Source organism: Canis lupus, chromosome 8 (assembly GCF_048164855.1).
Source record: "Canis lupus baileyi chromosome 8, mCanLup2.hap1, whole genome shotgun sequence".
Lineage (NCBI taxonomy): Eukaryota > Metazoa > Chordata > Mammalia > Carnivora > Canidae > Canis > Canis lupus.
In genome coordinates this window covers 32,758,860-32,830,948 of record NC_132845.1, presented here as the reverse complement: position 1 = coordinate 32,830,948, position 72,089 = coordinate 32,758,860, and the positions used below count along the sequence as shown (strand labels likewise).

Genomic DNA, 72,089 nt, shown 5'->3' with positions numbered 1-72,089 from the left:
AACATACTCATTCATGCTTCCTCTACTTTCTCGCATACTTCCTTTACTTTCTTGATATATCAAATATAGTTTAAGTTATTTAAAAATATCCTTGACTTTTAATTCTATTATTACTCACATTCCTGCTGATTAATTTATCTTCTCATTATGCATGATGTTTTCCTGCTTACTTGCATGCCTTATCATTTCTGGTTAGCTGTCACACATTTTGAATTTTAACTCTTGGATACTGGATATTTTGTATTTTCAATTTAATTCTGAAATATGGGTATGCTACTTTGGAACAGATTGATCCTTTCAAGGTTTGCTTTTCAGCTTTGTTATCTTGGATTGGAGTAGTCTGTAGTCTTGTCCTACTAATGAAGCAACACATTCCTGAGTGCTCCTCAGGCCAGGTACCATGAGGTTTGCCAGTGTCTGTTGGGACATGTGTTGCATCTAGTCTTGTATTACTCCTAGGGATTCTTTCTCCAGTTATTTTCCTGTGACTCTTTTCTCACCATTGTGTGATAAGTATTCAGCTGAGGGCTCATGGAATGTTGTTCTCTAGTTTTCCCAAGTTCTTTCTGTGTGGCATCCCTCTGTCTAATACTCTTCCCTGCATAATTTGGTTATCTTTCCCTTCTTGAATTCTCAATAATGTCTCCTCAGTGTAGGGAGACCACCAGAATCTGTTTATGGTTCCTTTCCCTGGGCAATAGTCTAGAAATGCAATAGCCAGTCCTCTGGGACAATAGTCTCATCTCATTTGCTTTTCTTCTTTCAGTGCTCACTGTCTTGTGATATCTATTACTGAAAGTCTGAAAAACATTAAATCACATATTTTGTATGGTGTGTTACTTCTTCAAAGTGGGAGTTGAATCTGGTTCTTGTTACTTCACTACAACAGATAGTCAAAGTCCTCCGGAGATAGAGTTTGTTTAGTTCTAGTATGCCACTATGTTCTTTTTCTATAATTTCTATGTTTCTGTCGAGATTCTTTATTTGTTCACCCACTCTTTATTTGTTTACCCAGTCATATTTTGCTATAAATTCTTTAATGTAATTATAATCATTCTTTTAAAGTCCTTTTCTGCTAATTTCTATGACTAGGACACCTGTTTGTATGCTTTTTATTGACCTTTTTCATGACTATGGGCTACATCTTTCTGTAATTTTTAATTGTATTCCATTATAAGTGGCTTGTAGATACTTTGGATTTTGTTAACTCATTATGTTGGGTTTTGTTCTGGCTGGGAGTTAAAGTTCCAGAACCCTTTATTTATTTATTAACTGTTTTGTTGGATTTTGTTACAGATTCAGGATACAAACTTTTGGTGATTATACATGGTACAAATATCTTTTCCACTCTGTGACTTTATATTCTCCTAATATTATCTTTTGATTAAAGAAGTTCAGAATTTTGATGTAATAAATTTTAAATGTGTTTTTTTATGTTACTCTCTATACATATTGTATCAATTTGTACTACCTCCAAAAGTGGGCACTTTTATTTCCTTACATACCTGCTAATCATCAATTTTGATATTTTTACTTCTTATCTCTTAGATAAGAAATTCCACATTATTGTTTTTAATACCTTTATTGAATAGATATTAATTCAGGACCTGTCATATAGTTAAAAAAATACTGTCTGTGTTTCTGGATAGACTATACATAATACCCATAAGGTTAAGGATGGATCTCAAGGATGCTCATTCAAGTTCTAGGAAGGGATTGGGTTGGAGTGAGAGAGCTAGAAATAAATCAACTAATAAACACATTGTAAAGTGGAAAAACTATGCAAGAAATTAAAACAGGGTTAGGTGACAGTCATTGAATGGTTGGTAATGTTATTTTGGGTAGACTGGAAATGTTTATTAGAGAAAGTAATATATAGGGTAAGATTTAAAAAACAAGAAGTTGGGGCACCTACATGGCTCAGTAGGTTGAGTGTTTGACTCTTGATTTCGGCTCAGGGTGAGGAGTCTGCTTAAGATTCTCTTTCTCCTGAGGCGCCTGGTGGCTCAGTGGTTGAGCAGTTGCCTTTGGCTCAGGTCATGATCCTGGGGTCCTGGGATCAAGTCCCACATCGGGCTCCCCACAGGGAGCCTGCTTTTAACCTCTGCCTATGTCTCTGCCTCTGTCTCTCTATGTCTCTCATGAATAAATAAATAAAATCTTTTAAAAAAAGATTCTTTCTCTCTCTCTCTCTTCCCCTCCCCCTGTTCATGCTTGCTTGCTCACTTTCTCATATCAATAAATAAATCTTAAAAAAAAGACAAACAAGAAGCAGCTAGTCCTATGAAAAAAGAAAGAAAGAAAAGCTACCAGGGAAAGGAAACTGCTAGTACAAAAGATCTTACTCAGGTATGAATTTTATTTGTGAAACATGAGGAAAAAATGCTGTGGCTATGGAGACAAACACATGGGGTAAAATAGAAGCAATTAAGACTCAAGTTTGCTGGCATGTTAAAGTCAGAGTAAAGATTAAATGATTTAAGAAAGGTGCCCATGACAAAGGGATGAATTATGAATTACCAAGAATTGTGACAGGAATCACAGCATTGGAGAAAGTGACCATAACTCAGGAGCTACAATCTTCAGAGAGTTACAGCGAGGGTCTGTGGGTGACTGCACTATGGAGGAGTAGCTAGTGGTGTAGTTTAATTGCATACAATTCAAAGCTGGACATGTTTAAGGGAGAAGGGAGGAAAATGCTCATGAAGCATTAGTATGCATTGGGGGCATATGTGACACTCTGTAGGCTCAGGCACGAGAAATATGAGGGAAGCACAGTTGACACTTAGCACAAAGAAGAAAACATTCCGAGAAGAGTTTGAGTACTTAGGGGATTTTGATTATTATGATTTGATAATTTTGAGTTGCAGAAAATAGAGTATCGGGACAAGTAGAGAAGGGTAAGGAAATAGTGTCATAATCATCTGAAAATGGAGAAATAGATTCGTGGATTTAAAGAAGCTAGGTTCTTCCTGGCACTGCTGAGTCCCTGACCTACATACTTCTGGTCTCAAACATTATTTGTTTAAACCTCTTGTTACTTGTAACCAAATTGATCCTGATACAGTAGATATGGGTTGGTTTTTAGCAGGAGTCTGATTTAATCTAGTGTAAATTTTACAAAGAACATTCTGTGCTCTGTGGAAAATGTGATATATGGAAGCAAAGATAGAGGCAAAATTACAAGTGGGCAATAATTCATAAAAAGATGCTCAAACTGACTTTTAATATTTATTGACCATTTGTTTGTTTTTATGTCATTTGCTTGATGTGTTACTTTCCTAGGAAAAGTGAGTGGCTTAAACCAACAGAAATTTATTTGCTCACTGTTCTGGAGGCAAGAAGTCTGAAATCAAGTGTTGGCAGGGCCATGCTCCCTCTGAAGCCTCTAGAGTAGAATCCTTTTGCCCGGTCCAGTTTCAGGTATCTCCAGGCTTTCCTTGATTTGTGGCAGTATTAACTCCAATCTCTACATCATAATTTAATGGCCTTCTAACCTGTGTGTCTTTGAGCCCCAATTTTGCTTTTCTTATAAGAATATTAGATATTGGTTTAGGCCCCAGCTCAACCCATAATGCTTGGTCATGTTCTCTGTCTAGTATTTTTACTAGACTATTTGCCTCTTTCTTACTATTGTTTTGTAAATTCCTTAAAAATTTATATGTGCTGCAGACATCTTGTAAGGTAGTCTTTACACTTCATTTAAGAAAAAAATAGCTATTGTAAACCTTTAATTTTTTGATAGTGGCCTTTCTTTTTTAAATTTATAGCATTTTCTTACTTATAAAAATATCTATCATTCCAAGATTATCTTTAATGTACCTATATTAACCAATTATCTTTTTAATACTTAGAGAATTGAATTTTTGGTTACTTTGGAATTTACTTTTATTGGGATCTTAATTATGTTATCTTTCATCACATCCTTAAACCTCTTTTATTAACAAAGAGATCAACTTGTGTTTATGGCTCACATAACCAATCCCTGCTTCAGGTCAGAATGATACATAATACAGGCCCTTCCCTCACCTGGACTGGTTCCCTAATGTTCTTTCTTCCTATTTATCAGGATAGACTAAGTTATTTATGATATATTCCCAAGAGCTTCTTGCTAAGCTGACTTGGAAATTTCTAGGCTTATTCCTTCTGGTCTGGAGTATAGTTTTCTCCTGGGAAATTCTACTCTTGCAAATTCAACTTTCCCACGTATGTAGGTAGACAATCACTAAAAGGGGATACTCTTGAGGGATTTTAGGGGAGGAAACAGCCTTGAATGGAGGGGTAGGGCATGGATTATGGAGTAGAAGAAATTCCAAGTCTCAGTACCCAGGAGAAAAGTGCTAGTGAATAGAGTTCTTGAGCCCATATAAATCACAAGTTGTTACTGTTTACACATAGATTTTTTCTTTATTTTTCCTTTTCGTCTTCTTCTTTTTTCTTTAAAGAAATAAGGACTTTCAGTCTTATGGTTGGCAGTCAAGCTTCCTTTAGTGACCATAAATCTCTCCCAAATGCTAAGAACCTGCGCAAATTTGGCAAGCCAGCTGAGTAAAAAGGTCATCTTCTTGCCTAACGGCAGATTCTGTAGTTTTTACCACACAATTCCCTTTATGGTCATAATTGTCCCTTGCAAAAATATAGTGTTACAGCAGAACTCATAAAACTGCTGCCTCTGGAATAAACAAGAAAGGGCACATTCTCATTTCCAAACAACTTATGCACCAATAGAGTTTAGCTTCCATTTAAGACGGAAAGCAGTGATTCCACTAACAATGCAGTGTCTTTGATAGATGGCCCGTTTGACCTTTTAGTGCACAGATGAATCTGTTTGCACCTATTTGGGTACGTATGTCTTTTAGTTTGTAGATAACATATGACTTGCACATCTGTTTACAGTTCCTACAAGGCAGCGATGCTCTCGTTGGTTAGTGCAGGATCTGGCACACTTTAAGTGCAAGGAGGAGCTTAATAATACACTGTTTTCAGCATTTTCAGTCCTGAAAAGAAGCAAAACGGAGAAGAAGGAAGCAGCACATGGTGAAGAAATGGAGGTAGCCTCAACCTGAAAGAGAATTTAAGACAACCTCCATGCTTTGAAGTTAGAAAGAACATGAGGGGGTGGAAAAAGAAAGGATGAACATTAGAATCACATACGCAAAACTATTTCTAAATCACGTGACGTGAGGTTTCAGTGGGTTATTTTGCAGATAAAATGGCCAAAGCCCTCTTTTTTTTTTTTTTTTTTGGTGGAAGGAATGGTAACTTTTACATTCTGGGACATGCAAAAAGAAATAAAATTTTAAGGGGCAGGTTAACTTGGCAAATAGCTTTCCTTCTTTACCTGATTCTGTAGAGAAAAGAATATCCCACAAATACGTGAGGACAGGGAGGGGAGGCCATTAGATCACATGTAAAACATAAGACACTGTCTCACTTTTGGGTTTTAAACCATGTGGCCCAGTTGTACTTTGGTTTTGATGGACTATGGTGCTTAGATGTTGAGCGCTCTAGAGCTGGATAGCCTGGGCCAAATCCATATCCTCAAGTCTCTGGTCATGGGGGCAAGTTATTAAACTTGGTTAAGTTGTTTGTTTCTCTATAACATGGGGCTAATGATAGTGATGTAAAGGGGTTGACATACGTTATGCCCTTAGATCAGTGCCTGGTACTGCAAACATACAAAAATGTCAGTTATTGGAAGTAGTTGTAGAAACAGTAATACAAGTTGCATTAGTTTGCTTGGGCTGCCATAACAATGAACTGCACATGGGGTGGCTTAAACTGCAGAAATTTATTCTCTGAAAGCTCTGGAAGCTGCAAATCTAAAATCAAGTGCCAGCAGGGTCACACACCTTCTTTGCCTCTTCTAGTTTCTGGTGGTTCTTGGTGTTTCTTGGCTCAAAGCAGTATTGCAATCTCTGCCTCTGTCTTTACCTGGCCTTCTTCTGTGTCTCAGTCTCCCTTTCCTTTATCCTATTTCAGATCTACTCAACATTCAAGATAATCTCTTCTTGAAATCTTTAACATTACATCTGCAAAGTCTCTATTTCCAAATAAGGTTACATTCACTGGTACAGGAGATTAGGACTTGGACCTACCTTTTGTGGAAGGACACAGTTTAACACACTGCACACACCACGCCCCTCGGTTCAGGTGTGGCTTGTCACACACATTATCCCCACTAGCACTCCCAATAGGTGTTTTTACACCTGAATTATTTAGGTAGTCCATCTTTTCAATCTCAGTAATAGGTTTAGAATAGGTCAGTCCTAATTTGGTCAGTGAAATCTTCCCTGGAGTTTTAGGATTCTTTTTTTCTTTTTAAAAGATTTTATTTATCTGTTCATGAGAGGCACCAGAGAGAGGCAGAGACACAGGCAGAGGGAGAAGTAGGCTCCCTGTGGGGAGCTTAATGCAGGACTCAATCCCAGGACCCCAGGATCTTGACCTGAGCCAAAGGCAGATGCTCAACCACTGAGCCACCCAGGCATCCCTGGGATTTTTCTGATATAATGATATACTATTGATCTTACATAAACAGGAGTTGGTTGAGGTCGTTATGCACAACCACACTTGAGGAAGCCATTGAATTTCCAAACTGATGAAAGCAGTTTACAGAAAGAGGCACAATTTTGACAGTGGGAAAGTGGAAGAGAGGCAGGTAAGGAAGGATGGAGGGATGAGAAAAAGAAAGAATACTTTCTTTTCTTGTTTTAAACAGAATTTAGCTGTTCCTCTCTCCTAGTACTTAACACTTTATACAATTGTATAATAGACATTGCCTGCATGCTTCTCTCCTTTATTAAGTGAAGGATTGAAGACTCCTTGAAGGTCAAGTTTGTATGCAATTGATTTTTGTAACCTCTCAGTTTTCATCCCATTCCACTGGGAACTCAGTAGACATTTATTGAATGAATGGGAATGGGTGGGATTAAGGAAACTAATCTTTTAAAATCTCTTACTATGTTCTACACATTGTGCTAGATACTTTCCATGAATTATGTCATTTTACCCTGTAACATCTTTGTAAGGCAAGCATTATTATCTCTCTTTAGGGATAATTGAGCCACAACTCAGAAAGTTTATGTGGATTTCTAAGCACTATAAAGTCTTAGGTGGTGGAATTGGGATTTGGATTCAAAGTTACCTACTTTTAAAACTTGTCCTTTAAGTCTATCTGGTCCCTAAATCTGATGTTTTGACAGAATTTCTAACAAGGAGAAACATTTTGGTATGGATTTGTGAGGACAAATGATAGAGGTGGGATGCTTGGATTGAATGGATATAATTTCTATATCTAGAAAAACATTGGGAAGATAATAAAAATATATAAATGATCTCATGTAAATTCCAAATTCAAAACTCTACATGAGCTTCTCCTTATTCTTGGATAAAATATAAACTTCTGACTGTGTCTTTAAAGCCCTTTGTGACTTGTCATTTGCCTTCAGTCTAGCCTTACAGGCATCTTTTAAAAAATTTGTTTGAATTTTGTTAGTTAATGTACAGTGCAATAGCAGTTTCTGGAGTAGAATTCAGTGATTCATCACTTACATTCAATACCCAGTGCTCATCACAAAAAATGACCTCCTTTTTAAAAAATATATGTATTTTTCAAAATTTTTTTCTTTAAATTCAATTTGCCAGCATATACCATAACACCCATTGCTCATCCCATCAAGTGCCTTCCTTAGGGCCCATCACCCAGTTACCATTTCCCCATCTCCTCACCCACCTCCCCTTTTGCAACCCTTTGTTTGTTTCCCAAAGTTAGACAAATACCTTACTAATAGCCTTATGTATATCTTATCTCCAGACAGTCGAGAGCTTCCTTTCTATTCCCTAACCACACTCAACTCACTCTTGCCCATTCACTAGCATTCTCTTTCTCTGATGCACCCTCCTGATCTCATGACTGTTTTTTTTTCCTGTCTTTTTGATCTCAGAGAGGTCACACATCATAAGCAGCTTATTCATTTTCATCATGTAAAACTATTTTAATTTTAAATTTTAACACTTCGCACTATTTGACATTTTCTTATTGTTTGTTTACTTGAATGTGTTTATCTTCTATTTTCCACTCTACTTCAGCAGAATGTAAAATATCTTAAAGCTATACCAATGTCTATCTTGTTGTTGCTTGCAGCTCCCCTCCCCAGATCTTTGGCAATCATAAGCCTTCAGTAGGTATTTTTTGAACGAATGAATGAATGAAATTATAGTAGTGAAGTGGCTGTGGATTGGCAGTGCCCACAATAATTGAACTTAAGATCAGATGTAACAGAATAAATATTTGAAAGTAGTTGGCTAGAGTACAAGGTGCATTAAGGATAGCAGGACGTAAAAGCAGGGCATTTTGATATGGCCATTTTGATGCTGTAGTTTTTTGACGCATCTGTATCAAAATGGTTCTGGTAAAATAGATGGGACAGTGATGAAAATACCACATGGCAAGTATTCATAGGCTTTTCTCCTCTTATGCCTGCAAAGGAAGAGCATATATTTTTTTCTGTTCACTTTCTTGGATCTTAGGTGGAACAGATCCTGGGAACTACCTCCCATTAAAGGGCTATCGCTAATATTTGTCTCTGATAGAGAAGAATTGGAGGGAAGAAAAGATGTGATTGATTTACATAAGAGAGGTACTGTAGTAAGTCATGCAAAGAAAACATTTATCAGGAAGGCAAAGAGTCAAGGAAAGAGGGCTGATGTTCAGAGAGAAACAAAAAGATTGAAGGAGGAGCAGATGTCCTGTGAAGAGGATTTTTGAGGAGTGCGATGGGTAAATAGGGCTGATTAGGACATTTGGAGCTCTTTGTGTAATATGCTTTTCCTACTTTATCACCTCTTCAAGGTACTCCAGTAGAGAATTGTGTGATTTTTTTTTCGGCTACTGGAGTTGGATTTGTGTTTCTTCTAGATGTGACAAGGCCCAGATAAGCCTCTGAAGTAAAAGTTTTAAAACACAGATTTATCTGGCCTACATGCGTGTATTTATTTTTATTAGTAAGTCATGCTACAACATAGACCTCTGATGCTGACTTCTTTCTTACCCCCATTCCAGCCACTCATTGAGCATCACTTCTTTATAGCAAGAAAACCACCAATACCAGGTATGCATTGTAAGAGTTTAGAGCCTAATGCTTTCCATCATAGTAAAAATATTGAACAAAATAAAATACAATGTATATATGCCATTAATGATGAAGGAAATTAATAGAAATAACTGAGAATTCTCAATTCCAATTGAGAATTCTTCGTGCAATTTGATGCTCAGATAAGTAATCATACTGTGACCCAACTCTGCCATGTTTCCCCATAATGCTGCTTTTTTTTAGATAAATATTTGCAGTGAAATAGCATTGGCCAAATTAGAGGGTTTATCAGAAGCAAGTTCTCATATACATAAACAGGAAAAGTTCCATTATTGAGTTACTTCATCTAAGTCATGCATCATTTGGAAATAATGCTTCTAAGTGAGAAATCAAGACCAAGAGTCAGGCCATACAAGGTATATTTTAATATGTAGATAATCAGGAAACATTTAACATATATTGAATAATGGTCTTCCCTGAGAAAAACAAGAGTGGTGACATGACTCCTGATTCTGTGTGATTTGTCTGGTGGACGTTTCTCACAAACCAATTCATTCTTCAGCCCTTTTCTTGCCTCACACATCCCTGGCCCTCATGCTATTTCATCCTCTACCTTGGGTTGTTTATAAAGTGGTAGAGTTTATAGATGGAGTGAAGCTGAAGGATGAGATAAAAATATGTGTTTTTGAGAATTGAAATAGTCAGAAGTTTGGTTTTTTTACTTGTTTATTTCAAAATTCCTACATCAAAAACACTCAGTAAAACTGATCTTGGTGGAAAGTCTTTGGTATTAATAATTAGCTGTATCAAAGGAGCCTCTCTAAATGCCATGTTTCTAGAGGAGGAGCTGGGCAAAATTCATATAGGATCAAGATAAGATTTAAAAGGCACATTTGTGTTAGATTCTGGGGGTTGAGTGAAAAACGTGTGCATCTGGCCTCAGTTCAATAAGAAATAGGAAAGCAGAAAAATTTCCTTTTAATCCTAGAGTGATAGAAATAAAGTGGCATTGTTGTTATTGCTATTGTTAACTTTAGAAGACTAAAGTTCACAGATAGTTGCTTGGGTATTAAAAATCTTACTTGGAAAAACAAAAATAAATTAAAAAAATTTTCATAGTCAAATAAATTTGGGAAATGCGGAGTCAAACACAGCTAAGCATTTGTCCAAGCTGCAGGGCCTCCAGGGCCTTCAGAATGTTGATATGCCTCACAAATGTCCTGAAGGGGGGATAGTAGACAATGTTTCCTCAACTTGGGGAACTGGTGGTCTGAAAGCACACTGGGCTGCAGAATGCAACTGATTTCAAGGACAAACAGAACTAGAAAGCAGAGGAAATAATAAAAGGATTATCCAAATAACCCAGAGAGAAAATAGTACTCTCCTGCCTTAGAGGTAACAGAACACGATTGGAAAGGAAGTTCTCAATGCTGTGGTGTATAGGAAGTAACAAAAAAATTGGCACAAAATAGACATTCTTGAGATCTTTGCCATCCTTTATACAGGTACATGTACCTACATCTTTAATTTTGTATTAATCTATATTTCTATCAATTGAACATTTCTATCTTTAGTTAAATGTGACACATGCCAAGCTCCTTACACTTTGCTCTCCACCTACTCACTTCCTGTATAATTTATTCATCAAGTGCCTCCATCTCTCAAGCTCTAATACATCAGATTCTTCTTTGATGACTCCTTCTTGCCACCTGAAAACTCACAAAAAAACCTGTCATTTTTACTTCCTAATTATTGCTAAACCTTGTCCACCTCTTCATCTCCTCTGGCTTCCCAACAAATTCTCTTTCCAAAATTATTTTCTTAAAAACAAGTTTAATGGAGTCACCTTCACTCTGTGCTCGAAATACTGTACTTCCCTGTTGCCCAAAGGATAGAGTCATCCTTCTAAGTGAAGGCTTCTGTGACCTGGCCCAGACTCCCCGTCTGCCACGTCTTCCTCAACTGAGCCAAGACTGTTCCCTGATGCAACACAGCAGGCATTAGGCCTCTGTGTCCTGTGCACATGTTGTCTCCTCTACCTGAACTGTCTTTCCTTCTCTATTTGGCAAAAGTTTGCTTGTGAAATTGTTTGCTCCCTCTTTGAGATCAGTTATTAGGATATTAAAGATATCTATTCCGTTGCTGTCCCTCACATACCCCAGTATTGCTAGCATATAGATAAAGAAAAACAATATAGGCCTGGTTTTGTTTCCTCTACCAAAGTCTCTTCATGAGTGAGTAAGCATTTTCTTCTAATCTTCTGGTGAATATGTTGGTCTGGAAGCTTCCCAAGACTTTCTAAATGTTGAAATAAATTATTCCCATTGGTTCTCCTTTGTCCTCCGTTATTCAAAATATAAATACCACTTAGTTAAATTTAATTCCATTTGTGGCCCATTTTGCCTCTCTAAAAACAACTAAAAACTGCTTATTTCGTTACTAATATTTATCACATAATTTACTAATTTTCAATTCGATAGCAGCAAACCAATACCAAGGTCACTTTCCAAGTCCTTTTTAAAAACGAGATGGCAAAGTGCCAAGAGTTTGGTGCAGTGTCCAATTCTAATGAAACATTAAACATTTTAGCCAGCAATTCCAGTGTCCTCTGACTGCTTTAAAAACATTTGGTTGGATGCCATCTGTTCTTGGTGATTTATTTATGTTTTGTTTGTCAATTTTTTTTCTAAAGTATCCTCTCTACTTACTTATTTATTGATCAATTTCTCTGGCCTACATAGTATGAAAGTCACTAGGAAATATTAAACAGCTAACTTGTGCCCAGCATGGTGCTGGGAAATGTGGGAAATACGAAACATTTGAGATTATGCATCTGTCCTCCAGAAGCTTGTGTTTAGCTGGGGTAAAAAGCAAAAACAAAAATATGTAGACCATGTGACTTAAGTGACCTGGGTGCTATTAGTTGCAGGTACAAAATACATTAAACTCCAGATTTCAGTGTCTCCTGAGCACCTTCCAGCAGCCCTCTCCGCTTCCCTGCCAAACCCTTCCATTTCTCTGTGGAATTTCTAAGAGGTGTTTCTCATGTTGTCAAGGAAAGTCTACTTGTATTCTTTTGGGCTAGCATTCTCTTGGACACTTATTGCTTAAAAATGCTTTGAGAGAGGTATTTCAGCATGGCCACTGCTGTCAGTGGAAATGTTTGCTGTCTGCCAGGCACAGCTGGCACTGTTGCTGCTTCTCATCTGCTCTACAGGCTGGCTTGATGCTGCCATTTTGTGTGATGGAAAGACGGAAAGAATTTTGGCCTTTCTAAGTCTGTTCCCTGAGCCCTGAAGTACAGCCGACCACATACCTAGTCTCTCACTATCTTTTGTCAAAACAATCTCTCATCTTCTGTCTTGCACCTCTTTTTTTCAGACCTTGAGGTGGCTGGACAATAGACTTCATCTATTTCCTCAACTTGAATTCCTTCTGCCTCTGGTCACTATGCACCACTCCTTTCCTTCCTCACAACGAAAATTAAAACTTCTCATTCACATATACTCATGCAAAACAATGCTGGGAGGTATCACTGATCCTACATGTCCAATCTTCATTTGGTACTGAATAAATTCACAATGCATCTCAATTAATCCTCACAGCAACCCTACAAGGTGGGTACTGCTATTCATGTTTTACAGCAAAGTGTACTTAAGTTTAGAGAAACTAGCTTAAGGGTACACGACTAGTAAGATTCCATTATTAGAAAATGTTGGCAGCCTATTCCATGAGTGGGAAACTGTAGCAGTTTGATTGCTTTAATTTGCATTCCTTTTTGTTACATAAAAAAAGTAATGTCTTGATTATAGAGAAACCAGCAAAGTGAATTTTATTTTGATAGAACTTTAAGATAGAACGTGATAGAACTTTAAGTTAAATTCGCGGTGGCTGATTGGTCCCTCCCTCAGAATCTCTCTCTCTCTTTTTTTTTTTTTTTTAACTGTAATGTAACTCTTTAAGCCAAATTTGAAATCAATAAACAATAAGGCCACTGCTCAAATCAGGCATTATCTGCTTCAGAACTTGTCATGTCTCAGTTTCTGATTGGCAAGTGAATTACAGCCAAGTACTTATTAGATGGTTAGGCTCCCTTCCAGTACAGTCTTCAATTATCTTTGTTATTGTACAGCAAAGAACATTTGCTTGATGAAGTGGGGCTGATTTGCTTATTGTATGTCTCTGCATTCTCGTTAATCTCTCCAATCCTGCAATTTGTATCGGTTTTCTAGTTATTAGTGTGAATTGATGAGACCATGCTTTATTATTAGTGCTGTCTCCTAGCAGTACGTAACCCTTTGGAATATGCAGAAAACATGACAAATCCCCCAGCCCTGAAGTCTTTGCAGGCTAAGTATGAATGGCCCCACTACAACAAACCGACAGGGAAGAGTGCTAATGTTTTAACTGGTGAAGCTAAAGAGTGAATAGGAATCTATTAACATTCTTAGTCATTTAAACAGTCATCTGTTTCTTCTTCTCATTCCTGTGGCTTAAATGTGTAGTTTAAAAATGTATTTTCAGGGGATCCCTGGGTGGTTCAGTGGTTTAGCGCCTGTCCTACATCAGGCTCCCTGCAGGGAGCCTGCTTCTCATTCGGCCTGTGTCTCTGCCTCTCTCTCTGTGTCTCTCATGAATAAATAAATAAAATCTTTAAAAATAAATAAATGTGTATTTTCATTTGTGCGTGATTGTCACTTCTTCCTGTATTTCATGATGATGCTAGACCAAACCCCAATTTTACTGTAGGACTTTAGCTGAAGAACTCCTTGAGCCTCCTAACAAAGATTTCCCTCTCAGGTGACCCACATGAACTCTCTAGTTTATAATTAAATATTGATTATTATATCTTATTATATCTCTTCAGAAAATCCCAAGTAGTCAAATGGTCATGTTTCTCTACTTAGGGAATCACCTGTCTTTTTGCTTCCATTGGACTTGTCTAAGAATCATCACAGAGCACCCGACTGAGGGCAGAGACAGGTAGGCATCATGATATCCCTTGAACACTACTTCAAGGAGAAAAATAACACCACTCAATACATTTCAACGATTTCCTAATCAATTACTTCTCAGTAGTGAATTATTTTCATAGGACAGTAGAACTCTTGCTTCAAGACTTGAAAAACATAAAGTTTGGCATGGGATATGGGGATTCACACACAGCATATAATGTTGTAGCATGTGAGCAATATCTAAAGAGTAGATTACTGGAAATAATGTTTTGGGCAGAATTGAAAGGTTTTGCTAAAAAGTGGATTTTTATAAAGATCATAAAGGAGAAAATGAATCATTCTTTGGAGGAAGATGAAAATACCTGTGTTTTTACACGTGGAAAATGCCTTCATGTTTAAACTCTCCAAAAACTGCAGCTCTATTCTTTTGAGGTCAACATCCTGAAATAAGGGAAATATATGCTCTTTGTGTACCTTATATCTCTTGTACTTTGTTAACCAAGCATTTATGATCTTGTGTCTTTTCGGTGTGGACTATTACATCCTTTCGGATGCCCAGGGGAAATGACCATTTCTCCATTTCTGCTCAAATCTTTCCATATTCAGTATTGTGTAAAGATGCCCTGAGAGGTAAAGTGTATGAATAATGATGTTTTATGACTGCAATTATTCCTCAGTTGATTATTCATTACTCATAGTGTGAACTCTGAGCGAAATTTACATTCTCTTCCTATAGTTAAATGTTACTATCAATTTAGTGTTATAAATTTCTGCCGGATGTAAAGTAATCACGCCTCATTTCCAATATTGAATTGTCTTTGAGTGATCATATGTCTTTACCAAGCCTTTTCTATTAATTACTAATATTTTCAATCTTGTATAGTACCATAAATCTTATCCATTAGATGAAAAATCATGGTTAATTCTGAATCATTAAATGAAAACTAATGACTCAATCTAACTCAATTCATGATAGTATCCTTCTAAATTTCATGTTTGCTCTAATCTCCATGAAACTGGATGCATTTATATGCTTGCTTCACATTTGTGTTTTAGCCTTTATCCTAGTTTATTCCTTCCCAAATAGTTCTATATTTGTACCTTGAATTCTTCCAAAAAATCTTAAAGTAGCTTTCTGCTGGGTTCACTATCACTTGGATGTCTTTCTCAAATTACTTTCAAATCTCTGCTCTTAGGAAAATCTCAATAGCTTGATTTTTGTTTTTGTTTTTCAAAATATTTTGGATAGATTTTTCATTTATTTCCAATACCAAAACATATTCTCATGTTTGGCTAAAAACATTAAGCAATGATTAGACAAGGCATTTATTGCAAACATAGAGGATAATTTTAGTCACATATATGCTTTTCTTCATTTTTTTCCATTATGGGTAAATAATGCTCTGATGAATATTCTTTTTTTTTTTTTAAAGATTTTATTTATTTATTCATGAAAGACACACAGAGAGAAAGGCAGAGACGTAGGCAGAGGGAGAAGCAGGCTCCAGGCAGGGAGCATGATGTGGGACTTGATCCTGAGACCGTGGATCATGCCCTGAGCCAGGGGTAGGTGCTCAACTGCTGAGCCACCCAGGCATCCCTGAATATTCTTATACATAATTTTCGTGCATATTTCTGTTTATTTCCTTGAGATAATTGTTTAGAAGTTTTATCTCCAGGAAAATGTTCTTTTTTAAGCAAATTTTAATCTTTGCCTAAATTTGGTATTTATTTATATATGAAAATAAGTGCTTGTATATATTATTGAGCACTGATGTTTCTTCAATTATGAATTGCCCGTTTAGTTCCCTTTGTCCATATGTCTTGAACTTTTCATCTTATTACTAATTTGTAAGACATATTAATAAATTTGTGGGATCAATCCCTTGTCACATATTCTTGAATACACATTTTATTTGCTCAACCTTATTAATTCTTTTTTTTTTTCCCCGATGCAAACACACGAGGGTTTATTTACAAGCTCGAGCTTGGGTCCAAGTATACCCAATACAGCGGAGCAGGGACTTGGACCCCGAGGTGGGTTTCAGCTTAGTTTTTATAGGCTGGTCTAGGGGATCTTCAGAAGGGCTGGAGGAATTTCTCAAGTTCTGTTTACATTTTGATATGGGGCTTTCAAGGGCGTTGAGCTCTGTTCTTATTCTAATAGGGAAATAATAAGAACAGAGCTGCCCCTGGCTTGGGCTTGCCCTTGGTTTGGGCTCTGTTCTCATTCTAATAGGGGCTTTCTAGGACGTTAAGCTGCAAGCTGTTTTCTTCATGTAACTGAAGTAAGGTAAAGTTCAGCTCTTATTCACAGGGGCCTGGGATGGCTGCACTTGTGATAACGCTGAACTCAAAGTGGAATGGCCTTAATTTTCTCAGCCTCCACATTTCCCCCTCTCAGAGGAACCTAAGGAAGGACCCAATCATGGGTCCAGGTTGCTCTCAGAGTGAGCCAGGGGGAATGATTAAACCAGGATTCTAACCAACCTTGTTGCTATTCTCGCTCTCATTTACATCCCAGGGAAGAAGCAACATCTTACGTTTGAGGCAGCACATAACCAACCCCACCCGACCCTTTTGTTGTAAGAAGACTAAGTCTAATCCCCTTCTATTTTGAAAGACAACCTCAGACTAGGGAGTCTTGGAGGTGGGAAATAAGTGAGAACGGCGCAGTCTTAGCTTTAGGGGATTGTCCTTGTCCGGTTGGCTTTTCCATTCTGGAACAAAGTCCTTGAGAACGGCGTGTGGGTCAGCTGGCCGGACGTGGGTGTAGTGGACCCAGGGAGTAATCCCGTCGACCTTGAGAGCGGTGGGAGTGGTCAGGATCACGATGGAAGGTCCCTTCCAGCGAGGTTGAAGTGTCCCGTGTTGGTATACACCCAGTCACCTGGCCGATATCGATGGGGGTCCGGGGGTGGCCCAGTCTCATAGAGGGCCCTCAGCTTAGGCCACACCTGCTCATGGGTTCATTGTAACATTTGGAGGAGAAAAGAAGTTGGTGATCATCAAATTCAGCAAGCACTTCAGGTTTTAAATTGGGGATAACAGGTGGAGGAAGACTGAACATGATCTCCTAGGGAGTCAGTCCCATCTTATATGGGGAGTTCCTCACCCTATATAGGGCGAAGGGGAGGAGAGTCACCCAGTCCCCGCCAGTCTCCAGGGCTAATTTACCTAAGGTCTCCTTTAATGTTCTGTTCATCCTGTCTACCTATCCTGAGCTCTGGGGCCTATATGCACAATGTAATTTCCAATCTGCCCCAAATACTGGTGCCACTCCCCGTGTTACCTTAGAGACGAATCCTGGGCCGTTGTCTGACCCAATCTTAACAGGAAAACCACACCTCGGTAAGTTGTCTTCCAGCAGTTTCTTGGTCACGGTCTGTGCCGTTTCGTGTTTGGTGGGAAATGCCTCTGTCCATCCTGAAAAAGTATCTACAAACACTAATAAATACCTGGATCTGTATTTTCCAGGTTTTACCTCAGTGAAGTCCACTTCCCAGTAGGCTCCTGGGCGGTCCCCCCGGAGCCGGGTGCCCGGGTTAGATCCATGGGCGGTGGCATTAGTTAACTGGCCTGGGTGGCAGCTCGCGGCAATCTGCTCGATCTTTGCTCGAGAGTCTTTAATAGTGATCTCTGCATGTCGTATGAGGTCTCCCGTCTTCCTTGTCCCCATGTGACGACTCCGATGCATTTGGGATAGGCCTCGCCGTCCCAGTTCCTCTGGCAGGATGATGCTGGAGTCTGGGGCCCTCCACCAGCCACGCAAGCGCTGGGTCACAGGCAAGCGTTTGGTCCAGTGTAAATCAGCATCAGTATAGGTGGGGGTGTCCGGCAGGGTCGGTGCCCCCGGATCAGGTCGCCTGGTTGCTAAGACCTGGGTCACCAAAAGGGCCGCCTCCTTTGCTTTTAAATGGGCTCGCAGGTTTCCCCCGCTACTGGCGTGTCTGCCTTTTGGTGCCCCGGACAGTGGGTGACGGCCGGGCCTTGGGCAGCGGAGGGCCCTCAGGAGTTCGAGAATCTCCGTTTGGTTTTGAACAGTCCTTCCCTCCGCTGTCAGGAGCCCTCCCGCCCTCCCTGTAAAGGGCTCCGCGGACGTGAGCGGTGGCCAGGGCGGACCTGCTGTCGGCGTAGATGCTGATTCTTGACCTTCCCCCATGGTCCGCGCCTTGGCCAGTGCGGTCAGTTCTGCCGGGAGCCGAGGTCCGGCTGCCCGTGGCCCCGCCCAGACGGTCTCCGTCTCCGTGGTTACGGGCCCCGCATCTGACTCCTTCTCGGACAAAACTGCTGCCGGCCGTGTCCCAGGTGACGTCCCATTCGGCAGTGGCTGGCCCTGGAGATCAGCTCTGACTCCGTGCCCTTGTGCCACAATTTCTTGACAGTCGTGCAGAGGGGGGTCCCAGTCTGGGTTAGGGAGTAGCGTTGCCGGATTCAGGGTGTCGGTGGCTTAAATGAAATTCTGGTGGGGTTTAGCAGCAGGCTCTGGTAATGGTCAGACGGGCATTGCTGATCCAGCGGTCTGGGGGCTGTTTGAGTGCCCCTTCAATAGCATGTGGGGGGGTAACATGCAGTTCTTGTCCCATGGCCAGTTTGTCTGCATCCTTGACCATAGTGGCCACCGCAGCAATAATTTTTAAGCACGGGGGCCATCCAGCAGCCACCGGGTCCAACTTTTTGGAGAGATAGGCTATGGGTCTCTTCCAGGGCCCTAAGTACTGGACACGGACCCCTTTTGTCACCCCGTCTTTCTCATCCACATACAGGTAGAAGGGCTTGGCTAGATCGGGCAACCCAAGAGCCTGGGCAGACAGTAAGGCCTGTTTAAGGTCATTAAAGGCTCTGTTCATGGCCTCTGTCCATTCAAAATTTTGCTGGTGCCTGGTGGCCCCTTGCAGCCATGAAGTTTTGTTTGCCAATTTCCCTTGGGGGTGTAATAAAACCGAATGTTGTGCCCCAGTGTCCACTAGGAATTCAACAGGTTGTCCCTCCACTTTAAGAGTTACCCTGGGCTCAGGGAGGGGTGCCGAACCCTGACTCCCCTAATTGTCCAAGTCCTCCATTTCCAAGATCTTGGCAGGGGCCTTAGATCATTTTTTAGGGCAGCTTTTTGCCCAATGGCCCTCCTCTTTGCAATAGGCGCGTTGGTTTTTGTTCATCTTAGGGCGCTCCCAAGGGGGACCAGGGCCATCCTCCTTACCTGTCCCTGAAGCCAGCTTCTTTGAGGTGCCTCCGTCTTTCCTGTGGGTCATCCATGGTTGTGGCCAGCAGGATCTTGGCCAGGTTTCGGGTCTGCCGGTCACTTGGTTTGGTTTGTTGTTCTTCTGGACTTTCTCTATTATTATAGACTCGTTCTGCCACTATCACTAAGTCCTGCAAGCTCTTCTCTCCCAGTCTCTCTACTCTTTGCAATTTCTTTTTAATGTCCGGAGCGGCCTGGTTAACAAAAGCCATGATAATTGCGGCCTTTGTTTCCGGGGTTTCTGGGTTCATAGGGGTGCACTGCCTAAAAGCCTCTGTGACTCTCTCTAAGAAGGCTGCTGGACTCTCATCCTTACCCTGCCTCACATCATAGACCTTGGCCAGATTGGTCGGCTTGCACGCGGCAGCCTGGAGACCTGCCAGCAGAGTCTGGCGGTGGACCCGGAGTCTCTCCTTACCTTCAGCTGAGTTGTAGTCCCAGGTGGGGTGGGATAAGGGGAAGGCAGCATTTATGAGGTCTGGGTTTTGAGTCGGCTGTCTGTCCTCTCCGAGGACAGACTTCTGGGCCTCCACCTGAATTCGTTCTCTCTCCTGGGTGGTGAAGAGAACCTGCAAGAGCTGTTGGCAGTCATCAAGTAGGCTGGTGGGTAAAGAGAACAGTATCTAAAAGCCCAATTAGATCTCTCGGATTATCAGAGAACTTTGCATTTTGGGTTTTCCAATTATATAAATCACTGGTGGAGAACGGCCAATATAACATTAGCTGTTCGCCAGTCTCGTCAGGGGGCCCCATGGCGCGGAGAGGAAGGGCGGTGGAGTCGGGTGGCCCCACATTCAGAGGTGGGGCCATCCGGTGGGTCCGACAGCGTGTCCCTGCTGCTGGCCCGCGCACAGGGACTCCCTCCTCAGGGAGGGGTGGCGCCCCTTCTGCAGCCCCCGGTGTCTCCAATGGAGGGGTGGAAGGGGGAGGGGGTGCCCAGTAGGACGCGGGAGAATCAGGTCCTCCGGGGAGGAATCCTGGAAGACCGGATGAAGGGGCGCTTGGGGCGTAGAGTCGGTCGCCTTCTCAACTTTCCGCAGGGCTAGAATCTTAGTGGATCCTGCTTTGGGGGGTCAAAATGGTTTTAGCCAAGGAGGGGGATTCTCAATCATGTCCTGCCAGATCAGGATGTAGGTAGGGCACCTGGTCAGAGTGGCCATCTGGTTTGTCCCTGAAGATCATGGCCTTAACCTGTAAGATAATAGGTAGGTGGAAAGTTCCTTCTTGGGGCCATCCCACGTCAAAGGTTGGCCATTCTGATATGCAATAAATTTGGAATCTCTCTCTCCATATGTCTATGCTCAGAATACGAGCCCTTTCCCTAACATCTGAGAAGTGGGAGAGCATAAGAGACAGTGGGAGTGGTTTCTGTCTCCCCCGTTATGTCCCCAATCCACATCAAGACACAGACAGTAAAGACAATTAACAAGGACAGAACAACACAGACAAATGCAAAAAAAGTTAACAAGGACATAGTAACACAGACAAATGTTCCAGTACGGCCGCAGAGACAAAACAGAAAGCAACCCGAAGGGCTGACAGTCAGACCTCCTTACAGATGAGGACTCCTGTCCTCCTACAGATGAGGACCTCCGTCCTCCTTACAGATGAGGACCCCAGGCAGGGGCAAGGGATGTCTCCTCAAGACCCCCGGTTGACAGCCCGCCAGCACGTCCACCTAAGCCAATGCCAACCTAATACAGATTGGAATTCCTACAGGTACAGTACAGTTTAGAGCTCTCAGAAAATATGCACGCAAAAGGTGGAAAAAGCTGAGTGTACTCACCATGCGTGAAACCCTCCGGATGGGGTCCTGGAGGTTTCTTGGATCCCAGACGAGCCCCCAAATGTTGTGCCCAAGATTGCGAATCCGAGAAACCACCAAGGAGCCGACACCGATGCAAACACACGAGGGTTTATTTACAAGCTCGAGCTTGGGTCCAAGTATACCCGACACAGCGGAGCAGGGACTTGGACCGAATTCTTTTTTTATTTTTTTTTTAAATTTTTATTTATGATAGTAACAGAGAGAGAGAGAGAAAGAGAGAGGCAGAGACATAGGCAGAGGGAGAAGCAGGCTCCATGCACCCGGAGCCCGACGTGGGATTCGATCCTGGGTCTCCAGGATTGCGCCCTGGGCCAAAGGCAGGCACTAAACCACTGTGCCACCCAGGGATCCCAATTCTTTTTTTTAAATAATTCCTTCCTTTTCTTCTAAACTAAGAACTTATTTAGTACTGTCAGATTAATATTTGCCTATAGTTTCTTTTAGCTTTTTCTTTACTTTCCCCAATTTACCACTTTAATACATTTGTAATTTGCTCTGTTTCCCACAAAACTGACCTATTGAACCCAGCTCTTGCTTTCTCCATTGGCCACAGGTTTAGTATGCAATTAGAATTGCCTTTTAAAAAGTTTGATTAATTTTATACTCTTGCTTATAAAGTTCATTCTCCTTTTCTGTCACTAGCAGCTTTAGTCCTCTGACTGCAATTGGCCTGTAGTGCAAATCAGAGGTAATAAGCAGAGTGGTGGCCCACAAAAGATGCCTGTGCCCTCAGTTCTGAAACGTGTGAATGTGTTACATACTATATGGCAAAAATAACTTGGAAGATGGAATTAATATCATGGACTGTAAGATGGGGAAACTATCTTGGATTACCTGCATGGACTCAACATAATCACATGGGCCCTTAAAAATGAAAGAGGAAGGCAGAAGAATCAGTCAGAGAAATGTAATGTTAGAATAGGCAGGAGACGTTCGAGGCATGAGAGAGACTTGACCCTACGTTGTTCAATTTGCCAGTGAAGGAAGTCTTGAGACAAATAATGGTTGGCCTTTAGAAGTTGGAAACTGTCCTCAGCTGACAGTCATCAAGGAAATGGGGACCTCAGTCTGACAACCACAAGAAACTGAATTCTACTAAGAATTTGAATGAGCAAAGAGACAGAAGGGCACATGACACAGCCTTGCTAAACTTTGACTTTAGCCCAGTGAAATCATGCTAGACTTCTGACCTACAATACTGTATAATAATAAATTTGTGTTGTTTAAGCTGCTAAGTTTGTGGTAATTTGTTATAGGAATAATGGGACCAATAAACAAGGCCTTATGGACTTCAGTATTGGGGATATCTAGTTCAAATTCTGTCTCAGTCCCTTAATCGCTGAATAATTATAGAGCTTTATTCACTACTTATATCATAGGGCTGTTGGGAATTGGAAAGTAGTTACAATAACAGTAATGACAACAATAATACTAATTATATGTTAACAACATGATAAGATAGATACATACATTTGTTTTTAAAATAATGATTGTAAAAAAAAATAAAAAAATAAAAAAAATAAAATAAAATAATGATTGTAAGTAACACTTCCTGAATGTTTATGATATACCAGATCCTTAAGATGTATTACTTCTTTTAATGTTTATAATAAATTTCTGTTTTATGGTATTGTTCCAACCCCCCCATACCTATTTTTTCTTACACCTGAAGGATAGAGTTAATTTAAAAGAGAGAGGGAGCGAGAGAGATGAACGAAGAGGCTAAGTTGCCTAACCTCATACATATAGTCAAAGAATGTTGGAGCCAATGCACTGAACCTAGTCAGTGTCATCCAGAGACTACATGCTTAATTACCTTGCTATAGCTGCTCTATTATTGTTGTTGCTATTTTAATATTAACCATTATGCCACAGCTGCTCTATTATCATTGTTTTTGTTACAACCATATTATTGTTATCAACCCAGTATCAATAAAAAGCCGACAGATGATACAAAGGTAATAATGGGAAAACTTACATATGGAGTTTTGACTTTGAACAAAGATTGCCTTTGAGCCTACCATATGGTTTGATCAAGGGGCCAGTTCAGCTAACCAGAGCCTGCCTCTACACCTAGACTAGGAGTTGGCAATATATCCTGGAGTCAGGTGACCTACCTTTAAGTTCCAGCAGTTTTTAAATCAATCTGTGGACACTGAAGTATTTACTTAACTTCCATGCTCCAGGTGCATAACTGTTCTCCCTAGTAATATATATACCTCTTAAAATCATGAATTAAATCAGATTGATGGTCATCAGAACTATGAAGTTACAAGATAGATCATTCAAATATGAGGCTTTATATCAGCAGACTTTTTTTTTTTTTTTTTTTTTTTTTAGAATTTATTTTGGAAAAAAAAAAAGAATTTATTTTGGGAAAAGTGAATTGTTGGATTTTTCACCTATATCCAGGGGGTTTATATGTTTTGCTTACCAGTGTAGTTGCTTTCATAACACGTTTCCTCTGGTTTCCACAGTGTTTAGCCACGGGACTTACAGCTGACAAAGCAGAAGTGGATGAGAAGTGAGACAGTGAGAAGCAATGACCAGCTGTTTAATATTATGATACCACAAAAATGAATAAATCTGTCTTCCTGTGGGAGACAGAAGTACCTCACTCTACAGAGCACTGTGTGCAGAGAGATGTTCTGAGCCTGTCCCCGCTAAGGAAATGCTGCACCCTGTTGGCCTTGACCATCCCACAGATGGTGCTTGTGTTTCATTTAACCAAAGGGCAGCAATCACGCTTTTCCTCCAGTCTGAACAAAAAGGGTAATTGGGAGGTCTGGGGGGGAGGGGGTGGACAGAGAGAGATTATTCCAGTCAAATCTGAAAGTCCGTATAAACCTGGGCCAGTGGATCCAGCTTTAATCACCTCTGTGCCCCTCCTCACCTTGCTCAGTACTCTTCTGGCTTTTCAATTAGTGTTTCATTTCATTGGCAAACTATTTACTCAGCTTATAGTGTATATCTATAGCACTCATTTATTTTCAGTCATCAGTCATGGTAACTCAGCAAAGGCTCTATGTCAAAGGTTTCAACATCCTCCTAATCAGCGTCCTGGTTTAATTTTGCCAGCCCACTTCCCGCCCAGAAATCGGTGGGGTGTCTCTTAAAGGCAGGTGTGACTGTGATCCTCCTTGCCTGCCCCCAAGCCAATATTAAACTCAAAATCAGAGACTCTTAGTTTCAGTTGCCTTATCACAAGGAAAAATTCCACATTCCTTAACATATCTTCCCAAGTACTTAAGTCCACTGCTCCTCTCCCTTGTTCCTTTCTCCAGTTCCATGTTCTGCTGCAAACTCCTGCTGCTTGAACCCTCTGCATTGTCTACACGAGCAGGAGCCTCAAGTCTTTGCAGTCTGGTAAAAACTTGCCATCATATCACATAATAGCGTTTTTTTTATATGCTAAAGACGTATTAGCTTTTCCTTCGTAAGCAGAATGCTAATCCTTGTACACACATACGTGTGTGTGTATTTTATCATCTGTTTTTAAAGACTCATGGTAATTTTATATACATTATATGGTTTATTCTGGTATATATGGCATAATACCACCTTGAAGTAAATAGTACAATTTTTACTATCTGTGTTTCATAGATGACACAACCGGGCTCCATGTGCTTCCTATTTAGCCTGAGTCAACAGACAGTGGGTGACAGACAGACTACATATATCTGGTTCACTACATAGAGTCTAGTTTCTTTTCAATTCTGGGTTATTTTTGAGATGCCTCTGCTTCAAAATGAAGAATAATTCAGACTAAAATCAACCCCATGAGAACAGAGCCAGTGTAGGTTTCCTTCATCACTGTTTTGCTCATCACTGGGCTTGGCAGAGGGCAGGTGCCTCATAATTATTTGTTAAATGAATGAATGAACATATACTGAGCTTTTTGAGCTTTTTTATATTTGCTAATGGCACACAGAGAAGAGATGTGATCTTCTCAGGTACTTAACATGCAAGAGGGACTTAGGACATCGAAGTGTAAAGAGATAGACTCGGAAATGAATCTTGGCTCTATTTATTAGTTGTGTGCTTGTGGACCATTATTTAAATTCTAAATCTCAATTCTATCATGTGGAATTTCAATCATCTGGTTAAAACATGATGACAACATTACTCGCTTCACAGGGTTTTTGTGGGAGGTAAATGAGATACGTATAAAAAGCATGTACCACAGGCTCTAGCATTTAGTAGACGCTAGATAAATATTAGTAGTTCTCTTTCTGCTGTGAGGGAGAAGTGTTAATTCGTAGCCATTTAGGTCAGCAGGAGATCCAATCATTTAACATTTTTTTTTCTAAATAGTCATTACATATTTATAATTCCAGGCTGCTTGATTTATATGTGTTCCTGTTAGCTGCTCCTAAGCAGTTTCCAGCTTTTGCATACCCCTAGAGTTTATCTCATTCTGCTATATAGGTTGGAAATAAATTTTGAAAAATCATACCAATATAACTCAACAATCTTTCAGGCTGGTGGATTTAGTTGTGAGTCTTAGCTAGGGAAAATAACAACCATAGTAAAATGTTTTGTAAATCCGTACCTGATTGGAGAGAGGATATTAGAAGTTAAGCTCTTGATTTTAATATATCTGGGCATTAAGCTACCTTTTGTATTTTGCTTGGTATGCTAATCCATACAGAAAGCAGTACAGAAATTTTGATTTTATGAAGTCCTCTCTAAATGATTCTTTTAACCATGTGAGTACTGAAATGTGCAGTTTTGCAATACATTCCAAGCACTCAAGGATTCAGAAAACATTATTTGTTTCACTTTTAAATAAAAATTATTCTAGCCCTGAGTTATGTTTAGAGGGTTAAGAAAAGATAATGATATATTTTTTGATTCCTTTATGTTGCCACATTAATTTAGTTCCATTTATTCCTTTCCTTCAAATGCCTTTTTTAAAATAAGTAGACAAAATAAGTTTTTAACCATTTCTACAGCTGATTATGCTGCTTGTGAAGTTCTGGCAACTCCTTTGCCTAGTGAAAACTCTGTGTGGATTTCTGAAGCAACACAGTTTACATCAATAGTTTCTGTAGAGTCTTTGCAGTGGCTCTGATTTGTTAGCTGAGTCGTTTTAACTGATGTAAGTCTCCATTTCCCCGTTGGTCAAAAGCAGCAATTAATATCAACCAGTCTGTTGTGTGGGTGAAATAATATATGTAGATCTCTGTGTATATACGGGGCAGAGGCTCTATAAATATTAATCCATTTGTCATCATTCTCTGTTAAGAATTCTTTAACCATCTATATGCTGCTGATGGTTTTATATCTAGTAATAAAACTACTTTGCATTTATGCACCACTTTTCAATTTTGCCAAGCACTCTCCTGTACTAGCTTTTCATCCTCATAACAAACCTGACACGTGGGTAGCAGTGATTACCACTTCCATCTGAGAGAAAAAACAATTGCCAAGTTGTAAACTTCATAGGTTTACATAGGTGTGAAGGACTATGTCTTTTGCTCTTTGTTCCTCAAGCAGAGCTTGCACTGAACTTGGCATATATTCGAGGCTAGATAAATATCTGTTGTACAGAACTGATTGATGGAAAGAGCAGTAACTTGTTCAAGGTCACACAGACACAGGGGATGGCAAGACCTGGACAGTCTTTCAGATTTTTCCATTAGACAAGCCGAGAGCAACCTTTAATTTTTTTCCCTAAAGGGTCAATTCAGGGAAAATAAAAATGTTTATATGCCACAATTTTCCAATTAAAATGAAAATAGCTTTATTGAGTCTCAAGGAAAAATATATTTCTTCTACTTAGATTACTTCCTTCTGCAGTAGAAAAGTGCCAATGAGAAATATTAGCACTCCTTTTTCACCACTAAAATGTTAATATCTGGGCATATTTGAGAAGGAGCCACTCAGGGGCAACTTTCCAATCTTTTGTCCCTTATATTTGCAGAGCACTTTAGAGTTCACAAAGTGCTTTCATAGGCATTATCTAATTACATTCTTGAAACAATCCCAGGAAGGGGTATTATTACCAACCATACTTTACAAAGGGTACACCAAAGTTGAGAGGGGGAAATGACTTGTCTAAGGTGGTGCAGCAAGTGCATGCTGAACAAGGCTACATGCATTGCCTCACTGCCATGAATACTGGGCACTTGCTCCCTTCACTAGTATCCCAAGTTTTAGGTACTGGGGATAGATATTATATAGATTCCCTCCACTCAAAACAAAAGACAACGTGAGCATTTCTCTTTCTCTCTCCTTCAGTCTCTGCTCATGTGGTGTTTTTTTTGCTTTTGCTTTTGCTTTTGTTAAAATGTAGCTGAGTACAGGAGCCTGGAAATGAACCAGTCCAACAAAACGAAAACATATTACTGTATTTCTTTCCCTGGAGGGTTTCTGTCCAAAAAGTCTCTGCTTTGTATGGGTAAGAATTACACCATGTGCTACTAAGTGAAGCTCCATGGCCTTCAGGCTGATCTGAATGATCCAGTTGGGTGATCAATGCTACCAAAGAGAGATTTGTTCTGCTTTATAGAATGCCAGTGATTGGGTACAGTTTTGACTAGAACATCTAGAAATTAATTTTGTGGCGGTGTGCAAAATAATAAGACTAGAAATTTTTCACTATATATGCATGTAGTGACCTTTCTTTTCCACATTTATCCATTCCACTTTTTCATATACACCTCATTTGCTTTTGTTGACTTGCAACTGGAGATTGCAATAAAACAAGTTTATTTAACTAGGTTGCCCACTGTGAGCAAGTGGGCACACACTCTTCAAGAAGTTCTTCAAACCTCTTTGGAGAGTGGAGGAAATCTGTGGAAATAATGCAAGGCAGGTGCATACTCGCATGGGGTACCAAAGCTGTGGAGTATGAAGAGGGACTGAGTATGGCACAGGGAGCGTGGTTTTCTGCCGATGTGACTGCCTCCCTGTATCCAGTCTCAGCCCACTGGTCTCCTTCTTTATCTCCCTTCCACGGCTCCTCATTTGTCACAGCTCCATGAGGTAAGAATTAATTTTGAAGTTCTTTTTTTAATGATACTTTTCTTTTTTTGCGACTACATCTGCTCCCTCCCTCATTTACATTTCACAGTTTATCTGTTGTAAGTGACATCATTTTCCAAATTCCTTTGAAGAGGACAGAGTTGTCTCCCCTGTGGTAACCGATAATATATTTTGCAGGGAGAAAGAATACTTGTGGAAAGTCACGTTGGCCTCAGATAAATCTCGGTACTTATATTTGATTTTCTGCTTTCCGGCCCAATAGAAATTATCATTGACTTGTTTTAGACATGGTTGTATTTGCTAGCTGATTGATGAAGTCCACATTTAGTGGACTTGCTAGGTTTTTCTGTTTGTTCTTTGAGTAATGCTGCTGAAAGTGAAATTAGACCTTCTGTAGCAGGTGCTGTTTCAGTGGATGAGGAGATAGATTTAGACCATGGTAGGGAGGTCACCTTAGACTTGGGTACATATAATTTTTCTTCTCATATTTTCTTATATCTGCATTTATAAAATATCACTATGTTTTTTATCAAAAAATAAATGCAAAGATAAATCAATTAGTAGTTCATTGAACTGGAAATCTTCACAACATGAATTTGCAAGTATTTTGTCACTTTTGTGGTGTTTGTCATTTTCCATGTTTCCAACATGCTAATAACTACATAAACAACATTTAGCCCACGCATTTTTATTTATTAAGAATCAAAATCCCCAAAACCTATGCCTGTGTCCAGAATTTCCCCCAAAAGATAATTAGTGTAAGTAATGAGAAAAAAGCTTGTACTTTCTTTTTCCCCTGTGGTAACTCAATTTATGGTCAAAGGTAAGACTCAGCCCTATATTGTTCACACAGTTTGCAAATATTTCTGAATTACCTAGCTGCATGTGGCACAATGCTCAGCCCTTAAATACTAAGATATAATATTAGAGTATTGCAGTAGTGTCTTAGCTAATCTCCTTGCGTTTTGCCTCTCTATGCACCCATCAATCCTCTAACTGCCCATTCCTTTGTGACACCATTTCTGATTCCTCCTTAGGATTATCTCAACCTGTCGTTAAGGCACCACACTTACTCCTGTTTTAGGGAACGTGATATATGTTATCATTAGATAATGTATTCATTACAGATGATGCAGATAATTGGTTACTGATACTTAATGGTAGATACAGATGCAGTGCGGATCCTCTGTCATCCCACCCATTTTTAAAATAAACTATTCTGTGTTACATTTATACAAAGAAGTGTACAAATCACAATATACTTCTCAACCACTTTTACAAAGGGAATATATTTATATAATCCTTTTCCAGAGCTATAGTAGGATACTAACAGTTCCTAAACTGTGGCCTTTGTGCTCCCTCCGTATCACAGATCTTCTCCCCAAGGTGACACCACTCCAGCTCTCGTGACCAAATAGAAGTTTTAGTTTTGTGTATCTGGATTCTTGTGCTCAATATTATGTATGTGAGTACAGTATTATTCATGGTACATTCAGTAGCACTGTTATTTAATATCCCATTTTATGGGTAACTACAACTTATTTATTCATTCTACTGTTGCTGAAAATTTGTTTTTGTTTGCTTGTTTTGTTTACTAGTCTGGGGCTATGAGTATGCACCTATGTGCATTTTAATATATAGCTTCCAGTAAGAATACATATATGTACACTTTTATTCATTCTTTAATCCTCTTCTTGAGACATAGAATTGCCAATGTGAAATCAAGAATTGCATTTTAATTTTTTTTTTAAAATACAGGAATGTGTTGTACAAATATTTGAGGTTGGAAGCAAGGAAAGGACACTTCTTAAGTTAAGTTGTTTTACTTCCCCTTCCAAAATTGGGGCTTTTAAGTCTGTTTCAAATTCTGTTTCCCAGAAGTAGCAAGCTAATTAGTAGAGAGTATTGGTTTAGAGAAAACCTGTTCTCAGTTTAAAACAAAGAAACAAGCAAAATATTCTGAAGCATCAAAGAAAATGGAGAAATTACAAAAATGTCAAAGGTAATATGAACTCCTAAAGAGAAATTTTCACATGAATTCTTAGAAACTTTTATAAAAACAACTCATACCAATGCTTAATAAACTGAAACTGGGTCTCAACAATATACCCTAAATATTCTAAAATTATTTCTAAGATATAAAATATCAAATCAGCACTGTAACATTTAATATAGTACGCTAGAACTGTCTCTGAAGAAAATCAGATAATGAATAGAAGGCTGACTGGAATAATTTTAAAAGTGTACATAAATAATCTCAAGGCAAGATAGAGAATGAGAATATACTTCTATGTGAGTAATAGGAGTCAACAGAGAAGAACATAGAACAAAGAGAGATGACTACATAAACAAGAAGAACAAAAATAAAAAAAAAATAATCATAAGAGACAAAAATTCTGAGCTAAAGTAAATAATTCCCAAGATTGGGACTTGAGAAAAATTAAAAAGACCTATTATGTTCCAAATAAAGTGTGTAAATGTAAATTACTATGAAAAGACCCTAACAATTTTTAACTTTAATTTTCAATGCCAATATACAATAAAACAGCCTATCAAACAAATACTGGTTAAATAACTTACCAAATACCTCTTCCTGCGTAAAGCCCTAGCAGGTATGATCTAGCATCTGAAGAGGTGGAATTCCACACTTTGAACTGAGCAACAATGTCTTTTGTCTTTTCTAATTTTCTTTTCTTTTCTTTTCTTTTCTTTTCTTTTTTTTTTTTTTTTGAGATTTTATTTATTTATTCATGAAAGGCACACACACAAAGAGGCAGAGACATTGGCAGAGGGAGAAGCAGGCTCCCTGCTGTAAACCTGATGTGAGACTCCACAGGGGACTAAATCCCAGGACCCTGGGATCAAGACCTGAGCCAAGGCAGATGCTCAACCACTGAGCCACCCAGGTGCCCCTCTTTTTGAATTTTCCTAGCACTAGTTCACTCAGTACAAGTTCCTATTTTATCCAAATTGATCATTCTTTAATCTTCTATAAATACATATTGTGCAGGTTATATCTCAATACGTCCCAAGACATCTCAAAAAAGACCCACGGAATCTTTGATGATCGTTCAAGAGTTAAGTAATACTGGGGTGCCTGGGCAGCTCAGTGTTGAGCATCTGCTTCTGGCTCAAGTCCTGATCCCTGGGTCCTGGGATCAAGTCTCCCATCAGGCTCCCTGCAGGGACCCTGCTTCTCCCTCTGCTTATGTCTTTGCCTCTCTTTGTGTCTCTCATGAATAAATAAATACAATCTTAAAAAAAAAAAAGTTAAGTAATACTGGTATCTCAAAGTACAGGGACAATTTTGTACCAATAATGGACTATGCACTAAACATGATTGTTGTTTTTGAGAAGAAACATTTGGATTTAATTAAATAATATCATAAAGATAAGAAAAAGACTAATAAAAATAAATTAGAATACAGAACCCATAAAGGAGAGCTAGGACTAGAAAACCTTACCTTGTATAACTGCTGGATCAAATAGGACATAAAGGGAAAAAAAGTGAAAATTAATGGACTCTATCTTCAAAATAAAGGTACGTGGGAAGTGTCAGAAGGTAAGAGAGAAACTATAAAAGTGGTCAAATTCTCTTCTTTCAAAGATGTGTAGGAAAAAGACTATTCTTGTATTTCAAAACTTGTAATACATTATAAAATGATTAATTATGCTATTAAGAAAGAAATAGTAAAACAAGAGCATAAAATAGAATTATAGAAGATTGACATCTAAATAACAATTAGAAGAATAAGTTTAAGTGGTTTAAAAACCTCTATTAAAAGAGGAAGAAACTTAAGTTGAATTAATAAATATTAAAATACATATAAAGGAAATACGCTTTTCAATAAATCTATATAGAGACACCTATGGGGACTTCTAGAGGTCGCACAGTGTTGTATGTGAGTCAGTGTGGACCTGGATCCACCTTTATCAGGAGTCAGGAGTCCTGAGCACAGGCATAGGTCAACCAGAGCCTCATCTGCCTCCCTCTGCCCTTTCTTGCCAGGACAAGACTGACCCTCTCCATGGAGGTACCAGCCTAAGCATGACTATTATTTGGGGACTGCTCTTTGTAAGGGATCATTCAAGGAAGGATTTTTGGTGCAGGAGGTAAGACAACATGAAATCTTTAGCATTGGTGACTCACAAAGCAGCAGCATAGAATTTTTGCAAACAATTGAGATCTGTCATCAGCCTTATTCAAAATTTTTGAGTTTTTATAACTGCACAAGCAAAATTAGTGAAAAGAGCTTGGATGGGATCTTTAAAGATTGGAGAAAGAAAGTTGTTGGTGGTACAGACCAATGAAACATACAGTAGAAACATGGAGAGAACAGGTTTTCCATGAGTGGCTCATCTGCATCCCCTGTGTACAGGATCTCATCTTCTTTCTCTTCAGCTTCATCTCTATCACCAACACTCCCACTCATTCTTTAGAATTAATGTGTTTTCTGTAGACCAAATTGAAGGAACTAAAAAAAAAATCCTTTGTTCTTCCCAATGTAGGCAATACTAGCCAGCAAGAGTGCAGAGGGCCTTCTGTCATTCGATACTTCCCAGAGTTAGGGCAAAGTTACTAAAGAACGGGGTACTGACTCTTGACAAGGATAGAATAATGAAAGACATCAAGGTGATCTGCAGGTTTATAACACACTTCACACAAGCCAGTGTGTGCAGATGAGAAAGACTGAGCTAATTGTTGAATCTTGTCGGGCGGAAGTGAGAATATTAAGAAGACAAATCACTCAGAGGGAAAACATAAGGAACAAAAGAAGATTGTAGCAGGTGAGGATGCTAAGCAGACAGATGCCATCTGAAAATTTGAAACCAGGGTTTGGTCCTCAGATGTTATAACTAGGTGTGTAGCCAAAGGTAGAAGCATATTGGGAGATACAGGTGCCTCTGATCCTCCTCCTCCTCCTCCTCTCTCTCTCTCTCTCTCTCTTTGATTGCACCCATACAATCAAGAAAGTACTTTGAAGCACATCAGGGTGGCTTAGTGAGTCAAACATCTGCCTTTGGCTCAGGTCATGAATTCGGGGCCCTGCATCAGATTCCTTGCTCAGCAGAGGGTCTGCTTCTCCCTCTCCCTCTATCCCTCCTCACAGCTCCTGCTCATTCTCTCTCTCTCTCTCTCTCAAATAAATAAATAAAATCTTTAAAAAAAGAAAGAAAGTGCTTTGAGGATTCTCACATGGAAAATTATACCCTTACACCTGGACCTCAAATCATGGGCTCTTTGAACTCTGCTTCCACCAAAGCCAGACTGAAATATCCTGGAAGTAGAGAAGTCCTTTTTCCTTCCCTCAGAGTAGCTGGAGACAAAGTTGAGACATCATTTAACAGTGATTGTAAAAATATGACTGACTCCCATAGAATCTTTAATAGGAACTACTCAGATTCGAGGGATTGACAGCCCATGACATCCCCATGGGGGTTCCAGGAACACTCAGATCTCCTAGGTTTACCTAAAGAAAAGAAACTCTCCATTTAGCACTGTTTTACTTGACTACTTGACTACTTGTTGAGAAAAAAATTTTGAGGACTTAATCTGGGGAGAGGCTGCTTGCTCAGATGCCTGGATTCCAAAGAGGAGAATCCCTATGCACAGAACTTGTAGGAGCCTCGCATTTGTCACACCCTTTGACCCAGTGTGCAGGTTTCAACAGAGAATCATTAAGAATATCAAATTGTTAATGGGTGGCTCCGTCAGTTGTGCATCCAACTCTTGATTTCGGCTCAGGTCATGATTTCAAGGTCTTGGGATGGAGCCCTGTGTCCAGCTTCCCACTCAGCAAGGAGTCTGCCTGTCTCCCTCTTCCTCTGTCCCTCTGCTCCTTTCTCTCAAAAATTTTTTTAAAAAAGATTTAAAAAAAGAATATCAAATTGTCTTAATTCTGTCACTATTCATGGATATACTGGTATATTTAGGCAAAGTAAAAATTATAAGCATAATTCTTATTCTTTAAAATAAATTAGAAATTAAATAATAAGCACAAATAGTGTATGAATGTTCTATAATTAGTCTACAAATGAAAAACTTACCCTTTGAACTATCATGTCTTGAAATTTACTTTTTCAAACAAAGTGAGTTTAGCAACAGTCTCCAGAGAATCTTCTTTCTATGATGAGCCAAGTTCATCTTTGTCAGGAAAATTTTTTTTTGATAAAAAACATGATTGGAACAAGTCAGATCTGCTTTCTCTCGTGTTATCAGATATGACTTTGAGAATTTGAAAGAAAGAGTTTTGTTTTAACTTCTTTCTATTAGCCAAGTATGTATTGACACTTAAAATGACTGCCCTTAAAAAAATAAACAGATGCTAATTATCAATAAGTAATCATCCAAATAAGTATGTCATAAAGTAACTAAATTAATTTTCTTTTGGAGGATTGCTCTGCTATCTTACACTAGTCACGTTTATGGTCGCAGTTCTCAAGTTCTAAAGGAAGGACATACAGCAGTAGATAACAGAAGGCATTAGGTACCAGATTCAAACTTTATGATGGACAGATTCCAGACACAGAGGATTTAGTTCTTTTTCATATGAGAGGGACACAATTCATTTAAACCATCTGACAAAACCTAGTGTTAAGTTGATTTGTGAAGGAAAGACATTTAATCAAATGTTTGAGAATTAAAAAAAAAGATTTATTTATTTATTCTCTTACAGAAAGAGGGCATGTGTGGAGAGCATGGGAGGGGGAGAGAGAGACGGAGAGACTCTCAAGCCAATTCCCTACTGAGCTCAGAGCCCAATGCAGGGTTTAATCTCAGGACTTGAGATCATGACCTGAGCTGAAATCAAGACGCAGACACTTGACCAACTGAGCCACCCAGGTGTCCCAATTGGGAATCCTGATGAGTGAAGATTCATTTTAAATCTGGAGGGAAAAAAACTCTTATGTGGTATAGGTTAAAATAAGTACAAAGAATCTATATTTTATTTTTATAATTTTTTTTTCAAATATAGAGATGGTATCAATGTTTTCTAGACTAGAGAAAAGTAAAATATCTTTTTTTGATCTGGTTGTAGCTCACTCTAAATTCAGGGAATACTAAACTAAACTCACAGCTTCCTACTTTGAGTTCATAAAATCGAAAGTCAAAAAAAGATGAAGTAAACTAAATATTCCATTTAAAAATCATAAAAAAGTAAGGATAAAAATGAAAAGCAAATTTCCAATGTCTATTTTCAGGGTAATAGCCAAACTGGACAAGTTTGCCTGTAAATATTGATCAAAGGGTCTGGCTAATTGCCTTTGCTCCACTAAGTAAAATATAGATGCGATAAAATTGAACAGTGTTGGTGTTAATTCTTATTTAGGTTACCAGATTATATATTAGGGCTTTAAATCAAAGGATTTTAGTACCATAATAAGTGAAATGCATAACACGAGCCAAAGGTACTGATTGTAATATAATGCTTAGTATATTTAAACTTACTAACACAGTAGATAAGGTCTGCAGAGGAGACTGATGATGTTCATAGTTGCTATGAATGGAAATTGCCAGCATAAGATTTACACTCACAAATTTGCATACATTTCGTATTATTATATTTACTTTATAAATTTATTTTGAATATAACAGAGAAACCCACCATGAGATAAGCAGTCTTCTGAAAGCTGCGTTTTCCTCTGTTTATAGCAATTGAAGAAATTCTAAGTATAGTCATGAAAATGAATACAATAATACAGAAAATACAGCAAGAAATCCATTTTACACATCAAGTTCTTGAATACTTCTCTGAATGTTTGTCCTGCTTGGTCTCATCAACCTCAGTGCATAATTTAAGGGTTGGAAGGAACGTCTCATACCGTCATTTGTTTTTAACATCTACCCTGAGTAGATGCAAATGCATTTGACTCTATTACAGATGAAATTTTTTGTCTGGTTACACATTAACCTGCCATTTCCCTGGTGCTTTGTTTTAATATATTGAAACTGGTGGTTTTATATACAATTCATGCCAATCTACCTAAACTATGCTGAACTGTAATCCAAAAATATAAGCTCAAAAATTTAATAAAATGTTTTTCAATTGATGATATGTATACTTTTAGTCATCACCTAGGAATTAAGTTTGAGAGGCCATTTGTCATAGCCATTTGAAACACCACATAGTGAAATTATCTTTGTTCTATTTACATTTTATTACTTTTTTTATAGTCAGAGTTATACCACATTAATCAGTTTTCTTGATGTGTTTTCTTATATCTGTTATTAAATAATATTTTTCACTCTGTGTCCTCTACCATACACTCTGTTAACCCCTTTGAATTTGTTTAAAAGTACATTTCACTCACTATATCTATAGGAAATTTAACCTTGGTTCCTTTCTTTTTCTACATTTTCTCATTAAAGTAGACTAGGATACATTTGGAGATATAAACCATTTTTTAAGAGGATAAGAAGAGTCCACATAAATGTAGTGGGATGCAATGAACTTATAGAAAAAAGGTAGAAGAAATGCTATCTTCTGAGAATTAAACTAGTAAAATACAGACATAAAATACAGACATGGTTAGAGGTTTGTTGTTGATATTAAGATGGAGATACTTGAATATTTGCATAACAAAGTAAATAATGTGGATATTGAGGGGAAGCAGCTGTTACAGTAACTAATAGACAAGACCTCGTGGTACAGGAGCCAGATATTCTTATTTTTAACAAAGTCTTCATTTAAATCTTTTGTAAACAGCAGATGTTTGTAAGGAATTTTAAGTGTTGATACTTACATTTTGCTCATTTTGTGTGTGTGTGATGTTATTTTTCCCGTACTTTCATTAAGGGTCTTGGTTTAAGTAACTTGTCTAACTTCACAGACTTTTTCTTCTCCATGCATGAGTGTGTGTGTGTGTGTGTGTGTGTGTGTGTGTGTGTGTTAATGCTTAAGAAATTTACATATGGCAGCTTGCTTTGCAGGATTTTATGGCTCTGTCTACTTCCCCCACTGGATCATTTTCTTCCTCTGCTTCTGTTCTATCCTGATAAATTTTGATCCTGCCATTAGTACTGTTAGTACTTACTCTTTAACGTGGATTCACATTCTGGAAAGGAGCTCTGGTGGATCAGTTTGAGAGTTCATAGGGGACAGATTGCTTTGGCCCCTCAGATAATCTTGGTGTGCCTTTCTTGAGTTCACTCATGTACTATAGTGGGGGAAAACCCCTTAGTTTTGACTATTATTCTCAAATTGGCCTGTTCCAGTGAATATCTGTTGGCTAATTGGTGTTTTTACATTTTTAGACAGTTCTATAGGTGATTCTTATATACCATTGCACTACATCATAGTATCTCAGCTCCAGTGCCTACCACCAACTAACCTCAGTCTGTGTTTCTTAGTCTCAATACATGAGAGAGAAAACCTGAATAATTATTAGCCAGTAATAGTTTGCTTATTTTCATGTCCAAAAACAGACTAATCATCAATGAGTAGTGATAGGAACTATTACGTATTCTTACTTAAGATTCTTACTGGGATCCCTGGGTGGCTCAGCAGTTTAGTGCCGCCTTCGGCTCAGGGCATGATCCTGGAGTCCTGAGATCAAGTCCCCACATTGGGCTCCCTGCATGGAGCCTGCTTCCCCCTCTGCCTGTGTCTCTGCCCTTCTCTCTGTGTCTCTCATGGATAAATAAATAAAATCTTTTAAAATAAAATAAAAGATTGAAAAGTACAGATCAAAAAAGGAAAAAGAAATGGTTAACATTTATCGCAACTTTATGGTTTTCTCTGAAATATTAAAACATGTAACTGAAGATAAGATAATGCTTTCCTTCTCATGCTATTGCCTCTGCCTGAACTCACCTTATGCCCCATAATTTGGCTGACTGATTTCAACTTTTTCATCACATGTCATCCTGATCCCTGAATCTTCCTTGACCTATCCTTTTCTTTTGGTCTGAGTTAAAAGTTTTCTTAAAAGAGGAAAGAGATCCATTAAGTTTCAATTTTTTATCTTTTTATCTTTTTGTCTTTCTCCAGATAAGACACTAAATTCCTTAGGATGGGAATTGTGTTTTTCTCTCTGCATCTCCAGCATCAAGCTTGATATTTTTCATGTAGAGGAACTGAGGATGATGAATGAATAATTGATGAATGAGTGAAATGAATGAATGTACAAACATAAGTCATTGATAGTTTTACCACTTAGCAGTCAGCATTGGTTATTTATGGCAGGCTGAATAATGCCCGCTCCAGGATATCTATGTCCTAATCTCTAGAACCTGTGAATATGTTACCTTATACAGCAAAAATGTCTTTGAGGATGTGATTAAGGATTCTGAGATGCAAAGATTGTTATCCTAGATTATCTGGATGGGTCCTAAATATAGTCACAGTGGTCCTTGAGGGAGACCATGTGGAATAGGAGATGTGACTATAGGAGAAAGAGGTAGTAGTGAGTCTAGTAAGTGGTCATTAGCTAGGGGATGTAGACAGACTAGGAGTTGGGAAAGGCCAAGGAATAAATTTTCCCATAAAGCCTCTAGAAAGACGCATTCTTGTCAACATCTTGATGTTAGGCTTCTGACCTCCAAAACTGTGAGAGAATAAATTTGAGTTATTTCAAGCTTCCTATTCCATAATAATTTGCTGCAGCTGCCATAGGAAACTAAGACATATTTTGGTGCGTAAAAGTGGAGAGCTCCTTAACAAATACCTAAAAATGTGAAAATGATTTTGGAATTATATGAGCAGAGGCTGGAGGAGTTTGAGAGAATGATAGAAAAGGCCTAGTTTTGCCTCAAACAGACTACTGGTAGAAGTGTCAATGTTAAAGATGTTGCTGGGAAGGACTCAGAAAGAAGTGAGGAACACAGAAAGCCTGTGTCATCTTAGGGAATACTAAAATAGTTAAAAGCAGAATGCATATAGATATATGAATGTTGAAGATTATTTCTGTTGAGCGCTCAGAAGGAAGTGAGTCCCAGAGGGAAGGTGATTCTTTTTTTTTTTTTGGCGGGGGTGGGGGGGGGAGGTGATTCTTGTTACATAGTGGCAGAAAATTTACCAGAATTATGTCCTACACTTGTGTTAGAAGCAAAATTTGTGGAAGATTGACTTGGATATTTGGCTGAGATGATTTCCAAGCAAATATTGAAGGCAAGACTTCATTTCTTCCTGCTGCTTATAGTAAAATGCAAGAGGAAAGAGATAAATTGAAAGACCTCTTACCCAGAAAGAAACCCAAACTTGATTTGAGAAATTCTCAGCCTATCCACATGGTAAAAGATGCTAACATTAGAGGATTCATTGTAAGGAAAGCATACTCTAGAGATGAAGTCAAGTGTTTGGCTGCATAATCTCTTGACAGTGTCTCCAATGGATCAAAAGGTCAAAGTATCCAGCCACACAGAGAGCTCTTTGAGGAGATTAGGCATGTCACTCATGGACCCGTCAGTCATCCCAGCAGAGGCAGGGAATAGAGAGAGGATTATCAGGGAAGGGTCTGTGAGGAGTTTCTTATCTAATGGAGTGAATCCTTGAATATACACAGAAGACCTTCGGTTTGTTTAGAATGTTATACCAGCAGAAACACTGTCAGTTTGGATTGAAAAGGACAGAGAGAAGATGAAATGAAAGGAGGTTTTTAGACTTCCAAGATTCTATAGGAAGAAAATAGGCTAGAAACAAGACTCAGTTGCTAGAGAAGACTATTCCTGGGTCTTCAAACCTAACAGAGTTTGCCCAGTTGGATTTTGAAAGTTTGGGACCAAGGATTCCTTTTACCTTACATTTTATCTCTTTTTGGGTGAGAATGCCTGTAACTGTTAACCTATGCTTGACACCATTGTGATTTAGGAGCAGATAACTTGTTTTTTAAGTTTTATAAGTTTGTGTATGGAGAGAAATTTTTTACCCAGGATGTATTAAACTCAGACTCACTCATACCTAATTTAGATAAATTAAATGGTGAGGTTTGGGATTTTTCAACAGATGACACTTAATGAGATTTGGGGCTTGAGTTGATGCTGTAATGGTTTGACACTTTGGGGGACCCAGGGATGGGGCAAATGTATTTTGCATTTGGGATGGACATGAATATTTGGATGCCAGAGGACATCCTATAGTAGGCTGAATGTTGCTCCACACTCCCACCAGATGACTAGGTCCTAATTCCTGTAACCTGTGAATATGTTACCTCATATGTCCAAGGAGACTTTGTAGATGTGATTAAATCAGAAATTTTCAGATTATTTGGGGTTATCTGGGAGCAAAAGAGGAGGCAAATCTAATGATAATGGTTTTATTTTTTAAGGATTCCTTTATTTATTTGAGAGCAAGAGAGAGAACATGCACACATGGGGAAGTGCAGAGGGTGAGAGAGAGTCTTAAGCAGACTCCATGCTGAGCCCAGAGCCTGAGGTGGGGCTCAATCTCATGACCCTGATCAGGACCCTGACATGACCAACCTGGGCCAAAACCAAGAGTTGGATGCTTAATCAACTATGCTATCAACGTCTATATAAGACCAATAATGGTCTTATAAGAAAAAAGAATAATAATAATAAAAAAAAAGACAAGAGGGTGAATGAGGGGCAGAAGATGTGATGGCAGAAGGAAGGACTTGGAGTTATGCAAAGAAAGGTCCGTGGTCCAAGAAATGCAAGTAGCCTCTAAAAGTCGAAAAAGGAAAGGAGACAGAATTGCCTCTGATAACTCCAAAAGGAACACAGCCCAAATGACACGCTGATTTTAGACTCTGCACCCAGAACTGTAATAGAATAGATTTGTATTGTTTTGTGCCCCTGAATTTGTGATTTTTTTTTGCAGAAGCAGTTGGATACCAACACACTGTCATATTTTTGTTGTTATTTCTGATCAATAACATATAGCTTCTAAGTTATGTAAAAATTAACTGACAATTGTTTTGTGTTATGTGGAGAATATATTCCCAGTAAAGATTTGAAGACATTCTTCATTTTAATAACTGCATGAGTCTACGAGTTTTCTCAAGGTACTTGGGGACAGCTTCTAGTCCCATAAATATGAAAGTCACTACCAGATGTTTCTTTTCCTATGAAATGTTTTTGCCACAGGCAAGCTTTTATCTTCTTCCTCACTGTTACTTTGTATTCTCAGTGCCTGACCTTCAGAGATTGAGGCATCTCCCAACATACATTAGACCACACAAGGGCACTTAATCATGTAAACAGTAAAATCAGTCTCGCTGCTAATCTTTTATCTAATGGCAAGTTTCTTAGCTGTATGTACTTTGATGGTGATGATGAAAGGAAATACGTTTTATTTTATTATTCCACAATGCACATTCCAACTTGAGAATCCCAACATGCACCGGTTGTAATTATAATACAAAAAAATCTTGTTTCTTTTTTTCTTCTTTCTTGATTGTAGATACATTAGCATTGCTTTGGAATAGAATACCACTCCAGTTTTACTTTTCTTTTTGAAAGTGTAAAGTAGAAAAAAAAAAAAAAAAAAAAGAAGATGGTGCAGCTAGAGAGATTTTATCCATGGAAAGGACATTAGTTTTTCCTTTTTCCTTTTGTTATGTTATGGGCTATGTTGGAGATAATGGATTACAGTCAAGCCATCTTCACGGTGATTCATCAATCTTGGTGGGTGGGAGCAGCCTCCACTCTGCTCTTAATGATTGGTTTCTAAGTGACATGGCCTTTAGTGGCATGAAAAAAAGAGCTGGTTTCTAAGGCTTGAGAATTACATTTAGCAAGAAGACGGAAAATGTACTTATTGTCAATGAGTAAATTAGGATGACAAAAAGGATGTGGAACTGTTTAGGCTTCATCTCTTGGAGAAATGAGAAGTAGAATGGTTCCTCACACAGTCACACATCCACAGTCCTTTTACCTGTAGAATAATTAAACAACAAAAGCAGTTTGTGATTTGGAAGGTTCTACATTTACAAGATCAGCCAAATAGAACTGCTTGATTTTAGCTGCTAATCTTAGATCCGTGGTTCAACTCTGAAAGAAAGGTTTAATTCTAAATCTGATTTATAAATTAGCCAGTTTAAATAATTGGATAATTGACAAGGCAATTAAAACAGCTAGATTAGCTCTTATTTTAATATGTTAATCCTCCAAGGTTTAAAATGCTTTGATCACCACATGTGATAGACTCAGTCACATACTAATACTGTTAATCACTTTTTAAAGCAAGCTTTAAAATTTATCATTTTATGAATTTTTCCATTTATTAATGGATCCTCTTATTAGTTTTTTTTTTCTTTTTTTTTTTTTTTTTTTGGCAAAGTTTAAAAATGTCAGAGGTTATAGCCTATAGGCTTAGGGCACTAAAGTGAGTCTTTTTCACCTTTAAACTTTAAAAAGACAACTAAAATTTGGATTCTATTAAGATTTAAGCTTCACTGATTTTCCAAGACAACAAAGTGATCCCTCCAATAACTACAACCCATCTCTGGCAATTTCTCACTGTTTTGTCTTCTGTTAGATTATAGTCCTGTTGTCAAATCAATGCTGACAGTCATATGGCTCCTGCTTATGATTTCATAGAAGGGTTAGTAAAGAGAGAAATTAAATATCTGGGAATACAATCACTGAAAGTTATTTACCCACCCACACCACTTCTAGTATTCGACCTCATGTCTGCAACCCCTTTGGGTTTCAACAGAATCTCTTGATTATTAATTGAAATACTGAGATTATTATTATGTTAATTAGTCATTATTTTTAAAGAAAGTTTGCTCCCCTTAGGATTTCTAATTTATTCCTTTGGATAGCTAATGTATAATTATGCAGTATTTCTGATGAGAAAGATAAATGAGAAAGGAACTATGGCCATCTTGATGAGACATCCCAAAATTCTACCAAGCCGACTTCTTTATGAGCCTTGTTAGTTTTATGTGAGAAAGCACACATTCATCTCATTATTTACTCTCTTGAATGTCATTACAGCTAAAAATTGACCCCCACGAGTTGTAGGTAACAAGTTTCTAAATGCATTTTCCATTTACACAAATTCAGAGTCAAAGCAACCCAAATCCTTTCACAAAAAAATGAAAAATAATCATTGCTTCTTCCACACTGCCAATAAAGGGCATTTAAAATTCCCCTCAAGATTGTAAGATAAATAACTATTTATTAAGTTTAGTCATCTGGGCCACTGAAAATGAGGACTTTTATCTTGGATATTTAATGAAGAATTTATGTTTTTTTCACAAATCAAAGTCACTACTTTATCAGGCTCTTTAAGATAAAGAAAGCTGGATGGTAGAGCTTTGGACTCTACCACCTACTTTGGATGGTAGGGTCAAAGAACTTAGCTTTGTCACTAAACTATTTCTGATCCAGAGTACATAATTTCGTTTGGACATATACTTCCTTTTCTATAATCAAGATAAATAAAGATACACCTCATTATAGGTCAAATGAGATAATCCATGCAAAGCACTTGGTACATTGCCTCACACAAAGCAGGCACTCAGTGTGTGAGATGTATTTATTATTCATGATAATATAATTCATGGTTATATACTGGCATTCCAGCTCTAGTAGGAGAATGTAGAATATTCAGAACAAATAACCTAACAAATAAGCCAACTTCTGATTCTGTTCTATGAAAATATAAGTTAATAAAAGAAAGGAAAAAGCCACTGAATGTTTGTATTATAAAAACAGGCTCAACTATGGATTCCTTTAAATCCTTAGTCCTTCTAATGCTTTTAAAGGATGACTCAATTTACAAAAATCCAACTTAGAAAAAACTTTTTTTAGAATTGAACTAGCGTGTGGAGTGGTGCACCTCTTTGTCAGTTTTCTACTTGCTTTGGTAGCAGTTATTCTGCTGGGTTGAAGATAAACCGCCATGAAGAATGCGGGTGATTTGTTGTCATATTTCAGACTCCCATTTTGTCTGTTTGTTAGAATACAGTCACTTTTTTTCTTTATTCTCCCTCTAAAATGAGAAAGCCGATGGTTTGGAAGAAAATCTAGAGTAGGTTCTCTAGATCCAATAGTGCTGTATTTCCCTTCTTGGGACCCACTCAGGTGAGTGTAAGTACCCTGCAGGAACCACAGAGAGGGTTTCTAACTTCTTCTTTGTGCCTAGAATTGTGTTCTTTAATGCCATAATTAAAATAAAAATTTCTCACTAATTAAGTCATGTTTTCCTAGAGATAATTTATGAGTTTTTCATTTTCTTTTGAAAATGTTAATATGTGAGTAGGAGGTCCTGCAAATTATACAGTTGCAGGAAATTAATTTTGTGTAGTTTATAAATGAAAAGGACATGGGAAAAAAGCATTTAGAAAATTCTTTGGAATCTAAATTTTTTTAAAAGCTTAAATTGTTTTGCGAATTACTATGATTAATAGACTGAATAAGTAAATGATTTGTACCTTTTTTTACCATCTACTTTTAGTGGGACTTGAAACTGACATTTTTGACTCAAATTTAAGGATGGTCCAGTGAAATATATCAAGTCACACATAAAATACACATTCTGAGATGTTCTCAAAACTCGAGTTTAAACATGTATATGAAAATTTCACTTCCACTTCCTTCTATCATTTCCTATGTTCTTGATATCTTTATCACTATTGCTACTATTTATGGAGAGACAGCATCAAAATAAATTTTTATATAGTTTGTTTCATTTACCCCTCATGATAAAACTTTGTGTTTATTAGACATCATTCTTATTTAAAGGATGAGATCAATTAAACTCTGAGTGGTTAAATAACTGGACTGAGCTTATATGGCTACTAAACGATGAAGCCAGACTTCAGATCTAATTACACAGCAACTTGACTATGGTTTCACATGCCAAGAATACTCTTGGTTACTAACAAGAGAGAAAAGACATACAAAATAACTACCGTCTCGATCTATAGAAAGATGTTGGTGACAGAGGAATCAGGGTAAATTGAGACCAAGAGTTTTCCTGGAGGCGGTTGAAACATTTTCATAGAGGAGGCGGCCATTGGGCTGAGTCTTGACAGATGAGTGAGTTTACCAGGAAAGTAATGGTATCACAAAAATCGTCCAAGACATGGAAATAAAGCAAAAGAAATTGTTGGTTATCTTTTCAGGGGAGTGCTGAGTAATATTTACTGGGTCAGAGCTGTGTACCTTTGGTTGACTTCCTCTATTTTCAGTGTTGAAGGGATAGGGTTTAACTTTAGAAAACTAAGAATTGTACAAATGATTCATTCATAGGAATGAAAATGAATTTTTTCCCAGGAAAGATAGAGTTGATTTCTATCTAGCACAAATGAAAATACTAAACATTGTATTTTATAACCTTATGGGATATGGGATATTAACTAGACTTAAATATATGCAAATTTATTTCAGCTTCTTAACTAAATACTGTGTGTGTGTGTGTGTGTGTGTGTATGTGTGTACAGGCCCAGTGGTCTATATATATGTATTTTTTTCCCTCTGGTTCATTTTATATTTGCATGACAATAATGCAATTTTTTTTGAAAATTGTATTTTAGTAACAAGGTATGGAAATTTTCATTCATCAACCCCAAACATAGAACAGACTCATAAAATTGCCTGGCATCTAGGGGTTGCACATATACTTTAAATATAGGAGAGAAGAATAGTTTGGGGAATGCATGAAGCAGAGAAGGCAAGCAAGTCCCACTTTCTATAGGCCTTGAATGCTATGCTAAGCAACCAGAGTTATGTAGATATAATTGTTAGATTGAATTAAAACACATAGGTTAAAATCAGAAAACAGCTGCGTCTTTTTTTTTAATGCCTTGGAAAGCCCACTCAGTTGGAACCTCTATATTCATGGAATTCAACTGAAGAAAAATTGCAGTAACTTTTCTAGACATTCAAATAATGAATTCTAGTGAAAAACACCAATTCAGTAATTAATCTGTTCAATCCTAGGTAATCCAAACTTCCCGCCCCACTCAACTCTTGTCCACTCTGTAGCTTAACCCTCTTACAAGGTTGGCAAGCAAGCAGGAGGGGGCATGGTCATTATCTTCCTGTTTTTCCTATAAAATCTGTGCTCTTTCTTCTCTGCCACTTCTTAGGTGGTATGTAAGCCTCCTGAATCTTACTCGACTGGTTCCATCCAGGTTGTTAAGAGTTGGTCCTCTCTTGGCTTGCTAGGCTTTGAAACCTACTCTTTTCCCATAGGGCACTTGTGAAGGTGATTTGGAGAACCCTCTCTCACTGGAATCCTCTTAAAGACTTGCAGGTCGTTCAATAATAATGAAGTCCATCATGCTTTGAATGACTAGTATGATGATTTTTAAAAAATGTATAAAGTACAAAATAAATGTTCAATATATGTTTATCATTATTATTTTGAAATATCTGCAATATGTGATTGTAGCCACAAAAGAGACATGGAGGTGTGTTTGAAAATTTCAATTTCCTCTTTCATATAGTCTTAACTATTGTAACAGTGATTCTAAGCATAATTTTAAAATGATGATAAGATACATATACGAATACTGTTTTGAAGGATTATAAACGTTCATGTAAAAATACTTAGCCAAATCACAACAACTTTCTGGCATAGTCATCTTGAGTTATTACATATTTTTGATTTTTTTATTACCAAACTGATTGGAATTAATTTTGTTTGCTCTTTTTTCAGTTCCCAGGCACCAGCCTAATTGATACTGTTTCTGCTTCAGCTGATTAGTTTTTCTGTTTATATGCAATTTGGGGTTTGAAGGGAAACAATGATAAGCAGATTGTGTGTCAGTAAGTTTATCAACATATGGCTTTTCCATCTGAATTGAATGCAAATGTAAAAATTTATTAAAACTCACCTTTGAAACCTACGAATAAATAATCCAGAAAAATATCTAATGAGATGGCAACAGAAATTCTCTAAATGCAGCTTCAGCCATTACAGTTGTTGACACGTTTTTCTTTAATTCTTTTCTAGTTGTGGTAGACATGCTACCTCCAGAATCCTGAATGCAAGAAATAAGTGGTATTCTTCTTGCTTCCCTGCAAGTTGTCTTGTTTAGTTGCCTTCTGTCACTCTTTGGATTCTTGCTCCACAACCTTCTTTAATCTTTGTTTCTGTTTTCAACACTCATCCCTGAACAATACCTTGACTTCCTTGAAGCACATAGCGCGCAGATACATTCCTCTTCTGTGTGTTTATTTTCAATGACTTAAAAAAGGTATATCAACAACTTTTCCAAAGTTCTGGACTCTCAGTTACTTAATGTCTCAAATTCCAATGAACTTTTTTAGCATCTCATTTCATCAACCCACTAGTATCTTTTAGTCATTATCAAACACAAAGCAAAACAAAAGCAAACCAAATATGACTACTTTCAAGACTTGAACCCTGAGTTTTCTGAGGAATTCAACTTAGAAATTCTATTGCCTGTCCTTTATATTCCTTATTTCCTTTTATTTATAAAATATTATCTACTAATAGCTGTTGAGGGATGCGTTAACACACTTATTTAAACATGTTAAAAGACTCCACTGTGGGCAAGAGGTATACAGAGAATCTCCGTATCTTCTGCTGAATTTTGCTATGAGCCTAAAGCTGTTCTTTATTTTTCTTATTAAGGATTTTATTTATTTATTCATAAGAGACAGAGAGAGAGAGAGAGAGAGAGAGAGGCAGAGACATAGACAGAAGGAAAAGCAGGCTCCCTATGGGGAGCCTGACGTGGGACTCGATCCCAGGACTCTGGAATCACAACCTGAGCAAAGACAGTCGCTCAACCACTGAGACAGCCAGGTGCCTAAAGCTGTTCTTAAAAAAAAAAAATCTGTAAAAATAAAAAAGACTCCACTATACATTTTTTGCAGTCTAACCTTTTATGGGCTTTTTAAAAACTGCTCAGCAATCCCTGTGTACATCTACATAGTCTCTTCTGAGGCTGTTCTAGATCTTTTCAAATTGTCTCAACATACTAAAGTACTCTGTCAACCAATGGCCTTAATATCAGATATTCCATATTATGTCATTGTAAATCTTCAGACCATCTGAAAGTGGTTCCTTAATGTTTGCACTTCATCATCTTTTCAGGTTTTCTGCTCATTCTTCTTTCTGCTCTCTAGGATGAAGACAGTGTTTTCTTACTGAAAGCTTTCTCAGCTCGTATACTCATTCAATTTCTCTACACTTCCTCTTTAACCTACCTGGTTTGATTGTCTTCTAACTATTTTGGACTTTTCTTTCACTGTTTCTTTCCCTTATATGAATACACTTTCCCCCCTAAATTAAAGGCAAAAAGCGAAAAATATCTATGTAGATATTTCTACTCAATAAACTTATACAGAGGATATTCATATCTCTCAACAGGAACAACCTACTGTGTTGTAACTTTCCCGCTTACTTTTAATAGTATTTAAGAATAATAGTATTTAAGAATAATAGTATTTAAGAATAAAGCATATATTAATATTATGATTCAACATAAGTCAAAACAATGGGAAAAAGTATTATTTTTTTGATAACTTCTGACTCCTGATATATCCAGTTTGGAGTAAGAGACAAAGTGTGACTTTTGCAGACCATTCATTTACTGAGTAGATTCCCTTGAATCTTTAAGACATTTTTAAAAAAGATTTTATTTATTTATTTGATAAAGAGAGAAATAGTGAGAGAGAGCATGAGTGAGCAGAAGGGGCAGAGGGAGAGGGAGAAACAGGGAGCCTGACGAGGGGCATTTTCCCAGGACCCTAGGATCAAGACTTGGTCTGAAGGCAGACACTTAAAGGACTGAGCCACCCAGGAACCCTTCTGTTGAATGTTTAAGTTAGAAAATTAAGTTTCCAAATCTCAGTCTTAATATTCTGTAAAATTTAGCATTACTTTTATAATGCAGGTTACACATTCTCCTGAAAATGTCCCCCTATCTTTCTAGATCTAGGATATTTTATCTTCTCTGCAGTTTCAGACTCTCTCTCTTTTTTTTTTTTTTCTTTCCTTCTATAAATAGTCATACTCCACAAGCTCCTGCCTGATCCAGGCTTCTTCTTTCCTCCCCCTCCTTCCTTTGGTGCTTTCAACAATTCCCACAATTGTAGCCTCCTTCAGAGGAAAATAATCAACATATTTACATCTCAAACTTTCTTCTGGAATTTTGAGAAACAGAGCAAACGCAATTGGCTAGATCACCTCTCACTTAACGTGTTCAAAACACACCTATCACCATCCTCCCTGATCCTGTTCCTACTCCTGCTACGTTTGTTTCAGTAAGTGGAAGAACATAATATTTTTCCAAGGCATGGACCTTTCAGGTCATCTTTGATTTTTCAACATCCTCTAGGTGTCCTATCTAGCATGTCACCAAGATACTATGGGTTTTACATGAGAATCTCAACGTAGCTTCCCTCAAGAAATTTAGAAGTTGTTTTTAGTTAAATTATAATATGACTATTCTAGAATAGGACCTAGAAAGGAATCTTAAAAGAGCTTTATCTCCAAGATCTTATTAGGACATTAGAGCATTTCAAGAAGAAAATAACAAAAGTTGTGTCAGACTGGGTAGGTGGTTGAACAGTGAAAGGCAGGGGGTCAGTGAGACATAACCATTTTCAACAGTCTCCACAGAAAAGAACATTGAGCTCTGAAGCTCCGTGTCTGTGGTAAGAATGAGTGAATTACATTATCAAGGCTCTGTAACACCAGCCATCAATTCATTTTAATGACTCTATTTCTTCTGTTTTCACTTTCACCCAGCCACCTCCTGATTATATTTTTGCATCTTATGTCATTTTGCCAAACTCAACTGAGGCAATTGTTCAGTCTAAATAATATAGTTGTATTTTCACTATAAATTAAAGCATTGGCCTTTTAGGTTTTATGTTACTATTCTGATGAATGGTGGCACATTTCAGAGAGATGGTCAATTTATTTTTATTTTTTATTTCACTTTCTTATGAAACATATATATGACCTATGATAGTTGTATAGTTCCATGAATTTCAGACAGTGACAATGCCCATATAAACCGAATCCTGATCTATAAACAGAAATGATCAGTCCCACCAGAGTTCCCAAGTCCAAACTTCTAGAACCTTTTACATTGGCCCTCAGAACAGACTTCACAGCAACCTCCCTCCTTCCCTTCACTGGCATTTTCTGAATCAGAGTTTAATCACGGGACCCCTTTGTTTGGGCACTTGCTGCTTCTAACCTATCTTATCATTGCCTAACTTTGAAGGTATTTTGATCTCCTAACCTACTTTCCCTGCTTCAAATCCTACTACCTCCCTGTCCAAAATAAATAACTTTCCAGACTTAGAGATTCATCAGGGAAGCCAAGCAGTGGGGATTACATCAAGATACACAGGAGTTGCCACCAGACCAATGATTCTTTTTTTTTTCTAAGATTTTATTTATTTATTCATGAGAGACACATAGAGACAAAGATATAGACAGAAGGAGAAGCAGGCTCCATCCAGGGAGCCCAATGTGGGACTTGATCTCAGGACCCCAGGATTACACCCTAAGCCAAAGGCAGATGATGCTCAATCACTGAGCCACCCAGGTGCCCCCAGACCAATGATTCTTGACCAACGTTGCACTTTGCAGTTATAAGAGACACTTTCAAAAACATACATATCTGGGACAATTTATCTGTTTGACTCTTTGCTATCATATCTGACAATCAATCTGCCAGCAAATTATGTCAGCTCCACTTTCAAAACATCTAGAATTCAACCATTCCTCATAACCTCCATGACCAACACCTCAGCTACTATCCTATTTCATGTGGGATATTGCAATAGTCTTCAAATTTGATCCCTTTCCATGTTTCAGTTTTTTAGCACAATAGTCAGAATGATCTTGTCAAAATGTGTGAGTCAAAGCATACTTCTTTTTTCATTCTACAAATCCTCCAGGACCTATCTCAGAGTAAAATCCAAAGGTCCTTAAAATAGCTTTGTAGTCCCTAAGTCCAGCACAGTAGCCATCTCCACAGGTTGCTACTGAGTACTCCAGAGGTAGAGTCCAAATTGCGATGTACTATAAGCAGAAAATACACACTAGATTTGTGCAAAACACTTTGTACAAAAATTTTTAAAAATATATCAATGTTTTGAATTTATTATAGGTTAAAATGATAATATTTTTCACATGTTTATTAAATAACATATTAAAATTAATTTTGCATTTTGCATTTTTTACTTTTTTAATGTGGCTACTAGAAAATTTAAAATTAGTTATGTGACTGGAAGTCAGTAAATAGGTAAGCATCTGACTCAGGGTTTCAGCTTAGGTCATGATTTAAGGGTCCTGAGATCCCCAGTGTGGGGTTCCTCACTCAGCAGGGAGTCTACTTGAAGACTGGCTCCCTCTACCCCTCCTGCCACTCTTTCACATGTTCTCTATCTCTAAAATAAATAAATAAATCTTTTGAAAAATCACTTATGTGACTCATATTTCTACCAGATGTTGCCACTCTAAGCAGTTGGTATTATCTTTCTGACTTCCTTTCTCTGCTACTCCTTCACTATGTCTTACCATATCATCTTCTTTGAGCCCACCAGGCATGCCTCTGTTGCAAGGCCTTTGTATTTTCATTTTCCTTCAGTCTGGAAGGTTCTTTCCTCTTCTATATCATGATATCTTCCTCATTTCCTAGAAGTCTTAAAAAAAAAAAAACAACATTATCTTTACAGTGAAACTGTCTGTGACTACTTGATCTAAAATTGAAATCCATAGAACTTTGTATCTCTCTTCACTGCTTTATTTTTTCCATGTAGTTCTTATCTGTATGTAACACAGATTCATCTGATAGAGAAAACTGAATCCAAGAGAATTTGTTTAAAACTAGCAATCTAAAAAAAAAAAAAAAAAAAAAAAAACTAGCAATCTAGTTTCTGTAGGTCAAAGCATACAACCTAAAGGTAATTTTTCCTCAAAGTTTACATCAGTAATTTTTCCCCAAAGTTTAAAACAAGGAGAAGTTCTCGCCAGGACTTCAGAGTACATGACTCAACACTTAGGAGTCCACATGAGTGTACCTTTCATGTTCAGGAGGTATGATCATAAATAGCAGAAGCCCAGAGCTTCATCTCGTGAGAAAGACAACTGCAAAACTGTCATGGTCACACTTCTAGTCCAGAAAAGGCCTGGGTTGTTATAACCAGAGACATTTATGATGTAGATGGAATCTAAACACCAATCTCTCTTACCAATGGGCACAATAATCAATGGATTACTAACAATGAGAAGCATTATCTGAGAGAACAGGTCTATTTTGGTTGTAAGTAATACTAGAGACCTCTACTCAGCAGTTCTGACTCTCTCCTAACACCAGAGCAATGATCACATAAAGAGATCTGAGGAGACCATTGTTCTAGGATGCACACTTTGCTTTTTAAAATATTTTCTTTACTTATTTGAAAGAGAGAGAGAACATGAGCAGGGGGAAAGGCAAAGGGAGAGGCAGAAGCAAATTCCCCACTGAGCAGGGAGCCCAGCAACTTGGGACTTGAATCCAGGCCCCTGGATCATGACCTGAGCTGAAGGCAGATGCTTAACCCACTGAGCCAACCAGGTGCCTCTAGGATGCACACTTTAATGACTGTCATATTTTGACTATCCGGCACACTACAGGCCAGTAGTCTGAGAGTCTGGCAGGCTTGTGCATTCTTAGGTCACTGCATGGGCCCTTGCATAATAGCAGGTTTACCAAATGTCTCAGAAGGAAGGGCAACAGTGTTGACTACTTTTCCACTTATATCCAAGACTGGAAGAAATCTGCTGCTCTTATCCATAGTGTTCAAGAGCACTTCACCTTATCAGAGAATACACAACATGCTTCCCTTGAAAGGGTGTTATTAGATACATTGACCCATAAGAGTTGGGGGAAAAAGATCAACTATCTCTGGTCATCTTTCAGGTTTAAACAAATGTTAAAGTGTGATTTATGTTCACTACATACAACTTCACAAATCAGCAGATGTGAGCATGTTACCAGCAGGAGGAATAAAATGGGAGTCTTCCAAACCCATGCTTGGTTATTTTATTGTAATTATGAACAACAACACTTTATTTAAAAATGAAAATGAAGGGCATTTGCTAAATCAGGACACAAGGTGACCATACCCAATGACCATTCACTTGAGAATATATACATATTTCATAACAAAAATGCAACACACAAAAACTTTCCAAATCTAAATATATAACAGTCACCACAAAGACTATGAACTATTTTAAGATAACATAAACTGAGCTAAATTATGAGGCTGCTTGTCACATCCATTGTGTACACTTGCTCCTTTTGGCCCATGCTGGAGACCAAATATGGCACAGACTGCACCAGTATATATTTGATGCTCCCCAAATACAACATGTGCGATGTTATCCTTGCTTATTTCCCATGATGATTTCCCCATTTCTCAGAAGATTTCTATCCTTCTTTAGTGCTCCACATTTTTTTAAAGAAAAGCCTCAAAACAAAAATATTCTAAGTGTATTTCTAAGAGACAAATATGTGATGTGTCACATATTGCTTTATAGTTTAGGGATGAACAGAAAGATACAAGTGGGGCTGGGAAGAGACAGGATATCACAAAACCAAATATAAAGCGCCAGGGCATTGTTAACTCTTTTAAAAACTGGGACTCATTATCCTGGGGAATTATGGGTAAATGAGGAAGTGACTGGGCAGGTTATTTAAGATTTCTAAAACAGTTTCTACAGTGATAAAGCATATTTATATCAAGTGTTTGCTGGGAGGAGAAAACAATATAATTTACGTAGAGCACTGTGCCTGATTCATGGCAACCATTCCCTCAAAGCATATTCTTATTGTTGTACTTACTGTTATTCACCCAATGGATAAGAATCAACCTTGATTCTTTTTTCATTGCATACTTTAATGCACACATCAAACAATTAAATATTTTCCCTGAGTTTAACAATGATACTACGGTGTTATCATGGAGGAAAAAATTGCTCTTCACAAAGAGGTCTGTTTTTACAGAATCCCTGCCTCCAAGGAGTACACAATCTTGTCAAACATGTAATATCTATGCATGTGAAAAAATGTCAACTCCTGTGTACTTACTCAGGATGGGATACATGAGACTCATGATCATTCTTTGAGTAACAATGACAAGAAGAAGGGAAAGAAGAAAAAGAAGAATATCTTTCACTGACTTTATGTCACAATAGTACTAAACATTTTAAATTGATTTGTCATATTTAACTCTCATAGCACATTGTGTAGGAAAGCACTATGATCCTCACCATTTTATATATAATGAAACTGGAGCTTACAGGGATAAAGTATCTTGTCCAAAGTCATGAGCTATTGGATGAGCCCACGGTGTGCTCAGTCCTCCTGACTCCAGACTCCACTTTGCTCCTTATGATTTTATCCACAGACCTAGTATGATGCTTGGAACATACAGAATATCAAATAACTCTTTGTTGAAATCCTTGATCCAATGAAAAAAGAAACACAATGTAAGGTATACACTACACATGCTTTTAGGAATTCTAAGACTGAAGAAATTCTTTTATGTAAGGATTTTCTCAACACACATTTATCAAGGATCTACCATAAACCAGGCATGGTAATAAAGCCTGTGAATAGAAGAAAGGGTGAGATATGATTTTTGCCTTCAGCAATTTCATATTCAATAAATAGAATAAATACCTTTGATATGATATTGTAAGTGCCGTCATAGAGGAATACTCCAAGTGCTGTGGTAAAACGTCTGAGGAAGAGATTTCTCTTGGTTGTGGTGGATAGAGAATGTCTCATAAGTGAAGGATGATTAGAAGATGTTCCCCAAATAGAAGAGAAATCCTAGGCAACTTAGAGAGAGAAGAGGGAACTTAAACACTAGGTTTGTGAAACATTTCAATTACTTTAGAAAAAAAGCGGCTGTGAGTGGCTGGTATGTGAGTAGGGTAGGAAAATGAGAGGTTGGGGTTAAGTTGGTGTGAGACTGGCCCCCCCGCACCCATAGCCCAAAGCAAATGCTGGCCTAATGCATAGAAAAACTGCTTGAATTAGGACATAAGGCATACCTATCCCAGCAGACTACTTAGAAGGCAAAACAAGATTTCACCACCTCTTACTACTTTAACTTCAAGCCTTGGACTGGCCCCTCATCTTTTTAGAGATGGCATTGGTACTTCCTTTTCATATGGTGATAAGTTCCAAGCCCAAGGGTCAGGATTCCTCTCCCTATCCACAGGTCCTGTTAAGCCCCTTTGTGCTGCTTCAGAACTGCAGCCAATGAGAGGACTGTGAATTCCTTATTAGGTTTCCTTTACTAAATATTGACCCAGGTGTGGCAAATGTGCTGTTTATGAGCTCTTAAATGATCAACTATGATCATGCTAGAAGGTCAGGTTGGTCATTTAGTGAATGGTATTAACTGTAATAAATACCAATGCTAAAGACTGATGTCATCACCCTATCCAATCCATATGTTGAAGCCCTAGCCCCTAATTTGGCTATATCCGGAAAAAGAGTCTTTAGGAAATCATTAAGATTAAATGAGATCTTAAGGGTATAGCTCTAATCCAATAGGACTGCAGATATATAAGAAGAGGAAGAAATAGGTCTCTACCATGAGAAGACATAAAGAGAAGGCATCTGTTTGCAAGGAAGAGAGCTCTCACCAGACCTGGACCACAGTGGAACCCTAATCCTGGATTTCTAGCCTCCAGAACTGTGAGAAAAAAAGTTTCTGTTGTTTAAACTACCCAGTTATGGTTGTTACGGCAGTCTGAGGAGACTAAGGCAGCCAAGGATTAGAAATGTAGTTGGAGGCACAGAGACAATCATGGAAGTGAAAAGTAGATGTATCTAGAATTCAAAGGCAACAGGGACAGTCAAAACTTTCTAATGCATATCCCCATCCCTTTCAGGTACTTCTTCCCTTACCTGGAATTGCTATTAAGCTTCCAATAGAAGAATGTATTTTGAAAGAAGAAAGAGAACATGTCTGCTAGAGGATTGAATGGATTATGTATTCCACAGCTATGCCACAAGTAAAAGAGATATAAAAATGAAAGTCAATGATACACAAAAAGGAAAGACTCTGGTCTTGAAACAATCATTAGCTGAAGACTATTGTCGGGAAGAGGAATTTCAAATTCTTGAAAATACTCAAAATACATAGCATTAAAACAAAAATAAACAACTTCACTCATACATCCCTCTATTTTGTTTAGAAAGCCTGAATGGAAGATGTGTGTCTTGAGAGCAGAGAACTTTCCTTCTGCTTAGTAGAAAAGGAACTCTTGCTTTTGTTTCAGGCTCATTAGTTCCTTTTGCTAAAATTCCTTCTCCCAAAGAACATCATTCAAGCAGTTGTCCCTTTTTTAAGCCTATTTCTGACACTTTCTCCCCAAATTTTACCCATCTTAAAACCACCATGATGCAATATATCAACCTACTCCCCAGATCTTACTAATCTCTGCATTCACAGTGAGGCATCTTTAAAAATTAAGTTTGGCTTTCTGTCTGTCTTCACTTGCTATCCTCCTGATAATGTTTGCACACACTGTTATCTGATTTCAGCACTGAAACATCCCCTACACTTTCTCTACTTCATATCGCTGCTGACACCAAATCTGAAGACATGGCATTGCCTGCCCAATATGCAAATTTGAAACTTTAAAGCATTTCATCCTTTTGGATAATATTTTCTACCTACACTTCTTGCCTTTCCATGTTTTGGTTCCTCTGTTCCTGGGCAATCTGTCTACCACAGAGATTTGCCGTTGATATTCTCTTCTCACTCCACACATGATGACTGGGGTGATGGGTCTACTCTCATGACATCAGATACAAAGTTAACAAGTTCTACACTTACGTGTGCAGGTGAGCCCTCTCTTCTGCGCTCAACCATGCATATCCAACAGTCTACTGGGCATGTAAAAGGAATTTAATTTATCCTTGGAAAGATTACTTAGTTTCTTTAAATTCCTTTACTTGTAACATGGAGTAATAAGAATAGTAATAACCTCACAGAGGTTTTTTGTGAGGAAAAAATGACATAAAGATTGAGTAGTGCTTGTTAGCTTACATTATTATTTTTATTATTTGACAACCCAACGTTTACTTTGACTATGACTTTTTTTTTTTTAACCACTCTACCCAAAGAAAACTTTTGGTTCCTCAAGTCCCTATCTCTGTGAGGAGTAGTATCATCTACACAATTTTTCAAGGTAATGGCTAGGGAATCATTCTGAATTCTTCACCCTCCATTACCTTTCCCATCTTGTTGGCCACTAGGCTAGATGACATTTCTGGGACCCATCCTGTCTCTGCTTTCATAGCCATTGCCTTAATTCAATCACTCATCATTTCTCTCTGGGGAAGGAATGCATTTTAGTTACTTCTAAACTAAGTTAAGTCTTTAGTCTTAATTTGATTGGATCTATTCTCCACATTGCTTCCAGAATTCTCTTTCCAAAATACAATTGTGTATATTTTCTTTCTTCTTTTCAAATGCTTTTTAAATTCTAATGTTCTGAATATAATCCAGGCTTGGTAAATCACACAAGACCCTCCAAAACCTAAATCTAGTCAATACTTCTTAACTTTTCTCCTACAAAATACCAATTTTATTCCTTTTCATACAATCATTCCTCTTTCTAAAATGGCCATCATCTATTCTTTGCCTAGTAAATAATATATTTCCTTCCATGTCTGTTGTCCAACAGACAACAGACATTTGAGTGGGGAACATCACCAATATGTCTCCATTACACACTATTTTCACATCTATTATGGCACTGATCACTTTGTGATCTAGAGATTAACAGTGGTGAAATGATATGAAAATTAGTGCAGAATTCACATGGCCAGACTGTGTTTTAGGGACAATGGGGAAGCCTTCTTTATAGGTGGGGAAGGCTGGTGATATTGGGGAGTTTTTGTGCCTTTGGTTACATGCCTGGGTCAGTCTATCAATTCTGTAGAATCTGGGACAGATCCTTATTTTTTAATCTTGATAATATTCCTTCCAGATAGACTGAGTCCCTACCTGCTCAGAACATCATACATTAGGCAGAGGATATTAAAGGAGATTTATATATAATTCTTCCTTTCTTTTGACAAGGGAGAAATATGTAAAAGTGACTGTCATATTATTTACAATATGACATCTGGAACAAGAATATATAATTTTTTAATTTAAAATATCCCTTGGAAATACATAATGGCCTCTTGCAAGTTTTTGAATAATTCATGGAAGTAGACATCAAAATTGTTTGCAAGAATATTAATTTTTCCCCTTTTTTCTAGTTTTCGCTCAGCTGGATAATATAAAGTACTTAACATACATTGGCTTATTGTGAAATAGATTTTGCTTTAAAATTAAAATGTGATGCTTGGTAGTAACTGAGATTTTTGGCAATCTCTAAAACAGGCTTAAATTTTAAAAATCACTGCAGAACTTCATCAGGAGGTCCTTTTATATAATTGACATTGAGAACATGGAGACTGAATTCCTTTTTCTTTTCACCTAATGTTATCTCTCTCTCTCTTTTTAAGATTTGATTTATTTATTTGAGAGAGAGTGAGCATGAGAGAGCACAAGCAAGGGGAAGGGCAGAAGGAGAGGAAGAAGCAGGTTTCCTGCTGAGCAAGGAGCCCAATGTGGGACTTGATCCTAGGACCAAGGATCCAAACGCAGCCGCTATTTATTGTCCCATAAAAATGCAAGTACAACTTTCTTCATTGAGCACTATAGTAGTGTATGGTTGGTCTGCTCCAGGAAGTCCTCAAATGGAAATGAGTTAAAACAAAACAAAGAGAGCATGCAGAATCTGTGAGTCAGGCACACATAGGGAAGGAGGCATTATCCCTGTGTCAACATGACAAGAATTTCAAGAACCAGATTTTTGGAAAGCAGGCTTTGTGCTGTGGTGTCCTGAGTAAAAAAATATGAGTTGATGCTATGTGCCGATGTGGCTCTGAATATAAAAGTCAGAGCTCACCATTCTGTGTGCCTCTGACCCAGAGGACTTCTCTCTCCATACAGACTTCTGAGAGCTCTGAACTTGAGGACATGATTAAGAGGAATACAAGGAGGCAATGGAAATCTATGTCCACCCTTGTGCTTTTTTATCCGTTTAGATGTTTTCTAAAACACATTAGTTGCTCTGAGAGTAAACCATAGTAAATGCAACCGTGGACTGAGCTCATCTTTTGAACTGGGACCAGAGTTTGTGATCTGTCAATCAAGAGTAACCAAATCCACAGTGTTTGGAGCACTCGATTTAAAGAATCTTAGCTCTAAAACTTATTCTTTTCAGACCCTTTTCCACTTTCCACTCCCCAACCACAAAGAAAACAAAGTTCTGGGAGCTTCTCACTTATATTTCTTAGTCATGCTCATTATACATACGAGAAAAAGAGAAAATTAGTTCAAAACAGCATTTTCCATAAAAGAAAAACATTGAAAAAATGGTTATTCAAGACAAAAATCTTGCAGCAAAATATCACCACCCCTGCCCCGAACTCCCTGACAAAAAATTCAGGCTATAATTTGATTTCTTTGAAAACTAAAAATAGTCTCAATAATTTTGATTTAGAATAACGATTGAGTATCCTTTCCTTAATGCTTTTAGAGAATATTTCTTAAAGATATGTGACCCCCCTTCCACTTTCCAAAAGAAAAGACAAATATATATTTTGAAGTTTAAGGTTCTGGATCAATGACATTTATGAGTATTTTTCTATTTGTCCAAATGTGTTTAATTAGAAAGTAGTAATTAGCTCAGTGGCTCTCACAGTAAATGCTCATTATTAAGTCTTTTAATGTTCTTGGTATTACCACCCTCTCTGGTAGTTTCTTGGGGGAGAAATTACTATAATTTATTTCTGCACATTGTCCATTGTGTGTGTATGTGTGCGAGGCTAAATAGTGGAGATCGTGTCTATGGAAGGTTTTCTCTTAGAAAACTCAACTCTCATGCAATTAACTTGTATGTGAGAAAATGGGTATGGTCAGCTCAGCTCTCTGTGTGCCAGTTGTTAGTGTTACTGCACATTCGAGAGAGAGAATTTCCAGTTCCCTATAAGCATTGTTCTGGCCTGAAACAGTTTATTGCAAGAAACCTGATCATTCCATTTCTCTTTATTGAATAAGTACAGGATGGGTTTAGACTCCCATGAGGAGAAAGGGAGTGGGATTGTGATGAATATTATTTCTAAATTAAGTATTGTGTTAGATTTTGTTTTTACTCAGGCAGAAATCTTAACCTCATAATCAAAATGCCACTGTAATGCAAAGCTGGGAAAATACATATTTATCTTTGTCCATCATATCAAATGGCTGTGCAAGCACTGCACGGCTGAGAGCATAGGTGAGAAGCCAGGTGAAGAAGAATTGAGGAGAAACAAAGCAGCAGGATATAGAGTTGGCAAAGCAGGAGGCAAGGTGATGGTCAAGATACTTAAATTTTTTCTGGCCCCCAAACTCATTTTAACTTCCCTGGCATTATAACTTCCTGGCATTTTAACTTCCCTGGCACTAACTTCCTTCACCTATAAAATCAGATCATTTCAAAGCTCATTCCAGATTTAATCATTTTATGAAATCCTCTATATTCATATGTACTTTTAATCATTTTTTGATTTGTAATCAGTTTATATAATGATATCCATTTCAGGATCTCTTAGGAAATCAATATAAATTAAGAGATTTATTCAACAAGTATTTTATTCAAGGCTTACTATGTGCTAAATGGTACTATGTACAAAAGACAAGTTGTAAGCAAGAATCATACCCTCCCTTTCCAGAAAACATACTCACAAAAGCCAAAGAGATATGATTATCACTGTAAAAAGTAGGATCTTGGAGATATATAAATAGTGCTAAGAAGAAAAGATGAGGTTGGGGTGAGGACACATAGGTACACAGAGAAAATGACATTGAAGTTGAGTGCTGAAGGGCAAGAAAAGTAGGACAATGCAGGGCATTAGAAGGATATTGAAGTAATGTGAGCAACATGAGAATGGTTCATGTATTGCTGAGAAATCACAAAATCTTTCTGTTACTTTCATTTTCAGTTGAAAAGTGGTCATTGTTTACCTCCTACGTGCTAGGTAGTGTAGTTAGCCTTGCAGAATGAAAAGCATGGAAAGTAGAGGCACTAACCTCTGAGAGCCATAGTCTACTGGGGGGATGAAGAAACAGATCATTCTGGTAACAGGTGTTAAATATTATGGTAGGAGTATGGGGTGTTATAAGAGCACAGATATAATGGAACATCTCACCCAAGTAGAGAGGAAGCAACACTTGAACTCTGCCCTATAAGGTGGCTAAAAGTCTGTCAAAGGTGGAACATTTATCTCAGGAAGAGACCAGAAGGAGCTAAGAAACAGAAGTTAGAAGAGGAGTTCATTATCGTTGGATCATACTGTAAAGATAGAGAATATGAGATACGAGATTTAAGAAGGAAGGGACAGGTTATAGAAGCTTCATATTCATATTCATTAATAGCATATTTACCACCTTAACTCTGTAGGTGGCAATGAAGCTATTGGAAGCTTTTAAACTGAAGGATTACTTAGATTTTTTATTTTAAGACTGTGGGGGATGAAAATGACGGATACAGACCCGAGCACAAAGATCAGTTAAGAGGCTACTGTAATCATTCTTGAAGGAGCTTAAAGAAGGCCAGAAATACAAAGTGAAGACAGAGGGAGAGAAGTGGGGATTAACTAAAATAAATTTCTAAGAGTAAAATCTGAAGAATCTTTCAACCCATTATTCGTGGCTTTGTGAGAAAAAGAATCAATCCCCACCCCCAGGCCTCGCCAACATTTCTCTCTCTCTTTCCAAGCTTAGAAACAAATATCTTGGTGATTTCAGCAAGTCTCATGTCTCATGTCTTTAAGTACTCTCAATTTGGTGCTGTCCGAAAGAACTCTCTGAGATCACAGAAATGTTCTATATTTGGGTTATCTAATATGATAGCCACAGGGCACATGTGCCTCTAGCCACATTGAGCAATGAGCCTAGTGGGGCTCATTAAATTTTTTACTTATTTCATAAATTACTGTAAATTTAAATAGCCACATGTGCCTGGTGACTCCCATATTAGGCAGTAAAAATGACATCCCCTAAATTTCTGTCTTCAACTTGGATCTTTCCTTTTACCACAAGACTGTATCCAACTTTCTACTCATTATCCCCATGTAGGTTTCTAGTGGACATCAGACCTGTAGCGGTTTAAACTCTAACTTCTGGACTTTTCCCTAGACTTGCTTTTCCTAATGTCTTACCCATCTCAATAAATGGCAACTTAACTTACGAGTTCTCCTTGAGTTCTTCCTTCCTCCCTCCCTCCCTCCCTCCCTCCCTCCCTCCCTCCCTTCCTTCCTTCCTTCCTTCCTTCCTTCCTTCCTTCCTTCCTTCCTTCCTCCTTCCTTCCTCCCTCTCTCCCTCTTTTTCTTTCTTTCTTTCTTTCTTTCTTTCTTTCTTTCTTTCTTTCTTTCTTTCTTTCTTTCTTCCTTCCTTCCTTCCTTCCTTCCTTCCTTCCTTCCTTCCTTCCTTTCTTCCTTTCTTTCTTTCTTTCTTCTTTCTTTCTTTCTTTCTTTCTTTCTTTCTTTCTTTCTTTCTTTCTTTTCTTTCTTTCTTTCTTTCTTTCTTTCTTTCTTTCTTTCTTTCTTTCTTTCTTCTTTCCTTTCTTTCTCTTTCTTTCTTTCTTTCTTTCTTTCTTTCTTTCTTTCTTTCTTTCTTTCTTCTTTCTTTCTTTCTTTCTTCTTCTTTCTCTTTCTCAAATACTCTACGTCTTATCTGTAAATGAATCAAATTAAAATTTGTCCAGAATCTAACTGGTTCTTCCCACCTGCACAGCTAACTGCCACTAAGTCCACAATAATGTTGCCTCTTGTAAAGATGGTTGCACTAGCCTCCCCACCAGCCTCCCTGCTTTGATCTTTGTACTTTGTTGAAATCTAGATCCTATTGCATTATTCTTATTCTCAAAATTCTTGCTGAGTTAAGCCTAAATCCTTACAATGTTCTATACAATCTGACCTATGTTTCCTGTATCACTTTAACTCTCCTTCATGCTCACTCTGCCCTAGTCACAGTGCATTTCCTTGCTTTCCTGGAATACCCCAGACTTACTTCCACTGCAGAACTTTGCATTTACACTTTCCACCCCCTGGGATGCTCTGCCATTGGATACCTGCATGGCTTGCTTCTTCATCTTCTACATGGCCTGTTCAAACACAGCTTGCTGGTAAGGTGTTCCCGGACTTATTTAAAATTCGATTCCTCCAAGCTGACACCCTTAATTCACTTCCTATCCAACTTCTTCAGCTTGCTGTTCTCCACAGTATTTAGATGCATCTGGCCCAGCAAATATTTTATTTATTTTGTTTATTAACTGTGCTCCCCTTAGCTACACTGTAAGTCTCTTGCAGGTGGGTTCTTAAATCTGTTTTGTTTATAATCACATTCCCAGTACTTAGAACATTGCCTGAAACATGATAGGTGCTCAATACATGACTGATTTTTAGATTTCTAATTCATGTTGAGTTGTATCACTAGGACAAAGGCTGAAGGAAAAACAAGTATGCAATATGGTAGGTGTTCTAAATATTTGTTGAATGAGTTTTTAAATGAATTAATAGAAGTAGCATGATAAATCTAATCCGATGTGACAAACATAGAATAAAAGGGGTGAAGATTATTCAGAGGATGGCCCGTTTAATGAGCAAAAGATAAAGCTGTGATACCAACAGGGTTGCATTTTATTCTTTAGAAGGGGGAACCACTGGAGATGATCTTAGGTTGTGGACCAATACTTGTGGATTCTGGCAAAGCAATAAACTGTGTTTGTATTACCTCTTTTGACATTTAGACTAATCTCCCCAGTCACTGGTCTACTTTGGGCCCTCATCCTTTCTTACTCAGCAGTAATTCCTCAAATGATCGATGCCGCTCCCATTTTTATTCCCCAAATCCATCCTTTATCTTGCCACATACTGATTTTGTAAAATATATACTGGTTCCTATATTGTTGACTTTCTTTCCCATGGACATTCCTTATGTTTATATATAAACCTGCAGCCTATTGGCTCTGATTCTTCAATAGTAACTAACAGGATATACTGAGGAAGGTTGTTATTATGGGATCGGGGCTAGAGCCTTCTATAGAGTCAAGGACTTCTCTGTACTTACCAATATATATTAAAATAAAAATTGGGTTTTTTTTTTTTTTTGTAAAATTCACTCTCTCCAAAATATGCTACCTTGATTTGCTATTCCCTAAAAATTCTTCAAGTGAAGACATTTGTCAGAAGTCACCATATCCTCTAATGATTTCACTTCATGATGACAAATCCTTGGCATTTTGTAGCCAGGCTTTGGGGGGATGGGTACAAGGTGTACCATTAGTGCATGCATAATGGGTACCTTCGACAGCTCCAGTGTCAAGGTGTTTTTGACACAGCCCTGTAATTAATGGGAATGCACTTTCTGTGGTGTATGGCAGTAATTTAGCAATGACAGAAACATATGCCTTGTTTGATGAACCTGAAAGTGAGAGGAGGTGGGAAAAAACTTGCTAGAAAGCTCATCCCAGTTGACAGTCTAGCCTGGGTGACACTAACAAGGCTTTAAGTATGTTGATGTAAATCAAGATATAGCCAGAAGCAAGGCCAAGGCTGCTTGAAGGAACTGAAAACTGAAATCGGCTGTGTTAGTCTCTGGAACACATGAAGCAATGATGTTGTTTCAGGATAGAGAACATTACCAGCCCTCTGTATCAGTCAACAAAAGGGGGGGAAAATCCAATGTCCACTTTCAGAACCTAACAGCATATTGGCAGCCAGGCCACAGCCAGGGAACTGGGTCAGTGAAACCACCCATTTTCTCTCTTTTTCTTTCTTTCTCTTTTTCCTTTTCTTCTCCTCCTTTTGGCGGATAATATTGGCCTAGGCTCTTGATTTCCCTTCCCCTTTTCTACCTGGTTTATACCTTAGTATTACCCCATGGAGGAAGCCTTCATGTTTACCTCTCCCTAAGACTGAACTTACAGTAAAGTGCCATGCTACTTATAGTCCCGGATGCTCTGAATCCGCATCAATTGGATAACTGCTTGAAAAAAAGAAAAATCTATTTCTGAGTTTTTCCTAGATTTGCTGCAGAAGGAGCCTCTAGAATCCTCATGTTTAACACACTTTCCAGGTAATGCCGATTCACTGTAGTGTTGGAGAATCACTGGTACAGTGATTAGGCAGGCATGAGTTCAAGCCTCAGCTTGATCACTCACTAGGTAACTGTGGGTTGGTGACACTGTCTGGACCTAGTTTCCTTTAGCTATAAAACAACACTGCAAACAGTAGAGAAATAAAAATGGCATAATATATGTAAAGTACTTTGCAAGAAGGTGTGGTACACAACAAAAACTCAGTAATGCCAGCTGTTATTATTCTTGTCCCTCCGTTTATACAGCACTTTGCTAATATTGCTGTTATGGAATTTCCTGCAATTGCATGCAGTCCTCGGTTACTTGATTATTTTCCATCTTGGACTAAAAAGAAGAGAAAAGTGAGTTGCCTTCAGCTTGTACTACCAAATACAATTCCCAGTATAGTTTTCCAGTCACTCTAAGTATTTGATGCAATAGATAAATGTGTGATTAAATAATTTTTAAATGTCCTATTTCTATTTAAAAAAATGTCAAATCAAAATTTAAAATAGAGCCATAGGACAAAAGGACCCCAATAAACTTATAATAAGCCATTCAGTTTAAAACAACGTTATCCTGACATTTATTTAATAACAGCTTAGATGTAAGATATATTCACTGATGAAAACCTGGAACTTTACAAAAAATATTTTTTCACTTAACATATACTTAGGGAGGGATCCCTGGGTGGCGCAGCGGTTTAGCGCCTGCCTTTGGCCCGGGGCGCGATCCTGGAGACCCGGGATCGAATCCCACGTCGGGCTCCCGGTGCATGGAGCCTGCTTCTCCCTCTGCCTGTGTCTCTGCCTCTCTCTCTCTCATTCTGTGACTATCATAAATAAATAAAAATTAAAAAAAATTTTTTTTTAAACATATACTTAGGGAAAGCCTACTAGCTGCTGAGTAATCTTCTCAGACACTGGAGATGCAGCAATTTTGAAATCAGGAAAAAATAAAAAATCCTTTTCTCATGATAATTACAAGCTAATGAATGTGTTGGGTGGGAGAGGGGCCAGATAATACATATGCAGATATGTAGATAAATAAAATGCACACCAAATTAGTTTTCTATTGCCTGGTAGTAAATTCGCACAAAATTAGCAGTTCAAACCATGAAGTTATTACCCAACAGTGTCCATGGGCAAGTGTCAAGTGTCATGGTACAGTTGAGCTAGGTCCTCTGCAAGGTTGCAATGAAAGTGTTGGCTGTGGGGAGGTCCTTTTTAGAGCCTGGGGTTCTCTTCCAAGATCACGTGGTTGTTGGCAGAACTCAGTTCCTTGAAGCTATAGGACTGAAGTCCCTACCTTCTTATTGACTATCAGCAGAGGCCATTCTCAGCTTCTGGAGCTCCTCCCTCCCCTCAGTTCCTTGCTGTGTGGGCTTTTCACAATCTGGTAGGTTCCCTCTTCAAGGCTATCAGGAAAATTTCTGACTTCAATTTGCTAAGAAAGGTGTCTTACATAATATAACCTAATCAAGGAAGTGACATCCCTATACATTTGCCTTATTCTTATGTAGAAGCAAGTCACAGATCCTGTCTAGATTCAAAAGTAGGGCATTATACATGGATGGGATTCATGGGGAAGGGGAAGGGGTCATTGTGGACTTATGCTTACCCAACACATGATATGGCAGATGATGACAAATATTATGGAAAAAAATAAAAAGGGGAAAAAATAAAAAAAATAAAAAGGGGGAGGTGTGGGATATGTCAAGGTGATGGGGGAGGCAGTCATTGTAATATAAATGAGAATGGGCAGGAGAAGAAAGATCTCTGTTATTCTGGTTAATGCATCTTTTATATATTTTCTTAATAGCCTCTAACATAAATGATATATCAATTAAAGGATGAAAAGAAATGATTAATACTGGAGCACTTAGTAAAATTGAGTTAAAGTAATCAGAGCAATTATACGACAATCTTCTCTGTCCAGACAAACCTGAGAGCAGAAAAGAAGTAGTTCACACAATAAAATCAACATTTTCAAAATCAGCCTTACACAAAAGGAGAAAAGTACAAATGAGCACTCTTCTCCTCAGGGATTTCCATTCATCAGTTAAGAATGTGGGGCTTTCTTCTTTTATTACTTGTAATTCATCTTAGAAAGTTCTTTATTCCCAGAAGGAACCGTGCTTTACTCATTCCCACTCACTGTGGGACTGGGTCCCTATGAAGCAGTTATTTTTAGTCAACAATTTATATCCCTAATTTGTTTCCTAAGTATTATCATTGGTTAGCCCACCAGTCTTCACAAAATCTATTTATATCCCAATCAAATGAGACTCTTAACAGCTGTTAGCATTAGAAGAGTGAACTTGTCTTCATTACAAGTTTTCTTTCTGGTTGAGTTGGAAGGAATGCGGAAGTGACAAGAAATGTCTGAGCCATATGTTCCATGCAGCAAACATCATAAATGGCCAAAAGAACAAAACAACACATGACTTCTTCCCCCAGCAATACTGAAGATTTCCATCTTTTTGCAGGAGTCTTTTTGGCTTTGCAGTAATCTTTTTTTACTATTTTTCACAATTTTGGTTTTTGTATCAGTCTGTTCAGGCTGCCATAACAAAAATACCATAAACTAATGATTTCTCACAATTCTGTGGAGTCTGAGGAGCCCAAGATCAAGGGACTAACATGTTTGGTGTCTGCTGAGGACCTACTACCTCACAGAAGACTGTATTCTTACTAGAACTTCACAAAGAGGAAGAGGAAGGGAGCTCTCTGGGGCTTCTTTGATAAGGGCACTAATTCCATTTATGAACTAATCACCCCACTTACTAGCACTATTACACTGAGCATTAAGTTTTGAACATATGAATAATAGTGGGTGGGGGACGGGGGGGGGGGACAAACATTCAGATTATAGCAGTTTTCTTGTTCTTAGATTGTCCACATGTTTTTGTGGAGCCCGAGAAAAATTAAGGCCATCCCACCAAAAGCTTAGCATTAGCACAAGTACAGCCATCTTAGGCCCCTGGGAATAAGAGCTGAACTTTACAGGAAAAACTGCAGAATGTCCTCGGCAGGGAATCCCATATCAGAAAGACAACAGAGCCCACGCCCGTGGTAGAAAGTCCCATATTAGAATGAGAACAGAACTCAATGCCCTTGAAAGCCCCATATCAGAATGTAAACAGAACTTGAGAAATTCCTCCACTCCTTCTAAAAATCCTCTAGACCAGCCTATAAAAAACCCAGCTGTAACCCACTTCAGGGTCCAAGTCCCTGCTCCACTGTGTCGGGTATACTTGGACCCAAGCCTGAGCTTGCTAATAAGCCCTCGTGTGCTTGCATCGGTGTTGGCTCCTTGGTCGTTTCTCAGATTCGCAATCTTGGGCACAACAGTTTTGATCTGTGTAGGAGGATTTTCCTGAAGATGGGGATGCAGATAAAAGGTTGAACTAAAACTAGTTAATTTTGCTACCAGTTGCCAGTACCACTCAACAGCTAGAAAAGCATGGAGAGAAACTTAGAAAGGAATTTTGATATTATCTTCATGTTTTAATGATCTATTATCTACCTACATTATAAAGATAAGGGGATTTTAATTACTTTGTACAATTTCTATGGTATGATGGAATTCCCTTTCCCTCTTCAGTAAACAGACCCAGTGAGAAAATTTACACCTTTTCTTCTGACATATACCATGGGGGGGGCGGGGGGGTAGGTTTGATCTGATGAGTAATTTCTGCTCAAGTATGGATTTCTTTGAAGTCTTATGTTTATGTGAAAAACTATATAAAATCTTTATGTGAATATACTTATTTTCATAAAACAATACTGCTATAAATTACTTACCACCATTCTAAGGAAAAACACTCCTTTATGTGTCTCCTCTATTCTCAATATTCCATTTCACTGCTGCCACTCTCTAACACCAAATGTGAGTAGTTTTTCTCACATCAAACAATTCTCAGATTCTCTGAACACAAGTTGGGTGTCCTGCAATTTAACTCAATTTTTTTCCCCAAAGACTTATTTATTTATTTATTTAGAAACAAAACATGCCAGCAGGGGTGAGAAGGGGCAGAGGTAGAAGGAGAAAGAGAATCTCAAGCAGATTCAGCTCTGAGAGAGTGCATGGAGCTCCGTCTTCCAACCCTGAGATCTTGTCCTGAACCAAAATCAAGAGTCAGATTCTTAGCCAATTGAGCCACCTAAGTGCTCCTAATTTAACTCAGTTCTAACATTACCTACCTGGAGATAGTGACAGATCCCATAGATTAAGGGCTAGTCCCACAGGACTGCCCCCCAATCTTCAGATGCCCATAGCAAGTCTAAGCTGTTATCTGTGTTTCTGACAGACCAGTTATTAATCAAAGTTTTCTATGACCTAATCTTCATGTTTGATTAATTTGCTACAGTAACTCACAGAACTAGGAAAACAGTTTATTCACTAGATTATCAGTTTATTATAAAAGGATATAACTCAAGAACATTCAGGAGGAAGAGATGCATAGGGCAAGGTATGAAAAAAGGATGGGAGCTTCTTTGTTCTCTCTGAATGCAACTTTTCCTGCATCTCTGTGTGTTTACCAACACAGAAAATCTTGTCCTTTTGGATTTTTATGGAGGCTTCATTACATGGGCATGTTTGATTAAACCACTGGTTATTGCTGATTAAACTCAATATTTAGCCATTCTGTCCTCCCTGAGGATCAGGAGGTGGGGCTGAAAGTCCTAGTCCTCTAATTATGGTTAGCTCTTCTGGCAACCAGCCCCCATCTTTAAAATACTGGGGGGCTTGTTAAAAGTCACCTAATTAACATAAACTCAGATGTGGTATGAATAACAAAAGACATCTTAATCTTTCTCATTGCTTAAAATATTTCAAGGGTTTTAGGAGCTCTGTGCTAGAAATGAGGACAGATTATAATTTTTAATCTTATAATAATAGAATTACTATGAATCTTATTATTAGAGCCTTCTTATAATCTTATAATCACAATATCACGGTCACACACACACAAACATAAATCTGTAGTCTTGGTGAAGGTCCTAAAGCAGAATGCAATCAGCACCAGTACCACTAAGTATTGTATACTATTTCAGGAGAATAATAAAAGAGTCTTTCCAGGTACCACTTTAATGACCATTAATTAACATAAACTCAGGTGTAGTATGAATAACAAGATACCTTAATCTCTCTCTTCACTTGGGAAGTTCCAAGGGTTTTAGGAGCTCCCTACCAGAAATGAGGGCTCTGAGTCTACTTCAGATTCTCTCTTTCCCTATGCTCTTCCTCCACTTGCTCATTCTATAAATAAATAAATAAATAAATAAAATATCAAAAATATCCTTAGCCTTTATTAGTCCTTTTAATTAGAAATTTTATATATCAAGAAAAAATATATTTCTAGTAGGAATATATTAGGAAGCTCTACTAAGCCTTCTGGATAGATGTGGTATTTATTCATTTCCTCAACAAAAGTGTATTATCAAGCATACACCATATATCATATGCTTTGCTAGATTCAGGGAGTTCTGCTGTGAACAAATAAAAAATAGCCATTTCTTTCATGGAACTTATATATGAGTGAAGAAAACAGAAATTGATCAAATTATTGAACCAATAATCTGAATAAGAATTTGATAAGTGTGGGGTGGCTAGGTGGCTTAGTGGGTTGAAGCACTGACTCTTGATTTCGGCTCAGGTGGTGATCTCAGAGTAGTGAGATCCAACCACACACTCTCTGCATCAGGTCCCATGCTCAGCAGGAAGTCTTTTTGAGATTCTTTTCCTCTCCTCTGCCCCTCCCAAGGGTTACATGGAATGAGCCACTCTGCTCTAGCATTACTCTAAACAGGAAGAAACTGCCTAAACCCTTTTTGTGGCTTATCCAGGCATGTAATTGGCAATATAAGTTCAACTCTATATGCCTTATGGGATCTTATAACATCTTAAAGATGTCTGCAAATATAATTACTACAAATATAATTCAACCATTAAATGTACAATTCATTTACTAATGGCTATCTTTCCCCAAAACATAAGTTCCAAGACAAGACTGCAGGAGCTGTGTCAAGCATATTCAATTCTGCCTCCCCGAGGTCTAACAATAAGGCCCACACTGAGTAGTATATGATAAATGTTTGCTAAAGAAGTGAATGAGCCATATTTATGAATCAGGAACAAATGGGGTTAAGTAGGGCTAGGTAGGATACCATGGAATCAGACTCACATAAATTCCAAAAATGCTGAGGTGTAAGGAAACAAGAGATAAGGGAACAAACCAGACCACCCTGCCCTAGGTGTGGGCAGACAGTGTCTTTTTTTATGACAGTCATCTATGACCAACAAAGAATAGCCAGAGCCCAAAGAAGAAGTAAGCCATTAAAGATGTTATCACTCAATGGTGATGTCAATAGATATATTAAAAGGATTTAGGTTCCCAGGTTGGCTTTGAATAAAAGGCCAACGCTACAAGTCCTCAGTGGCAACCCTATCAGGATCCCTCTCACTTCTGAGAGCTATCTCTTTATCTTTACTTAATAAATTTCTATCGCTTTACTCACTTTCCTTTGTCCACGAAGACTCAATCTTCGCCTCCATGAGACAAGAACTAAGCTCTCCTGCATCATTTATTATCTAAAATAATCTTCTGAGATGTGACCTCAAATTGCAACTTTACCTTCCCTCTTTTTCAGGCACACAGTCATGTCTCCTGGGCATACTGCCTACTAATGTATAGCTGAATCCGGGAGGCAGGGTATTAAATGATTCAATTTATTTGTTAAGCAGGAATTATTTACTGCTGGGGCACAAGATAGATTCTAGACTCCATAGTAGCCCCCAAATAAATATAAAACAAAGGAATATAAGCACTGTCTGATTACACTGGGTAGGGTAGTGGGAAATTAAACTTTT

General features: G+C 38.1%; 1 long non-coding RNA gene across 1 annotated transcript; it reads left to right on the top strand.

Moving 5' to 3' along the window:
• Window positions 1–29,337: 29,337 nt before the first annotated feature.
• LOC140638070 (uncharacterized) lies at window positions 29,338–56,186 on the top strand. Its single transcript, XR_012035256.1, has 3 exons — window positions 29,338–29,575; window positions 32,120–32,223; window positions 55,920–56,186. It is a non-coding gene; the product is annotated as an uncharacterized lncRNA (long non-coding RNA).
• Window positions 56,187–72,089: the final 15,903 nt, after the last annotated feature.